The sequence below is a fragment of the Glycine soja genome, chromosome 18 (assembly GCF_004193775.1).
Source record: "Glycine soja cultivar W05 chromosome 18, ASM419377v2, whole genome shotgun sequence".
NCBI classification, from domain to species: Eukaryota; Viridiplantae; Streptophyta; class Magnoliopsida; order Fabales; family Fabaceae; genus Glycine; species Glycine soja.
In genome coordinates this window covers 33,697,784-33,769,872 of record NC_041019.1, presented here as the reverse complement: position 1 = coordinate 33,769,872, position 72,089 = coordinate 33,697,784, and the positions used below count along the sequence as shown (strand labels likewise).

Sequence of the window (72,089 nt, the reverse complement as noted above, 5' to 3'; positions counted from 1 at the left end):
TACTTTTCGTACCCCCTTTTTTTCCGTTTTTAATAAGCTTTAACCGATCGTTTAAGTCGTTATCTCGCCTAATAAATGATAAAATGAATTTCAACCGACCATTTGTGTTGTAATGTCGTTTAATCACTGTTAAAGCAAAATCTAACCGATTGTTCACACTATAACCTCAGTTAAATAAAAAAAAGGCAAAATAATAATAAAATAATCAAAATATCTTGAAAAAAAATAAAATCAAAAATCAAAAAAATCAATCGGACATTTTTCTTTGAAAGTTTCCTTGAATGAATTGACTAATAACCAAAGTGAAACTAAGGCTAAAATCAACTCACAAACCAAGCTTTGTCCGTAAAAGTCACTTGAAACCGTTTTAAGGTCCAATGCCATAAAACGGTCCTCTTTGCTTTTATCGGTTAACATGGACCGTTCAAAAGCATAAAATCAACACATAACTTTACCGCTTTCGCAAGAACTACGTAGGCTTGAGTTCCTCATCACAAATCGAGAATACGTAGGAGCAAAAGCCCTGCTTTTGTCGACCATCCCTTTTCAAAAAAACAAGAGATCATTAATGGTCCAATGCCTTAACGTTTCTCTCCTTTCAAAAGAATCAAAAGATTGTTTAATGGTCCAATGCCTTAAACGAATTTTGTTCAGTTAAAATCAATCTTGCAAAAAAAGATAAAAACAAATTAACCAACGTTTAGTTCTAAAAGAACTACATAGGTTTGATTTCCTCATCGCAATTGAGGAATACGTAGGAGCGAGGGAAACACCCTTGTCGACCACATAAAGATAAAAAATACAAAAAGGTCCATAAAAAGCTAAAAAAACATAAAAAAAAGGGGAAATACATAATTTTGAAGTCATGTCTTGCACACTCGATTAAAGGCTGTCGTCCCTTGTGATGGACGCGTGGGGTGCTAATACCTTCCCCGTGCGTAAAAACAACTCCCGAACCTTTCACACTTAAAGTTCGTAGACCACACATTCTGGTTTTTCTGACATTTTCCTCGAATAAACGTTGGTGGTGACTCCACGTGCCTTCCTCCCTTGGAAGACGCACCCGTGAGCCCCACGTCGCCCTCCCGCCGATGGGTAGGTTGCGACATTTGGCGACTCCACTGGGGAATGTTTTAGAAAGTTAGGCCAATCAATTAGTGTGCAACATCTCATCATGACTTCTTCTTTTATCTTTGGTTTTTTGTCCATATTTGTACATAACCTTTGCTATGTTGTTGTGTTTGGTGTGTTTGTCTATCAATTACATTCATAGTTAGAAATACTTTTTTTCTACACACACATGACACCTGCACCTCACACACACATTGCGATATTAGGCCATATGCCTGAGTCTATGTGAGCCATAAGGAGTGGAGGTGAATCTGTGGTCATGCTGGGTCTCCGACTCGCTTGATGATAGTGAAGCCTCATCTAGAGTTTTCCTCTTTTAGTGATGCGTTGTCGCTGATAGTCTCTATTACCACAATGTATTACCTAAGAGGATGGTATCTCTAGAAGCCAGTAAGGTTACATAAAACCATGCTTGGGAATTGTCACTAGAAAGGGACTTTTGGATCATTTCCATTAGATTCCTCAATTAGGGGCACATAGAAAACTCACTCTGGCATATTCCTTGATTGCATCATGCCTCTCTTCACGGCATCATAATGAACATATCATTCTTGCATTTGTCAGTTATCATATTCAAGCATCACATTTTTGCATTGCATCATCATGCATATGCATTCAACATACTTTTTGTTCTACAAATTGCATACCTTTTTTTCCATGTTCGCTCATGCATGATCCTTGCATTTTCCTCTGCAAAACAAAGAAAGTCACAATAAAGCTCAAACAATGCATCATTCGCATACATCCATGCTTTTCATTGGTTGCATTGCTCATTGCATTCTTTCCCTGAAAACCAAACTTTAATCATTGTTATCAAAAGGGAAGAACGCACTTTATGACACCCTTACCGAACGCATGCTAGAGCTGGAGTAATGACTGAAGTACACAAGGTACAAGAGCGGATGAAGGCCAACATGGAGGCCATGAAAGAACAGATGGCCACAATGATGGAGGCCATGATGAGCATGAAGAAGATAATGGAGGTCAATACGGTGGCAGTTGCCACTATCAGTGATGTTTCTGGGGTGGACCCGACTCCCCCATCTAGCCTCAACCAAATAAATCGTCCAACCTCGGATACGAGCGGCCCCCATTTTGTGCAAGTCCAGAACAAGCATGTTTTCCTACCATATGGTTTGCCTCCGAACTATACCCGACCCAATGAGAATGTCAATAACTCCACTCCTATACTCATTGAGAGCCAACAACCTCAAACTGATCATGCACATGTCTCTCAACCCATGGGGGAGACACATGAAATATCCCATCGCAATCTAGCTGACTTCGAGCCTCGCCTCGAATATGCCACTGAAGGGTAAGCAATTGGCGATATACCTCTGCAAAACACTTTGGAGGGCCCTCAGTATCACCCACAACCACACCCCTTGCATTCCATAGTGGGTAAAAACCCTCCTGCTATGGCAGAAATGGGAAAGTTGGATCATCTAGAGGAAAGGCTCAGGGCCATTGAAGGAGGCGGAGATTATGCCTTTGCTAACCTAGAAAAGTTGTTCCTAGTACCCAATATCGTCACCCCTCCCAAGTTCAAGGTGCCAGACTTTGACAAGTACAAGAGGACTACTTGCCCCAAGAACCATCTAAAGATGTATTGTCGGAAGCATATGCAAAAAATGAGAAACTACTGATACATTTCTTCCAAGAAAGTCTTACTGGGGTAGCTGTCACCTGGTACACTAACTTGGAACCTTCCCGATTCCATTCTTGGAAGAACCTAATGGTTGCCTTTGTTAGGCAGTATCAATACAATTCTCATATGGCTCCGGATAGGATGCAACTATAAAACATGGGTAAAAAAGGGCACAAATCTTTCAAAGAATACACCCAAAGGTGGAGAGACCTGGCAGCTCAAGTGTTACCTCCAATGACGGAGAAGGAGATGATCACAATAATAGTAGACACATTACCAGTGTTTTACTATGAAAAAATGGTGGGGTACACACCTTCAAGCTTTGCGGATTTGGTCTTCGCCGGCGAAAGGATCGAAGTGGGTCTGAAAAGAGGCAAATTTTATTATCCTGCTTTGATGAATGCGAAAACTGGGGAAAATGAAGAGGATGAGAATGAGGGAGAAACCCTTGCTGTGACTGCCACTCCTACACGGCCAAATTTCCGATTAGCCCAACAATGTCATTACTCAGCCAATAACAACCCCTTTCATTACCCACCACCCAATCATCCACAAAGGTCATCCCTAAATCAGCCGCAAGGCCTACCTGTCGCACGACCAATGCCAAACACCACCTTTAGCACAAACCAAAACACCAACCAAGAAATGAATTTTGCAGCGAGAAAGCCTGTAGAATTCACCCCAATTCTGGTGTCCTATGCTGACTTGCTCCCATATCTACTCGATAATTCAATGGTTGCCATAACCCCAGCCAAGGTTCCTCAACCTCCATTTTTCAGAGGTTACGACTCGAGTGCAACATGTGCTTATCATGGAGGGCCCCCGGGGCATTCCATTGAGCATTGTAGGACCCTGAAGCATAAGGTGCAAGGTCTAATTGATGCAGGCTGGCTGAAATTTGAGGAAAATCGCTTGTGAATCCTGACATTCACAAGAGATGCCACACATGGGGCAATTTGAAGGTTGTTGCTAGATGTCTCTAATGACTCATTAGGATTTTCAAGTTTATGCCATTATTGTAAACCACAATTACAATGCTAAATAATATGGATAAATTTGACATCCTTGTCTCTCTCATCCTCTCACAATTACATCTTTGCTTATTCAACTTCCACTGAAATGTGAGTGTAAGCCATTGGTTTTTTGCTCAAGCGACCTGCACTCCTAAGTTTTTTTTGTCTTCCAAGACCATTCAATCAGAGATTACTCATCCTGCACGTTGGTGGGGGTGTCGTAAAATGACGAGTAAAGTTCAAAACAATAAGTTTCAGAATAAGAAAAAAGAAAAAGCATTTGATTGACTGTGTTTTCAAGTAAAAATATAGACATTCATGTGGCCTTATTTTATCATTCCTGAAAGTTTGTCTTTTTGAGAGAGAAGTGAGTTATCAAAAATAGGAGTCATTTGACTTAATCTGTCAAACTAAAAAAATTCCTTCAAATGTTTCTCAAGAATCAACCGCTTCTTTCATTCTTCCTTGCTTCAAGGTGTTGAAAACAAGACAACGATGGATACCTCAGAGCCCTACACTGGGGCAATGAAAGGCAACATGCATAAACCTCAACCGAACCAAGGGGCAGACTAGAAATTCTCACCCAATAGGTTCCCTGCTACAAGGTCATGACGAAAGACAACGATTGATACCTCAAAGCCCTACATTGGGGCAATGAGAGGCACCGTGCATGAGCCTCAAGCGAAACTAGGGGCAGATCAAAAGTTCTCACCCGTTGATGTTTTTAAATGAAAAAGAGGGGACAAACCCTGGGATTTCAATGGATTGATTAAACGACTCCATTGCCGTCACCCCAAAATTGTCAAGTGACTAAATCAAATAGAACATACACACTAAGGGAGTTCCCGAAGAGATTTGCAAAGATAGGATGAAGTTGCATGAATTATCACCTCTTTCAAAAGGACAATTAATCTGTGTTTTCCAACAAAAAAAATCAAATCAAAATCAAAATCACAAAGTAGGGAAAGAATGTCATGAACATTGTACAACTTTCCATTACATTGTATTGTTGCATACAAAGTCTACATTTATCGCATTTCAAGACAAAGGTTGCAAGCATCTGCATCCCCAAAAATCATGTAAACTGCATTGATTTCCTAAATCTAATGTCCAAACTTTTAAGTTTGGGATGAGAGGCCCCCTCAATGAGTCAATCTCTTGCTTTCTCATAAGGTTGGACCCCTTGAGGGCTACACGTCCTCGCCTCCAAAAGGCTGTATTTCCTCACCTTCAGAGGGCTACACGTCCTCGCCTCCAGAGGGTTGTACGTCCTCGCCTTCAAAGGGCTACATGCCCTCGCCTCCAGAGGGTTGTACATCCTCGCCTTCAGAGGGCTACACTTCCTCGCCTTCAGAGGGCTGTACGTCCTTGCCTTCAGAGGTCTACACGTCCTCGCCTTCAAAGGGTTGTACGTCCTTGCATTTAGAGGGCTACACGTCCTCGCCTCCAGAGGGTTGTACGTCCTCGCCTTCAGAGGGCTACACGTCCTCGCCTTCAGAGGGTTCTATGTCCTTGCCTCCAGAGGGCTACACGTCCTCACATCCAGAGGGGTGCACGTCCTCGCCTTCAGAGGATTGCACGTCCTCACCTTCAGAGGGCTCTAGGTCCTCACCTTCAGAGGGATACAGGTCCTCGTTTTCAAAGGGCTCACATCCACGCCTTCGGAGAACTCAAGGTCTTTTGCTCTTAATGCTTAACCGAGACTTGCGCTCTCGGGTGAGGGGCCAGTAGTTTCCTTTTATCAGTTCCTGGTCCACCCCTTGATCTTGGGGGGGGGGGGGGGCAATTGTACGAGCACAGCCAGAGGAGGAGGCAGGTCTACAGCTTTGATGAGGAGGCTATCACACAACTACTATGCAAACCAGGGCAAGATTTCGCTCAGACCGCTGTAGGGAGACGAGTGCGGATCATGCGCACCAACACATGGATGATGTTGCTACTTAGTAGCATTCTGCCCAGTGACCACAACTCCGATCTCCCCCCCTGTTGAAGTGTCTGCTGGTTTATGCCATCAGGACATATGTAAGTATGCACGTGGCTCAACTTATTTCTAATGCCATCTACTGTTTGCAGCGATCGTGCCCACAAGACACTCAGTGGACCCGGAGAAGTCCAACAGGGCCCTGGGGTTTCCAGCTCTGATTACGGGCCTTTGTCAGTTCTACAGAGTTCCCGTCACCCCTGATAGAAGCTTGCTTATGGGGCTTCTATGGAGGCTGGATCTTTGAGCTTCAATGGGGTCCTTTAATGGTGATTTTTCACCATGGAGATGCAGCGGAAGACAAAGGAGAAGAGGTGAGAGGAGGCACCATCCATTAAGGAATAAGCCATGGAAGAAGGAGCTTCACCACCAAGATGAGCCTTGGATTAGAAGCTTGGAGAGGATGCTTCAATGGAGGAAAAGAAAGAGAGAAGGAGGGAGCACGAAATTGAAGGAATAAAAGAGGGAGAGAAGTGGAACTTTGAAGTATGTCTCATAAGACTTTCATTCATCAAAGTTACAACAAGTGTTACACATGCTTCTATTTATAGACTAGGTAGCTTCCTTGAGAAAACTTCCTTGAGAAGCTTCTTTGAGAAAACTTCCTTGAGAAGCTAGAGCTTAGCTACACACACCCCTCTAATAACTAAGCTCACCTCCTTGAGAAGCTTCCTTGAGAAGATTCCTATAGAAGCTAGAGCTTAGGTACACACACCTCTCTAATAGCTAAGCTCACCTCCTTGAGATGAAAAGCTAGAGCTTAGCTACACAACCCCTATAATAGCTAAGCTCACCCCCATGACAAAATACATGAAAATACAAAAAATTCCCTACTACAAAGACTACTCAAAATGTCTCGAAATACAAGGCTAAAACCCTATACTACTAGAATGGCCAAAATACAAGGCCCAAACGAAGGAAAAACCTATTCTAATATTTACAAAGATAAGCGGGCTCATATTTAGCCCATGGGCTCAAAATCTACCCTAAGGCTCATGAGAACCCTAGGGCCTTCCCTTGGATCTCTGGCCCAATCTACTTGGAGTCTTCTATCCAATGCCCTTGCGGGGTAGGATTGCATCAACCCCCAACTAGGTCATCAAGCCCCCTAGTAACCGAGCTTTCATCACAAAGTACTGCGCCCCCAGGCAGGTGTAGGGCGAGGCACCACAGTGGCCTGCGGACGGCCAGCAGCGGGCAACAGACACACCGCCACCACCTCCAGAGCCCCTCAGCTCATCTACAAAGGCTGGAGTATTGCCTACGACACATAACCGACTAGCAGGCGGCCAACCACCGGGGCAGGTACGAGCAGGTACTAGGCCCGTGATCGACAAGTCGTCATCATGCGTCTGGCTCAAGACGTTAAAGAAGCGCTACTAGGAGGCAGCCTAGGACCTTTTAAATTTCTGCTTGTTATTTGTTAACCTTTATTTCTTAAGTCATAGTTGGACACACAAACTGGGAAGGTAGCCAATACCTCACAAAATATATATATATGTTTAGGTAGCAAAAATACTTTGAATATGTATGTATATGTTTAGGTAGCAAAATGCCTCACAAAAATATATATGTGTTTAGGTAGCAAAATACCTCATAGAAAAAACAAACAAAAACAAAAAAATATATATATTTTTGACTAAAAAGCCAAGATTCTTTCAAAAAGAAATAAACTCCAATTTTCCTTTGGAAAAATTCACCGATCAAAACACAAGGTTTTTTTGAAAAAAATGTGTGTACACATGAAGGGTGAATGCTGTGAAAATTTTTCCCGAACACCCAAAATGGACTCGGATAAAGGCATGAATTGATAAAAGAGCATGTTTTGGAAACACTGGGTTGACTTAAATAGGAAAAATGAATCTTGAGCCCTAGTGTCACATGACCACAAAACTTGATGCTTGAGTGTCCACATGGGTGCATGCATGACTAGTTTTGCATAAAACTTCTAAATCATCATTGTTGCACGTGTGTCATGGAAATAATGTGGGACATTCCTTTATCCCTGAATTGCTGACCAAACCAACACCCTGACATACATCATGTCCGGCCGTTTACAAGCCTTGAGCCAAAATCTCAACTCACCATAAACCTTGCTCCAGGATGAGAATTTTCGTCCTTGCCATCAGAAGAAGGAAGAGTGGGATCTCCCAAAGAAGATCCGTTCACTGTTAAGCCGCTAACACGCTTCGAAAAGAAAAAGAAAAAAAGAACATTCCCGATCGAATATTGGAAGAAAACAAAAAAAAGAAAAAAAAAAAAAAAAGTTCCCGATCAAGATCGGAAGAAAACAAAAGAAAAGAAAGTTTCAAGTCAAACATCGAAAGAAATAAAAAGAAGAAGAAAGTTCCCGATCAAAGATTGGAAGAAAACAAAAAGAAAATATACAGAGAGGTCTTCGGACCAGACAATATGTGAACAAACATATAGAGTTGTCACAAGCAAGTAAGAAAAGAAAGAAACCACGGCTTGAAGTGGTCCTCTCCCTTTGATTACCAACAAAAATCTTGTGCGCCGACGACTTTTTTTCCCCGCACTAAACAAAAATAGAAAAGGAAGAGGCCAAAACACTCAGAGCCAAATTTCCCACCAAAACACTATTCCCAAAAAGTTCCTATTGATCCATGATCACACATGTAATATTTGATTTGATAGAAAATGATTTGCAAAATCAAGTCATGACATATCTATGGTTCAGAATTAGGATAAAATATTTGCCTGTGTGAGATTGATACACATTGAGTGGTTTTCTTTCTATTTCAGTTGGACCCAGTGTTTCCTCTAAATGGTCGTTTAGAAATGAAATGCTAACATCCAAAATCTCATTTGTGGTTATGAGAAAATTTTATCAACATACTCTCTTTCCCCAATAGACACATTATTTTTCTCCAAAAAATTATATGTTGCTCTGATCAGTTGGAGGTTTTGTTTCTTTACTAAAGCATGTTCACATTTTAGGGAAAGAACACTGAGACTATTTTAGTCTCACACCGCTTTCAAGAAGTACGTAGGTCTAAGTTCCTCATCACAAATTGAGGATACGTAGGAGCAAAAGCCCCGCTTTTGTCGAATACCCCACATTTTGCTATCGTGACCTGTGAGTCCAGTGGCACACGGAGACGTCCTATACAGTAATCCACACACACACTTTTGCTATCCCGACCCGTTAGTCCAGTGGCATGCGGAGACATCCGATGGTTATCCGCCCACACACTTTTGCTACCCCGACCCATGAGTCAGATGGCATTCGGGGACACCCTGTTGGATCGAGTGGCCTCAGAATAATTAAGAAGGCGGGGTTGAATTAATTATTCCTAAACCTTTACTAATTAAAAAATTACTCTTCTAAGGCTTTTACTATGTTGTTAAGAGAATAAGGAGTAGAAGAGAAACTTAACAGAAAGTAAAAGCGGAAATTAAAATGCACAACGGAAAGTAAAAGAGTAGGGAAGAAGGAGACAAACACACAAGAGTTTTTATACTGGTTTGGCAACAACCCGTGCCTACATCCAGTCCCCAAGCGACTTATGGTCCTTGAGATTTCTTTCAACCTTGTAAAAATCCTTTTACAAGAAAAGATCCACAAGGGATGTACCCTCCCTTGTTCTCTTTGAACCTAGTGGATGTACCCTCCACTAGAACTAATCCACAAGAGATGTACCCTCTCTTGTTCTCAGTCAAACCCAAGTAGATGTACCCTCTACTTGTACCACAAAGGATGTACCCTCCAATGTGTTAAGGCAAAGATCTCAGGCGGTTAAACCTTTGATACTTTGTGAATGGGGATACAAAAGAATTCTCAAGCGGTTAGTCCTTTGAACACTTTTGTATAAGGGAATGGGAAGAATCAAAAGAATTCTCAAACTGTGTCATTTTGAATTCTTTGACAAGGGAGAAAGGAGACACAAAAGAATTTAGGCGGTTAGTCCTTCGTTCTTTTGGAAAAGGGAGAAGAGAGATACAAAAAGAATTCAAGCGGTTAGTCCTTGGCAAATTCTTTTTGGCAAAGGGAGAAGAGATGAAAAGAATGAATAGCACAAGTTTTCAAGGTTTAGAAAACTAGAAAACTTTGGAAAATTTTTGGCACAAAGAAGAAGAAGAAGTTCAAAGAGATTCAAGGCTTGTAAAGGATTGTATAAGATTGATTGGAAAAGTGTATTGAAAAGCAAATCAAAGCCTTGCTTTTATAGACTCTTCATGTCTGGCCAAGAGGACCATTTAGAAGAGTTATAACTTTTAGAAAAACTTAAAACCAATTTGAAAAAGTCAAAAAACCATTTGAAGAGTTACATCTTTTGATTTATTCAAAAACAATCACTGGTAATCGATTACCAAATCAGTGTAATCGATTACACAAAGCTTTTATGTGAAAGGATGTGACTCTTCACATTTGAATTTGAATTTCAACGTTCAAAGGCACTGGTAATCGATTACCAAAACATTGTAATCGATTACAACTTTTTGAAATCAGTTGGAACGTTGTAAATTCATTTGAAAACTTTTTCAAATCCATTTTGCTACTGGTAATCGATTACAACAATCTGGTAATCGATTACCAGAGAGTAAAAACTCTTTGGTAAACATGTTTTGAGAAAAATCCATGTGCTACTCAATTTTTGAGAAAAACCTTTTCATACTTATCTTGATTAAGCCTTCTCTTGATTCTTGAATCTTGAGTCTTGAATCTTGATCTCTTGAATCTTGATTCTTGAAATCTTGGTCTCTTGATTCTTGATTCTTGAAATCAACTTTCCTCTTGAATCTTGAAGTGTTCTTGATTCTATCTTGAATATCTTGAACTCATTCTTTGATTGACCTTTGAGCTTTTTGTCATCACCTTTGTCATCATCTTTTGTTATCATCAAAACATCTTTGAATCACTCTTGATTCATCATGAAGCTTTGCTTCTACAATCTCCCCCTTTTTGATGATGACAACTTCTGAAATCAAGAAACACACACACACACTTTTTCCTAGTCGATCACTCACATAAATTTCCATTCTCCCCCTTTGTTTTTGAATTTATGCTTATCTTAAAATTAAGTTGATTACTCATGTGAGTTCTTGATTTAATCCCTATTTCTCTCCCCCTTTGGCATCAACAAAAAGCCAAAGTGCGTAACAAATTTGAAGCATACAAATATAACTAAGCATCCATACAACATTGATGGAAAAATATAAACCATATCATGAAGCAAGAAACATGACTAGATCAAAATATATAGAAAAATCACATAGTCATATAACATAATTCATAATTGTTCAATCATACCATGCAAATAAAGGAAATACTAATTTTTTCAAATGTCATAATAATATAGCCAAATACACGAGAATAGAAAACAATCAAATAAGATATCATAACCATTCATCACACTAGAAATATAATACTTCATAGAATGTCATATAATCCAAAAAGTCATTCATAATAACCAAATAAAAGTACATACCACTAATCATATATCATCAAAATAATTGAGTTTAAAACTCATAACCATAAACAACCAAGAGCAAGTAAATATAATCATCATGTTCAGTCATACTAATCAAATAATAAAAGAAATACTAAGTATTCAAATGTCATAAAAACATACCCAAATACAAGGATTAGAAACAAAATATAATCATTAAACAAGAAAAGAGAAGCTTATAGAAATCAAACACGATAATAAATTATCCTCACATTATAATAGAAGCATATGTGCATAAATAACAAATAAGTCATAAGTCATCAAAACATAAATCATTTGTCTAAGTCACTTGCATCTAGAAGTCCTAATTCTCTTCTAATGGTGTAGAAAGAGTCTTTGGTTAGTGGTTTTTAGTATCTACAAATTTTTAAAACACAGTCACCTTTTTCCTAAGACTAAGTGCTAATTGACTATCAACACTTACCAAGATGAGTTTTTATTATCATAGAAGGTTTTATCATATCAAAATAATTTTATTTGAAATACAATATAATAATTTTGAACAGCATAAAAAATATTTTGAACAATCAATAAAGTAATTCAAACATATCAAACAAGAATTATACAAGGATTGAAGGATATAGATCACAGACATTATCAAACATTGAGATTTGTTAAAGATAATTTAAAAATTTAGAAAGTTCAAAGAACTCAATCAATCATGTAATCATTATTTTCTCTGACACCTACATGTTCAATATCTTTATCATGCTCATGCTTGATAACACATTTTTCAGAATAAAAAAAAATACTTTATATATGAAATTTTTTATATAAAAATAAATAAATATAACATAATGGATTTTGAAAAATTTTATGAATGAACCTTAAGCAAGTAATTCACATGTCATATTTAAAAATTATGCAAGAATCATACAAGAGATATAAAACCATACATAAACCATTCATAAATGACTAATCACATATTACATCAAAAATCATGCATAATCATTTTTAAATATATATATTATCAAAATAATCAACATAACTTTTAAAAAAAATCATAATAACTTTCAAGCACAATCAATCATCAAACATTTCAAATTAATTAAATTTAATTAACAATCAACTAACTATGCAGAATACTTTCTAAAAAAATTTCAAATTTCAAATTTTTAAATTTCAATTTCAAATTTCAAATTTCAAATTTCAAATTTTAAATTTTGAATTTTAAATTTCAAAATTCAAATTTCAAATATCAAATTTCAAATATTAAATTTTAAATTTCAAATTTCAACTTCCAACTTCTAATAACTTCTACTTCCAACTTCTATTTTCAACTTTCAACTTCCAATAACTTCCAAATTTTAATTTTCAAACTTCTAAAAAAATTGGACACAATTACCAAAGACAAAAAATCAATCATGTATATTGAAATTCTTTTAAACTAAATATAGTTAATTAATCATAATAAATTTTAACATAATCAAATAATTTTGAACTTATCTTCAATTTATAAAACTAAGTCTATTCTATTGTAATCGATTACTCATAGTTTGGGTAATCGATTACCAGAGAATTAAACATTGAAATTTAAGTATCAAATAACAATTATCAACACATATCATGGTAATTATTTACTTAATTCAATTATTCTATCATGTCAAAACAAACAAAACATAAACAATTCAAGCATTAATCAATTCAAACATTATAAACACAATCAAACAATTTCAACAATTATTTTCTATTATCCACAAATATAATTTAACTGAAAATGCAAATCATACCTTAATTCATAGAGACGGCTTAGATGTTACCTCTTTTGAGATTTTACTAATATTGTTGTCGCCGTATGTAACATGTCCACTTTTCTTGGGGAAAAGGTTGTAAACTTGGATACATCTCCCGTCATATGCTTGGTAACATCCACGGTCGATGTACCACTTTTCCTTACAAAATCTTCTTTGTTATTCTCATCAGATTTTGTCATGAGACACAAGTTGACTTGGTCTTTATCATGATCTTGGAGTAACCTGTTCCTGAAAAAACTTTTGAAAGATAAAGAATCTAAAGAGGCCATGAATCTTGAAGTGGTTAAACTTTCTACAAGAAACCTGGCTCTGATACCACTTGTTGATCGAGTGGCCTCAGAATAATTAAGAAGGGGGGTTGAATTAATTATTCCTAAACCTTTACTAATTAAAAAATTACTCTTCTAAGGCTTTTACTATGTTGTTAAGAGAATAAGGAGTAGAAGAGAAACTTAACAGAAAGTAAAAGCGGAAATTAAAATGCACAGCGGAAAGTAAAAGAGTAGGGAAGAAGGAGACAAACACACAAGAGTTTTTATGCTGGTTCGGCAACAACCCATGCCTACATCTAGTCCCCAAGCGACCTACGGTCCTTGAGATTTCTTTCAACCTTGTAAAAATCCTTTTACAAGCAAAGATCCACAAGGGATGTACCCTTCCTTGTTCTCTTTGAACCTAGTGGATGTACCCTCCACTAGAACTGATCCACAAGAGATGTACCCTCTCTTGTTCTCAGTCAAACCCAAGTAGATGTACCCTCTACTTGTACCACAAAGGATGTACCCTCCAATGTGTTAAGACAAAGATCTCAGGCGGTTAAACCTTCGATACTTTGTGAATGGGGATACAAAAGAATTCTCAAGCGGTTAGTCCTTTGAACACTTTTGTATAAGGGAATGGGAAGAATCAAAAGAATTCTCAAACTGTGTCATTTTGAATTCTTTGACAAGGGAGAAAGGAGACACAAAAGAATTTAGGCGGTTAGTCCTTCGTTCTTTTGGAAAAGGGAGAAGAGAGATACAAAAAGAATTCAGGCGGTTAGTCCTTGGCAAATTCTTTTTGGCAAAGGGAGAAGAGATGAAAAGAATGAATAGCACAAGTTTTCAAGGTTTAGAAAACTAGAAAACTTTGGAAAATTTTTGGCACAAAGAAGAAGAAGAAGTTCAAAGAGATTCAAGGCTTGTAAAGGATTGTATAAGATTGATTGGAAAAGTGTATTGAAATGCAAATCAAAGCCTTGCTTTTATAGACTCTTCATGTCTGGCCAAGAGGACCATTTAGAAGTGTTATAACTTTTAGAAAAACTTAAAACCAATTTGAAAAAGTCAAAAAACCATTTGAAGAGTTACATCTTTTGATTTATTCAAAAACAATCACTGGTAATCGATTACCAAATCAGTGTAATCGATTACACAAAGCTTTTATGTGAAAGGATGTGACTCTTCACATTTGAATTTGAATTTCAACGTTCAAAGGCACTGGTAATCGATTACCAAAACATTGTAATCGATTACAGCTTTTTAAAATCAATTGGAACGTTGTAAATTCATTTGAAAACTTTTTCAAATCCATTTTTCTACTGGTAATCGATTACAACAATCTGGTAATCGATTACCAGAGAGTAAAAACTCTTAGGTAAACATGTTTTGAGAAAAATCCATGTGCTACTCAATTTTTGAGAAAAACCTTTTCATACTTATCTTGATTAAGCCTTCTCCTAATTCTTGAATCTTGAGTCTTGAATCTTGATCTCTTGAATCTTGATTCTTGAAATCTTGATCTCTTGAATCTTGATTCTTGATTCTTGATTCTTGGAATCATCTTTCCTCTTGAATCTTGAAGTGTTCTTGATTCTATCTTGAATATCTTGAACTCATTCTTTGATTGACCTTTGAGCTTTTTGTCATCACCTTTGTCATCATCTTTTGTCATCATCTTTGTTATCATCAAAACATCTTTGAACCACTCTTGATTCATCATGAAGCTTTGCTTCTACACACCCGATGGTTATCCGTGACGACTTTTCCTATCCAGCGACCCAAGAGTCCAGTAGCATGCGGAGACACCTTAAGGTTATCCGCACCTTGTCATTCGGAGACTCCAAGTCCGATTGACAAGCAGAGACCAATGTGGTCATCTGCACCCTTTCCGGAGATGTCAGCATCTTCTGGCCGAGACTATTTTAGTCTCACAACATCTGCAGATCCTGACCCAAGAGTCAGGTGGCAGGCAGAAATACCCAAGTGGTTATCTGTACAAAGACAACATTTGTTGATCCTGACCCAAGAGTCAGGTGGCAAGCGGAAATACCCAAGTGGTTATCCATACAAAGTCAACATTTTCTGATCCTGACCCAAGAGTCAGGTGACAGGCGGAAATACCCAAGTGGTTATCCGTACAAAGAAAACATCTGCTGATCCTGACCCAAGAGTCAGGTGGCAGGCAGAAATACCCAAGTGGTTATCTGTACAAAGACAACATCTGCTAATCCTAACCCAAGAGTCAGGTGGCAGGCAGAACTACCCAAGTGGTTATCCGTACAAAGACAACATTTTCTGATCCTGACCCAAGAGTCAGGTGACAGGCGGAAATACCCAAGTGGTTATCCGTACAAAGACAACATCTGCTGATCCTGACCCAAGAGTCAGGTGGCAGGTGGAAATACCCAAGTGGTTATCCGTACAAAGACAACATCTGTTGATCTTGACCCAAGAGTCAGGTGGCTGGTGGAAATACCCAAGTGGTTATCTGTACAAAGACAACATCTCCTGATCCTAACCCAAGAGTCAGGTGGCAGGCGGAAATACCCAAGTGGTTATCCGTACAAAGATAACATCTGTTGATCTTGACCCAAGAGTCAGGTGGCAGGCAGAAATACCCAAGTGGTTATCCGTACAAAGATAACATCTGTTGATCCTGACCCAAGAGTCAGGAGGCAGGCGGAAATACCCAAGTGGTTATTCGTACAAAGACAACATATGTTGATCCTGACCCGTGAGTCAAGTGGCAGGCGGAAATACCCAAGTGGTTATTCGTACATACACACAGTTCCGCTACCCCAACCGGTGAGAAGTCAGGTAGCATGCGGAGACACCCAAGGGTTATCCGCACACACACACACACAGTTTTGCTACCTCGATCGGTGAAAAGTCATGTAGCATGCGGAGACACCCAAGGGTTATCCGCACACACACACACAGTCCTGCTACCCCGACCGGTGAAAAGTCAGGTAGCATGCAGAGACACCCAAGGATTATCCGCATACACACACAATTCTGTTACCCCGACCTGTGAGAATCGGGTGACATGCGGAGACACCCAAGGGTTATCCGCACACACACACAATTCTGTTACCCCGACCTGTGAGAATCGGGTGACATGTGAAGACACCCAAGGGTTATCCATACACACATTTATGCTACCCCGACCTGTGAGAAGTTAGGTAGCATGCAGAGACGCCCTATACAGTAATCCGCACACATTTCGAAGACAAAAATGTCTTCAATCATTGCATGCCTTCAAAGGCGACAATGTCCTCACACATTTCGAAGACAAAAATGCCTTCAGTCATTGCATGCTTTCAAAAGGTGCCAATGACCATTATTTACATTTCGAAGACGACGATGTCTTCAGTCATTGCATGCCTTCAAAAGGCAACAATGACCCTCATTTACATTTCGAAGATGACAATGTCTTCAGTCATTGCATGCCTTCAAAGGTGACAATGTCCTCATCTACATTTCGAAGACGACAATGTCTTCAGTCATTGCATGCCTTCAGAAGGCGACAATGACCCTCATCTACATTTCAAAGACAACAACCTCTTCATTCATTGCATCAAAAGGTGACAATGTCCTCATCTGCACTTCGAAGATGACAATGTCTTCACCAATATATATATATATATATATATATATATATATATATATATATATATATATATATATATATATATATATATGTAAAGAAAAATCCACCTGCTTGGTCTAACATTCATACCCAAACCGTAAAAGAAATCAAGTTCAAAGTCCAATCCATAAAATGTCTGATTTGCAATCAACCCTGATTAAAAATTTTTGATTTAGTAAATCAAATTGAAATTTGGAAATGCACAAAACAATTGCTAAAACTTCTTTTTCAACAGTTGAATATTTTTCTTGTGCAGAATTTCAATGCTTTGATGTGTATGCAATGACCTGTTCCTGGGTATGGACTCTTTGTTTGAGGATACCACCGTAACCTATGTTTGATGCATCTGTTTCAACAATTTTGAATGCCTGTGGAATGGGAAGATACAGACATTTTATGGATTGGACTTTGAACTTGATTTCTTTTACGGTCTGGGTATGAATGTCAGACCAAGGAGGCGGATTTTTCTTTAGCCTATCATGCAATGGTTTGACAATGTTATTTAAGTAGGGAACAAAATCACCCACATAATTCAGACAACCTAGAAATCTTTGTAACTGGGTTTTGTTTGTTATTTGGTCTGGGAATTTATTGGAAAATTCTATTGATCTTTCGATTGGAGTAATCGTACCCTGATATATGTTATGACCAAGGAACCTAATCTGAGTTTGGAACATATTGATTTTTGACTTGGAAACTGCCAGTCTCCTTGGTCTGACATTCATAGCCAAACCATAAAAGAAATCAAGTTCAAAGTCCAATCCATAAAATGTTTGTATCTTCCCATTCCACAGGCATTCAAAATTGTCAAAACAGATGCATCAGACATAGATTATGGTGGTATCCTCAAACAAAGAGTCCATACCCAGGAACATGTCATTGCATACACATCAAAGAAAGTGGATTTTAATCTTGCTGATTAATCCCATAAACATTGTATCTAGCACAAATAAGGCCATTGTATCTAGCACAAAATCATTAATAATAATTTTAATGTTTATGTAAAATTTTTGGATTTTAATCTTGTTGATTAATCCCATAAATATGTCATCTTCCAAGTTTTCAGCTTGGTTTTCCTCACTAGCTTTGATACTTTCAGAATCACTTTCTTCCTCAAGTTGAGAAAGGATGATTTGATGAATTTCTTGTTGTTGATGAAGTTCTTTTATTTCTCTTTTGAGGTTGTTAATTTCTATTTGGAGATCCTAGATTGTTGTTGGTTTGGCTGAAGTATTTTCTAACCTTTTGAATATGTTACTAACATCAAACTTATTGTTTGTAATAAAATCTTTTTGTCTAGGTTTTACCTCTAATGTTTTCTTTAGTTTTTCCAGGAAAACCTTCTTTTCCTGGGGATCATGTATGGAATTGATCACCTCAAACAAGAGATCTTGTTCTCTTGTTAGAGTATTGATTTGTCTTTCATCATCATCCGTGGACGATGGTTGTTCATCTTGTTAGATCATGTTGAGGTCTTCATCGGAAAGCATGGAGGATGAAGTTTTTGTTTCTTCCTCCGAAGTTTCTATGAACAAATTATTAATCTTCTCCTCAATGGCTGGTTCTAGGTTAAGATTTCTTAATTTTTTTCTTTAACCTACAATATTTACTAATGTGGCCTTGTTTTCCACAATTATAACATCTTATTTTTTTACTTTAATTTTTGTCTGAGATTTTCCATCTCTTTACTGGTTGAAGGTTTGTGCGAGTATCTCCTTCTTGGAAATCGCTTTTTATTGACTGGTTTACTCTTATGGGTTTCTTTCCTAGAGGTTTGTTTTTTATTTTGTTTTGGACAGGCTGGGAGACCAAATTGTTCGCAGAAAGAACCTAAGTCTTTCTTTGTTTGAGCCTTTTCTTTGGCTAATTGTCTCTGCATTTTGTCATCTTGACAAATTTTTAAGGCTACCTTTGGACATAAGAAATTAATTGACCGTAATTTAAGCTTTCATATGGAATGTCTCCATTAGCATATTGACTACGGATTTTATCTCTAACCTTATCTCCTAATGATCTTGGAAGACCGGCTAGAAATTTCTCTTTCCAAAAAGGTTGTTGACTGTCTTATCTAGTGTAAACCCTAGTTAAGAAGGTATCTCTGTACCACCTAAAATCTGCTAAGGTTCTACACTTAAGGTTTGATAACAATTCTGCAGACCTGTCTTTCCACAGAGATGGGTCTCCAATGAAATGTTGAGCTATTGTAAAAATTAATGTATTAACAGCGTCAGGAATCTCCTTATCGTCGTCATTAGTAATGACTTTTCCATTGAAATCAGTCTTAACTACGCTGTAAATTTTTTATTTCTCTTCGTTAGTGAGATAATTATCCCACCATCCTTTCAATTGTTCAGAAAATCTTGCCACTAAGATATCTATAATGGTTTCTTCCGAACATTCATGGGAGGTTTGGTAGGTTGTGGCTACCATGGTCAAATGTTGGAGTGTGTTCATGATGTTATACTCCGTTTGTGCATCTATGTTCCATTCATAGATGTTATTTGCACTAAAACTCTTAAAATTGTTTTCACCTCTCTCTTCTAGTAGAAGGTCAGGGGCAATTGGACATTGATAATATAGTTTAGAGAGTGTTTTCCAGTGTTTGGAAATAATTGGGTTTATATTTTCTTTTCTAATATTGAGCCTGTCTCAGTTGTATCTTCAGAATTTTGGTCACTATCTTCATTAATGACATTAACTAATTTGGAGGTACTTCTTGTTACCATTTTTTATGTATTTTCTAAGGTTTAGGGAGTTTCTGGAATGACCTTAAGCAAACTACCAAGTTTATTTAGTAATTCACTATTATTGTCTCCTACCCCTTCAATTAAGGACTTGTTTTTTCTGACCGCTAATTTTGAAAGGTTTGAACAATGGTTTTTCAATGGGAATGCTTGGTGAAGCTTCTTCAACTGATTTTTGTTTAGGAACTACCTTAGATTTAATGGTTTCTCCTAAAACTTGTAAATATTTGTTGCTATAATTTGCCTGTTCCATAAGGCTCTTAATGCCTTTGGAGGTTACTTCCTCGTTGACATCTTTTGTTTTGAATGGAACTGCCATGACAGGTTTATTGTTACTGTCTTTGACATTTGGTAGTTGATATTGTGTTACAGGAGGTAATTCTGATTGGATTAACTCACCGTCCTTCATTTGCCAGTTTGTTATGACATTTGTTGTTGGATCACCTATGATGTCTTGTTTCCATGGGTAATCTATATCCTTTCTGATGGTATAAGTAAGAAACCAATCAAAGAAAAGGACATTAATTTTGACTCTCTCGACAAATTCATAGAACTTGTCTTGGATATGTTTTCTATTTGTACTCTTATATTGTTGGAAAAACCATCTCCGTTGAGGTTCATTTTCTGGAGAGTAAAAGTCTTTCCTAAGGGTTTCCTTATCAATGCTAAAGTTGTCAGATAACATCATAAGGTTCCATAGAAGAATAAGTTGGGATTGGATCGACTTTTGGTCGTCCTCCTGTTCTTGGTTGTAAGTTGTTCTAGGTATACTAGAAGTGGTATATAATCCTTGGAGGTTTACAGTAGGGAACTGGTTGCGTGACTCAGATCTAGTTAATCCTACTGGAATTGAAAGGGTTCTAACTGAAAAAGACCTTCTGGTTGACTCATATTCAGACCTAGAGGCTTCTATCCTTGATGAAAAAGAATTTCTCCTATTGAAGGTTATTTCTACCTTATCGGAGTTATCTTGTTTGATTTGTTCTATTGTTGGAGCAGGTCGGGGGACAGACGGTGTGGCCTTATCCATAACCATTTTATTGTTATTGGGAGAGAAACATTAGCCTTTGTCATATTAGTGATAAACAAATTTGTTTCTCCTCTTTGAGGCTTCAAAAGGACTCTAGACGCACAAGTATTCATGACCTTGTACTGGATCCTATAAATTAAAGCTGCTGGAATTGATCCTTCTTTCATGTCAAGGCCATGAAAGTGGATGTTTAAAAACAAAGAGTCAAGAATGTTTCTGTCCATCAGACTCACCGTTTTGTTTGGATAATAGTTGAAATATATTGGACCTTGTCCTAAGCTCGTTTCTACCATTCCAATTAAGGAATCTTCAAATTTGTTATGCCTAATATCTCTTAGGCACATTAAAACTGTTGCATCTATGCCCATATCAATTAAGGGCTTGATGGCTACTTGTACACAACCGATGTGTAGATATTTATACTTATGGCTATGTTCATATATTGAATTTTTTGAAAGTAAATGGAATTCTTCCCCTATATCTAGTCCTAGAGGAATATTATTTTCTACAGTTTTGATTATGTAATCAAAGTTATGTTTGTCTTTAATTGTCTCAGGAACATACAATGTATCCTGAGGGATTTCTAGAATGTTCCAGTCATCCATGTTTTGATTTATATCTTCGAATCGAACTTCCTCATCAAAGAGATTGTGTTTTGGGGCGACCTCATGGATCTGGTTTTCATGCTCATTGAGCAAATTGTTGTTTTTGGGTGACATCATTGAAGAAGAGGATGAAGACGAGTTAGATCTAAATGAATTGCGAGAAAAGGAGCATAAAAGGCGAGACATGTTAAATTCATCCTCCAATATCATTGTCGTCATATGGTTCCATAGAAATATTTCCGTAAGCATATATGTAACTAAATTTCCTGGATTTGAAAAATGTAAGAAAAAACTCTTTTTTTATGCAATATAGTTTGAACGATACTTCCATAGCCACCAGTATATTATGTCATAACATTTTATTTGAACAATACACCTTAGCCTTACTGTCCTTCATCATCTACGTGTCTTACTGCTACAGTATTATTCAACTAAAATATTCGATTGCTGTGCTTCTAGAAAATATTGTTCAAACATATACTGTTTAAATCCCAAATTATTGTACACAGGTTCAGATCCATGAAATCAATTAACATATGTCCTTACGGACACTATTCCTACTTCCCCATCAGTTAAAAAAATGAAAATGCAAAAGAATTAAACGAGAAAAGGAGGAATTTCAATGTCTTCATGCCTTCACAAGTTTTACTGCTTGGATTTCTGCTAGTGGCCGGTCAAGTAAAGATTCAACTCGAACGAAATTAGTGTCTTATCTTTACTTCCCTTTTATCTTCGATAAAAGATAAGTAAAGAAGGACAACTGTCATACCCTAATTTCATCCGAGGATATTTGTTTGTCAGCATCCGGACCTTAATTGATCACTTCAGGATGTTTAACACCCATCGTCGTGGAATCCGTAAGGTTCTGTGACGTTTCGAAAAGAAATCGGTTGAAAAACACGAAAATGGGAGTGTATTTAGCAAAGTGGGGTGTGTAAATAGACTGTTACACCCTAATTTCATTTTGGGACCATTGTTGATCGCTTCAGAAGGCTTAACACCCATCGTCGTAGAATCCATAAAGTTTTGTGAGGTTTCGGAAAGAAAACAGTCAAAAAACACAAAAATGGGGGGTGAACTTATAACACTAGGGGTGTAAATAGTAATTTTTAAATCTGGGCCTATCTAGAAGATTCTGGACTTTTTCTTGCTTCAGGTGGAAGCAACCTAGCTCACCTGGGTGGGCTTGGCGGCAACCACCTCCCCCATTTTGTTGAAAAATGGCATCCGGGGCTTCCGTAACATTTCTGAAACCCTGAGTAAGCATATTTCACTTAAGATTGGTGAAAGGGGAGAGAAAAAAAAGTAGAAAATCAAGTATGATATGCTTCCGCAATACTTCCGTAACTTTTCTGTAAAATATGAAAATAGGGGTGAACTTAGCAATTTGGGGGGTGCATCAGGAAACTTTCTGAGGAAGCCTGGGCAAGCTGGGCGGCAACCTCCTCCCCATTTTTTTCTATTTAAAGGGCATTGGAGGCTAAGGGAAAGGCCTAGCACCCTAGAAACTCAGGAATCACTTAAAATTAGTGAGGAGAAGAAGAAAAATGAGAAAAATCCAAGCCGAGGTGCTTCCGTAACACTTCTGAGACGTTTCCGTGAGCGATTCTGTGGAAGTTCTTTGTCGTTCTTCATTCGTTCTTCGTTTGTTCTTTGTCGTTCTTCGGTCTTCAACTGGTAAGTTCTCAAAATCGAATCTTTTAATTCATTCTATGCACCCTCAGTGATCCATTCTTGTTTTGTATGCTTTCATTTTCATGTCGCTTACTTTTCGTACCCCCTTTTTCCATTTTTAACAAGCTTTAACCGATCGTTTAAGCTATTATCTCACCTAATAAATGATAAAATGAATTTCAACTGATCATTTGTGTTGTAATGTCTTTTAATCACTGTTAAAGCAAAATTTAACCGATTATTCACACTGTAACCTTAGTTAAATAAAAAAAAGGTAAAATAATAATAAAATAATCAAAATATCTTAAAAAAATAAAAAAATAATAAAAAAAAATCAATCGGACGTTTTTCTTTGATAGTTTCCTTGAATGAATTGACTAATAACCAAAGTGAAACTAAGGCTAAAATTAACTCACAAACCAAGCTTTGTTCGCAAAAGTCACTTAAAACCGTTTTAAGTTCCAACGCCTTAAAACGGTCCTCTTTGCTTTTATCGATTAACATGGACTGTTCAAGAGAATAAAATCAACACATAACTTTACTGCTTTCGCAAGAACTACGTATGTCTGAGTTTCTCATCGCAAATCGAGGATACGTAGGAGCAAAAACCCCGCTTTTGTCGACCATCCCTTTTCAAAAAAACAAGAGATCGTTAATGGTCAAATGTCTTAACGTTTCTCTCCTTTCAAAAGAATCAAAAGATCGTTTAACGGTCCAACGCCTTAAACGACTTTTGTTCAGTTAAAATCAATCTTGCGAAAAAAGATAAAAACAACTTAACTAATGTTTAGTTCTGAAAGAACTACATAAGTCTGATTTCCTCATCGCAATTGAGGAATATGTAGGAGCGAAGGAAACACGCTTGTCGACCACAAAAAGATAAAAAATACAAAAAGACCCATAAAAAGCTAAAAAACATAAAAAAGGGGAAATACATAATTTTGAAGTCATGTCTTGCACAATCGATTAAAGGTTGTCGTCCCTTGTGACGGATGCGTGGGGTGCTAATACATTCCATTCCCTGTGCGTAAAAACAACTTTGGAACCTTTCACACTTAAAGTTCGTGGGGTGCTAATACCTTCCCGACTCCGCGCGCCTTCCTCCCTTGAAAGACGCACCTGTGAGCCCTACGTCGCCCTCCCGCCGAAGGATAGGTTGCGACAACCGCAACACGACACAAGGTTTTTTTTCTTCTGTAAATACACCTTCTCTCTCCTACTTTTTCCAATCTATACTACTTTGCAATTTAATTCTTAATATACATTACTTGGGACTTTCTCCTTTTGTTTTTTTTTAATTTAAAATATTATAAAATACAAATATTATATTATATAATTTTTTTAATTGGTTTTAAAATTACTTATTTATTAAATTAAATTTTATAATTTTGTTTTTTATTTTTTTAAAGAAAAAATATACAGATAAAGAAAAATAAAAAAATTGGATAAAATTATAGTACAATTTTTTAGTTACTTTATATGTACTTTTGTAGTTAAATTTATGTGCTGTTGATATTTTTTTGTTATGTTCGTTAATTAAAAAAATAAGAAAATCAGCTACTAGTATTAAAATAAACTAAAAAACACGGAAAAAAAATAATTGATACATCTATCTTATACAGTAGACATAAAATTTCAAAGTAACTGCTATATTGAAAATATCTTTAAATAAAAATATATTGAAAATATCTTTTAAAATATTTATTTAGCAGTTATTTTTGGCTTAAGTGATAAGAATTGATATTTTTATTATTTATGGCGTGTAGATATGAAAAGAAAAGATTAAAATATCTAAAAGATACTGATAACGACTAAATATGAGTTTTTTTTATAATAAAAATATATTGAAAATATCTTTAAAAATATTTAATTAGCAATGAATGAGATTAGTGGGGTCCTGATCCAAGGAGAATGAGGACGACAAAGGGCCGCCTCGTTTCAACTCGCATTCCTACCGAGATGGATTAAGAAGAAAATGAACGGGAAAGTAGAAGAAAATGTGAAATTTGTCGACAACATAGTGATAATAGAAACAATTGTCCTAACATATCTCCATCTTAGATTTTTCCTTAGTCAATTGTAATTGTTTAAGTATTTTATTGATAATGTAATATAATGTTCTTCTATAAATAAGTTGTTAAACAAAAAGTCTTCTCATCTTTAATTAAATCTAATGACATAAACAAACTAATTATATTTAGTAATATAATTGTCTTAAAATAATTATATTAGAAAATTCAGATTTTAAATAAAAATATTCACCAAAAAAATATGTTAAGTAAATTAAATAATAAAACAAAAACAACTATATTTAATAATATCATTTTCTTTAAAAAAATTTAAAAAAAATTATAAAATTTAATTTAATAAATAGGTAATTTTAAAATCAATTGAAAAATTATATAATATAACATTTATATTTTATAATATTTTAAATTAAAAAATAAAAAAAAAAAAGAAAAAAAGTTTGAAGTAGTGTATATTGAAAATTAAATGGTAACGTAGATTGAGAAAAAATATAAAAGAGAAGATGTATTTATCAAAAAAAAAAACACTACACAACAACTCATAAATGTAACTGCAATTCAACATGATGATTCCCATTCTCTGATTAACCCTTCTCGCTTATCTTCTTTCTCAATGTAACTGTAGATTCTTGACGTGCTCTTTCACATTTTCTCCTGGCCTGCAAATCGACAGTTCGATACAACCAAATTGAACATTGGTTTCCATGAAAAACACCAATTGACTTTTAGACTACTGCTTCATTGACCATATTTCCCTCACACTTGCTGCTTTGAATTGTGTTTTCCTCTTTTCGCTTTTGTTCATGCACTATCAGATTTTGGTCCCTTTCTCTTTTTAACAATTAAGGTTTCTACATCTTTGCTTGATAATTGATTGATTTGCTTTTGTGGATTTTTGATTTTAGGATTTTGTTTCATCTCTTAGCCAAGAAGTTTTGCACGTTGCATAATTTTGCATATGCAGATTCCTCATTCCGAGTTTGTTTCAGGCTTTGAACGCTTAAATATGGCTTTTTGGCTCTTATTTCCTTTTACGGGGAAATAAGAAAATTAAGGAACCCCTACAATTAAGAAAAATTATAACTGTTGTTAACGAAGGAAAATAATTTGTGATAAAAATAAGATACATTGAAGGGGTGTGAAGTGATTGATATTATATCTTAAAAACCGAAAACTTCTTGTTTCAGAAAATGAATGTATCAAACTTGATCAGCCATTAACAAGTAATCTAAATGTGGGTGAATTTGACCGGGAAATGCGAAAATAGTACTTTAAGATCCATTATGTGACCAAGTCTCTACATAAAACTTCAAAAGAAATTATGGATTGGCATGAATTTTTGACACAATTTTTTCCGGTGATTCTAACTTTTATAAGAATATTTTAGCGTTTTTTTTTACCGAACTGGTATATACAAAATTTGAATTTATTAAATTTACTTGAAAAAAGTGTTCATAATAATAATATTGCTGATAATTTTCAAAATGTCAGGCTTTTCCTCACCCTACTTCTGCCACCATTAACCTTGGTTGTTCGATTCTCTTGGCTTATATCAGACTAACATATTTTGCTTCTCCCAAACTGTAATACATTTTTCTCTATTTTCTCATATTTTTCAAATATTATTAAAATGGTATGGTTGACATTGTTAGATTTTTTTTTTACTTGAATATACTTTTTTGGTCCAGGTACCTTTGAAGTGATCCATTTTAACTACGTATAAATTAATGTTATATATATATATATACTCACACACAAACCCTCCTTTTCTTTCAGTTATTAATAGATGGAATGAAACTCATGTAGTTATTTGCAGTTCTATGTTCCTCAGTTTTTAAAACACACCAGTGACAGGTAAGGAACCATGTTTTAGCTTTATGTGTGAGCTATGTTATTATTTTGTGCAAATAAAATTACTGGATTTGTTGGATTTGATCATTTGGAAAAATCAATATGGCCTTTGTTCAACTACTACTTTCATTCAATCATCTTCAAATGATTCTGTTTTGACTTTGGTTTGGTAGTTGTAAACTTTTGGCTCACTTTCATTGCACATGTTGCTTCAAAATGCTTGAAAAGAAAGATCTTAAGCCCCCGTTGGGAACATATTTTGAGTTTCAGACTGAAAGTTTTGAAGAATGGTTCCCATTTCATTGTTAAAAAATTTTGACACTTCATTCCCAACTTTTCTCGTGCACTCTTTTGTAGTAACATTAACACTTTCATTACATGTTTCTTTAATTATTTGTCCCTATGTATTTTGCTTCAGTCCTATGAGGAAGGTCTAAGAGGAAATGCAGGAAAACTTATTCTCCCAGATCAGTATATAGTTTAATAATATTTCACTGATTTTATATTTTTATATCTAGACATATTTATGTTACAGGAATCTATAAATTTATTAATATTCTTGCAGGCATCTAAACCATCTTCAACACAGTTGGAATCTGACAAGTAACTCACATGATGATGATATGTGAAGATCATTGCTATTATCAAAGTTCATTGTTTTCTGTTTCTTAATAAGGACTACTATATATTGCATGACTTAGACAAATTTGTTAAGCCGAGCCAAAGGATTCATTAGTAACTAGCTTTGGTATGTTATATTTGGATTGGTAGCCTTTATATACTTATTTTAAAATTATTGTTTTTAAAGTTTAAATAAACTCATCCTTAATTTTCTGTATGTAAATGAGAATGTGAATTGATTGAAGAGTAATTATAGGAATTAAAGAACATTTGAAATGATAGTTATAAGAATAAAATTGAGTAAGAAATGTTTACATCAAAACTTCCTATTTTCTTTATACATAACATAGATATAGATAACATTACTAACACGTTTGGATCTATTTACTGTATTTCACACTAATGTGCTGGCAGTGTATATGCTCGTCCACACCCATTTGAAACAGCTGCATACCCTTTTTTTTTTCTTGACAATTATTATAGTATTGCACTATAGCCAATGCCAATGCCAATGCTTGACCGCATTTGATTTTTGAGCTCCTTACTGTGGCACGTCGTTCACTCCAACACCTCTAATGCATAAATCTCAATTTAAGAATTTGGGATGAGGTTATTGAAACTCTAACATGTTTATTTACACTTTCCATTTTTTATTAAAACAAACAGTACTCTATTTTTAAGCATACTTTTATTCAAAATCTCGGATAAAGTTAATTAAAATAATTTGAATTAACTTCTTTCATATTTTATACATGAACCTAAAAAGTGATAAAATAAATAAATTAAATAAGTTAAAATACAATTTATAGTTGTCTACATAAAATAAAATAAAAACATATATAGTGATATACTTTAATTGACGAACATATTTTAATAAAGTGTCGGATAAACAAACATTAATTATTACATTATATCACATAAATCAATTTTAATAATTTCGCAATGCAATTTTGAACATAAAATGAAACATGATGGTATAATTCACTATGTTTCTTTTCAATTTAGAAAACACTAGCATGATTATGGCTTTTATTTTATATTAACAAAAATATTAAACATTCAAACGAATAAATATTTATGTATACTTAGCAAAAGTCAGGCTTCAATATATCTAAGTTAATAAACTGTATATCTAAAAATTTTGCATGGGAGAAAAGTCCAAAAATTGACAGCTAATTTTTCCTATTATATTGAGTTTATCTAAAAATTCATTAGCTAAAATCAATTTTGGACTCAAAATTAATTGTCTAACATGAAACAAAACACACAGTAATTAAACACATTATTTCATGTGCATCCTTGCGGCATGGGATCCAATATTCACTCCATGTAGTACCTTCAACAATTTGGTCACCAATCTAATTTATGTAGTTGGTAAGTTCAAGCAACGGCCGTACAAATTAGAAGGTGAACATGAACTGGAGAGATATAACTAAATTTTGTAATACTCAAGACTGCCAGAGATCAGAAATTGAGACTTCAAAACTTCAATATATAAACCTCTCATCATAAGAATCTGACGAAGTAATCATTAGGTCGGGAAAATGTAACTACTCAACCTTAGTTGGTCCTGTGATTCATAAAACCATCTTGTCTAGCAAAAGGCCAAGTTATTGCTTCCTTCCTCTTCCTTTCTTGGTTGGCTGAGCATCCATTTGCTCTTTTCCAGTGACTTCTGATAGATCAACTGCAGAATTACAAGTAGTGGAGAATGTGAAAAGAAATCTCAGCACCAAAAAGGAAAGAATAAAAAAAAAAACACAATCAATTAAACCATAGACCAATATTATAGTGTGGTAACTGGTATCTTATTCTTGCCCGTGATTTCAACAATTATCAAAATTGCATAACAACCTTAAAAACATTTCCCAAAAGAACACGTGTCTTTGACAATTTAGCTAGCATGAATGCTAAGGACAAGACTTTCAGCTAAAGCATCACAACTAAGTAACAGCTTAGGGTAAAGACATATACCATCAGGACCACGAGCCATCAAAGCAAAGAACATATTATTCAGTTTCTCCATTTTCTTAGCCTCTTGTGCTTGGTCTGTCTTATACTTTAGACACTGTTTAAAAGTACAACAATTCGCTATTAGAACATGAATTATGAGACTAATAACATCTAAGAGGTAAGCACGAATAAAAAAATTATGCTTGTTATGAGGAATATAATTATTGCATATAATTGAAATGAGTCAAATCTCACACTAGGGATCATATTGTGGCTAAATTAAATTTTCACCAAAAAAAAAAGAAGAGATTTTTACATGTATACTTGTACTCTTGTTCTTCGCAGTCTGATAGAATTATCTTATTGGCAGTGTTATCTACCACCTCAAGTAAAGGCGCATGCCAGCAGAAATAATACTAGAGAACTTCCTGCCTACCATCTCTTTTTAATGTGAAAATAGGCTACAAATTGCAAGTATATTATAATCATCAAAAGTGCCACTAAATTTCTGGATCTTGGAGATTCCTACAGATAGCAACATCATCCTTAAGGTAAAACCTAATGTATCCCATGCCCATCAGCATAAAGAGATGAGTAAAGCCTACTAATTAAGCGAAGAAGAGAATGACAAATTGAATAATAGGTAACTACAAATTTAGGGCCTGTTAGTATATCAATTTCCTTTTTATTCAACCAACCTTAGATGGCTAGCATTAGTTCGTCTGAGGGCCAGAATAAGGGTTGCTATCCTATAAGTAACTGAATTCACTCAGTCTTTTCTTAATTGTTGATCAGAAGACAGTCCTCTTTGGAAGAATTTTAAATGTCTTTAACGGTTCTTCTCTTGTCCTACTCCTCTTATGTGTTACAGATCCTTAGCCTCCCATTCTGCATCAAGTATCCTGGAGCAAATAAAATTGTATAGCTTTAAAAATTAAATCAAAAGCTTTTGTATTTACTTCTAAATTATTGCATGCAATCATGCAAAATATGCTTTAGTTAAAAGATAATCCAGTAGGTTCAAGGAGTCCTTCTTGATACCTATCTCATTTAGGTCCCTCTAACAGAGGACGTGCCAAACTACATAACAATAACGTTTCCAGTCTAATGAATCTCCTCACAATCTCATCAGTATCCAAGCTATTGTTGGATGGGTGGTTTTGATTGGGCAAAGGCTTTGGAATGGTTAGATATCAATATTCAAACTACATAACAACATGCCCCTCATACAAAAGACCATTGGGCAAGTGTAGAGAAAGCACAAGCCCATTTCCCCTTGAACTCAAAGCAATGTTGTTAATGGCGGATGACGGTTCATGGTGGAAAGCCAAAAATCCACCATAAAAATATGGCGGATGGCGTAGCGGAAAATGACGGACGTCATGGCGGACAAAAAAAAATATATACATATAAATATAAATAAAAAATTAAAAAAACAATGGATTATTTCCTTGTTGCAGTTGCAGTAGCAACATTGGATGATGGTTCAGCCATTTAGAAGAGGACTGAACAGAAAAAAAAAATGTGGTGTCAAACAAAAATAAAAAATAAAAACAGGTGTCAAAAATAAAAAAAAGGTTGTCAAATAGAAAAAGGAAAAAAAAACTCCAGACATAAAAAACGTGTCAAACAAAAAAAAACAGAAAAAAAACAACAAAAAAAATGCACAAGTACACTGTTGTCGCCGTCACCGTTGGCGTCACTCGGTCGTCTGCGGTCCTCTCTCTCGTGTGCGTCTTGCTCGAGTATCTTGTGTACGTTGTGCGTCGTGCGTCGTGTGCTGGCCTGTTGCCGTCGTCGCGCTCGCGAATGTCGTGTGCAGGTGTCGTGTGCGTCACCGTTGCCGTCGCGCTGGAGACTGCTGCTGGTCGTGCCGCTGAAGACTGTTGTGCTGTTTTGTTCGTGGCTTCGTTCTTGCGCTCCGAGTTTCCTTTTGCAAGAGAAACTCGAGTAGGGTTGGGTCAGGCCAGGCCAACCCCTATCGCGCACGTTTTAAAAAAAAAAAAAAAAACCCGCTATTCCGCCATTAATGCGATTCCGCCATGACTGCCATGGCTATGGCGGCCGCCATGGCGCCACCATACGCAACCGCTATTTGGTGGCGTTTTTTCAAAATTTCGCGACGCCATTCCGCCATGGCCGCTTTTTAATAACACTGACTCAAAGTCAACATAATTTTGAAAGGCCGGATGGGATTTAACTTCAGACCACTTGGCTATAAAGGCTTTAACACCAAGTCAAGAACCAATTCTCCTAAAAGCTTAAGCTGTTAAGAGAAATGCTTACAACACACTCTTTACTATTGGGTGAAATTCATGTGGCCCTACTAAATAATAAATGAGACCCATCAATAGGGGTTGAGTGTTGAGACCCACATCATTTATTGGATCCCACATAAATTTAACCAAATTTAGAGTGTCTGCTGGAAAGAATTTGTTAGTGCATTGCTAACATTTCTCTAAAATTATTGAGTATAAAAAGTCAAAGGTGAAAGGAACATTCAACAAAAAAATAACTTAATAGTCATTTAGGCCATTGATCAGTCTTAAACTTAATTTTCGTTCCAAATTACGTGGAAAAACAATCAGGCACTGTTCATGCAATAGAAGCTCACTGAAAAGAACAAGAAAACTAATTTAGTCTTTATTACATAACTCTAACAAGAAGCAAAGCAGTATAAGTCTTAACAGAATGAGGTGTTTATAGCCCTATAGGAAGGGTAGTCCACAAGTTCTTATCCAAATAAAACAAGTGGTAACGTGGGATAGTAATATCATAGTAACAATGGATAAAATATGACTTAAAAAACTTAAAAATCCCTATATTACAAACCTCAATTTCAAATCACATCAACACAATAAACTGTAGCAAGGTGTTAGGCCACCGATTAAGCAAGTGTATGAAGGAAGGACACATGGCAAGTATAAGAGGAAGCCAGAGCAGCAACCAGAACTGGGATTAGGTAGCCAACTAAGGTCAGTTACAATTAGTAGTTAGCCTTGTAACTGTTCAAGTCAGTTAAAGGCAGTTAGTTAGTTAGTCGTTAGCTATAAATAGAGATGGACTGCCTAGAATTACTCATTCGAGAGTAATCACGGTGGTTGGTTAGGGAGGCTAGGCTCCAATCCCTAGATGTGCATTTGTACTACAAGAGTAATAAAACGAGAGATTAGGCTGGTACCATTACTGGTATCAGAGCAAAATTTTGATTCTCAGACGTGAAGCTATTCATGGTTTCAACTCGAGGAAACATGGATGCGCGTGTGGAATTTCTGGAACGAGGTTTTGAAGGCATAATCAACATGCGTGAGGACGTCGCAAGTTTGAAGTGGAACGCATCGAGTGAGCGAAGCTAAAGGCGCAACTAATGGCGGCGGTGCGGAACTTGTCGAGCACCAATCATGGAAGCGGCAATCGCGACCATGCAGAACGGGAAAATCGTGATCGAGAGGTAAAGTGGCGGAAACTTGAGATTCCAATTTTTGACGGAGGAGATGCGTTTGGCTGGACAAATAAGGTGGAATGCTATTTCGAGATTAATGGTGTAGAGGAAGAAGATCGAATCCAGACAGCCATGGTCGCAATGGAAGGAAAGGCACTAACCTAGTACCAATGGTGGGAATTTTGCGCAAGAAACCCTAATTGGACAAATTTCAAGAAAGCTGTGATTCAGTGATTTCAGCCTTCGATGAACCAAAGCCCCTACGAGTTACTACTCAATTTGAAACATGAAGGAACAGTAGAAGAATATCACGAGAAGTTCGAATTGTATGCAGGTCCGTTGAGAGGAACAGAACCTGAGTATTTGAAAGGCATATTTCTGAATGGAGTGAAAGAGGTGGTGAGGGCAGAGCTGAAGTTGCATCCAATAAACACCCTCCCTGAACTGATGGACTATGCGCAAAGGATAGATGAGAAAAATTCACTAATGGAAAAAGGTAATGCTAGAGGAAACAGAGGTGGTCCAACTAGAAGTTATAGTTCCTCAAGAACTATAACATGGGATCCAAGTGTTGGAATTACACACATTGTATGGGTAGTTGTTCCAACAAAGAATAGTTATTAATGTACCTAGTTAGTCACATATTCATGTATCTAGGAATTCACATGCAAGTACATAGGTACTAGAACTTCATTAATATTCTTGTAAATTTCACATTGTATTTACTCCCTAAGTCTATATAAATATAGATCAGCTGAGTGGGTTTAGAACTCAAGCATTTCACAACCTCTAGTCTCTTCAATATGGTATCTAGAGCTACCTTGTTTGTTCTTTAAAGGTTTCTGGATCTGGTCAGCAGAACCTAAAGTCTCGTCTTTGTCCCTTTGTCCAAACAGCAACCTCAATATCCAAAAGTCCCTTCCACCGACCTGCCCACTATCCATCGTCGCCGGTCTATCCTCTTCATTCCTAGGTGATCAGTTCTTCGATTAGACAACTCTTTGACAAGTGCTGAAATGGCTTCAGACTCTGAGAAAATTGATGGTCATGCCTTCTCTATCTCTGGAACACCAACAATCACTTCAGGAAAATTGAATGGAAAAAATTATTTAGCATGGTCAGCCTCTATTGAACTTTGGTTTCTTGGCCAAGGTTATCATGAACACCTAGAGCAATCCTCAGAAAAGATTTCAGAAGACAAACACGAGCAGTGGAAGAAACTTGATTATCAGCTTTGTGCTCTCTTGTGGCAGTTTGTTGAGCCAACTATATTGACAAATTTCAGAGCCTTCAAAACTTGTTATTCTTTCAGGAAAAAGACACAAAGTGTTTTTGCTAATGACATTCAACAATTGTATGATGCTGCTCAGAAATTGACCACTCTTAAACAAACTGATCATGACATGGTTGCCTATGTTTTGAAAGCCCAATCTGCAGTGGAGGAGTTAAAATTATCATTGGATAAACTTGAAGACATAAAGACAAAACTTGATAATCTATATATAGTGTTGGTACTAAATGGGATGCATCCAGATTTTGATCATATTCGTGACCAAGTCTTAACTGGCCAAGTTCCTTCTCTAGAGAATTTAATTACCCGGCTCCTTTGTGTCCCCTCACCAAAAATAGGAGGAAATTCAGTTGACAGTATTGAACTCCTGCCATGGTATCTAGTTGAGGGGGACGAGGTGGTCGTGGAAACCGAGGAGGACGAGCTGGAAGAGGAGGTCACCCTCAATGTTCTTACTATAAGAAAGTGAGCCACACACAAAACACTTGTTATTCTATTCACGGATTCTCCGAAAAATCGGTGAATATTTCAAAGTCTGAAACACCTAAGATAAAGTTTTCGGAGGCTGACTATCAAGAGTATCTCCAGCTAAAAGATGCCAAAGAATCTCAAACATCATCTGCTATAAGTGGTCATAACTCCACTGCCTGCATTTCCCAATCTGGTAATAATCAAAGTCCATAGATAATTGATTCAGGTGCTTCTGATCACATTGCTGGTAATAGTTCTTTATTTTCATCTCTCTCTCCTCCTAAAATTCCTCATTTCATTACTTTAGCCGATGGTTCTAGAGTTGCAGCAACAGGAATTGGCCATGTATCACCCACTTCTTCTTTGTCTTTAAACTCTGTTTTGTTCATACCTAGTTGTCCTGTCAATATAATATCCCTTAGTTAGCTTACTCGTTCTCGTAATTGTTCAGTAACATTTGATGCTAACTCCTTTGTCATACAGAACTGTGGTACGGGTCGGACGATTAGCATAGGATATGAATCTCATGGTCTTTACCACCTCAAGCCTAATCTTTCTTGGGTTTGCAGTGTTGCCACATCACCAAAGCTCCTTCATGAACGTTTGGGACACCCACATTTATCTAAATTAAAAATAATGGTTTCGAGTCTTGAAAAAATAAAGGATCTATTTTGTGAGTCATGTCAACTAGGAAAGCATGTCCATTCTTCTTTTAGGCATGTTGAAAGTCGTGTTGATTCCCCTTTTTTGGTTATTCACTCTGATATATAGGGTCCTAGTCATTTTTCGTCTATGGGTTATAGATATTTCGTTACTTTCATTGATGAATTTTCTCGATGTACTTGGGTTTTTTTAATGAACGAACAATCTGAAATTTTGTCCATTCTCACTTCTTTTGTTAATGAAATTAAAACTCAGTTTGGTAAGACAATTAAGATCCTTAGGAGTGATAATGCGAAAGAATACTTTTCTTCTGCTATTTCTTCCTTTTTGTCAGCGCAGGGCATTCTCCATCAGTCCTCTTGTCCTTATACTCCTCAACAGAATGGCATTGCCAAAAGGAAGAATAGGCATCTTGTTGAGACTGCTCGGACATTATTACTTCATGCCAATGTACCTGCCCGACATTAGGGTGATGCAGTTTTGATAGCCTGTTTTTTGATAAATCAGATGCCTTCTTCCTCTATTAAAAATAAAATAGCACATTCCATTTTGTTTCCTGAAGAACCATTGTTTCATGTTGATCCACGTATTTTTGGATGCACTTGTATTGTTCATAACTTGTCTCCAGGTTTTGATAAGCTTGCTGCTCGAGCCATCAAATGTGTTTTCCTTGGATATTCCAGATTACAGAAAGGTTACCGATGTTACTCTCCTGCTCACAATCGTTATTATATCTCTGCAGATGTAATATTTTTTGAAGAAAAACCATAATTTGCTCCCTCCATGGTTGAGTCCAATACTCTTCAAGAATTTTTTCCTATTCCCTATCTTGGTCCATCACCTTCTTTGTAGGAATCAGAGTCAACTATAGATTCTACCATAGATATTCCTGACAATCCTCCACTTGAGCAGACTCAAAGATCACCCATTATATCGATGTCGTCCTCGAATTCCTGACGCAGAACTTGAAGGTATTGAAAGACCAGTTGAATCATGTCCTACTCCAACGGACAACCCGATCATGGAGCTACCTAAAGAGAATCTTGACTTGCCCATTGCTCTCAGTCTACACATAATCCTTATCCTATTTATAACTTCTTAAGTTATCATCGTCTCTCTTCTTCGTACCATTCTTTTGTTTCCTCTTTATCTTCTGTTTCTCTTCCTAAAAATCTTTGTGAAGCACTTGATCATCCAGGATGGCGACAAGCCATGATTGATGAAATGTAGGCTTTGGAGCATAATGGTACTTGGGAGCTGGTTCCTCTTCCCCCAGGCAAGAAACCTGTTGGCTGTTGATGGGTATATGCTATAAAAGTTGGGGTCAATGGACAAATTGATCACCTCAAAGCTCGATTGGTAGCCAAAGGTTATACCCAAATTTATGGCCTAGATTATGGAGATACTTTCTCCCCTGTGGCTAAAATTACTTCTGTTCGACTCTTTCTTGCCATAGCTACCATCCGTCATTGGCCACTGTATCAGTTGGATATTAAAAATGCATTCCTACATGGGAAATTAGAAGAGGAGATTTATATGGAGCAACCACCGGGATTTGTTGCTCAGGGGGAGTCTAGCTTGGTTTGCAAACTTCAGAGGTCTCTTTATGGACTCAAACAATCCCCACAAGCTTGGTTTGGAAAATTCAACTCAGTTGTTCAGGCTTTTGGGATGAAATGAAGTGAAGTAGACCATTCAGTTTTTTATTGTCATACCTCATCGAGTAGATGTGTTTACTTGGTGGTCTATGTAGATGATATAGTCATCGTAAGAAATGACCAAGAAAAAATTGCTCAACTGTAGGAACATTTATTTAGTCATTTTCAGACTAAGAATTTGGGAAAACTTAAGTATTTTCTTGGAATTGAAGTTGTTCAGTCAAAAGATGGGATTATCATCTCACAAAGAAAGTATGTGTTAGACATACTTAAAGAAACTGGTATGTCAGATTGTAGACCAATTGATAGTCCCATGGATCCAAATCAAAAATTGCTACCAAATCAGGGGGAGCCTTATTCTGATCCTGAAAGATATCGGAGATTGGTTGGGAAGCTTATCTACCTCACTATTACAAGGCCAGATATTTCCTTTGCAGTTGGAGTGGTGACTGGTGAGTCAATTCATGCAGTCTCCTCATAACGATCATTGAGATGCATTAATTCGAATTTTGAGATACATTAAAAGGACCCCAGGACAAGGTCTACTCTATAAAGACAAAGGACGCACTCAAATAGTTGGATTTTGCGATGCAGATTGAACAGGATCACCCATTTATAGGCATTCCACGTCAGGATATTGTGTGTCTATTGGAGGAAATCTTGTCTCATGGAAGAGTAAGAGCAAAATGTTGTTGCAAGGTCTAGTGCAGAGGCTAAATATAGAGCTATGGTTGTAGCCACATGTGAGCTCATTTGGATTAAACAACTTCTTCAAGAATTGAAGTTTGGAAATACTCAACAAATGAAGCTATGTTGTGATAATTAGGCAGCCCTGCATATAACTTCTAATCCAGTATTCCATGAGAGAACTAAACATATTGAGATTGATTGTCATTTTGTCCGGGAGAAAGTCCTTTCTAAGTAAGTTATTACTAAATTAATTAGTTATAATGATCAACTAGCAGACATCTTTACAAAATCTCTAAGGGGACCAAGAATTCAAAATATTTGTTCTAAGCTTGGAGCATTTGACTTATATGCTCCAGCTTGAGGGGGAGTGTTGGAATTACACACATTATATGGGTAGTTATTCCAACAAAGAATAGTTATTAATGTACCTAGTTAGTCACATATTCATGTATCTAGGAATTCACATGCATGTAAATAGGTACTAGAACTTCATTAATATTCTTGTAAATTTCACATTGTATTTACTCCCTAAGTCTATATAAATATAGATCAACTGAGTGGGTTTAGAACTCAAGCATTTCACAACCTCTAGTCTCTTCAATACCAGGAAACAAAGGCACCACGACAAAAACAAGAGAGATAAGTTTGAGCTCGGAATCAAATAGTGTGAAGTCCACTGGGGCATACAGAGTTAGGCCTTTTAGGAGGCTTTCAGATGCGGAGTTCCAAGAGAGGACAGAAAAAGGATTTTGTTACCGTTGTGATGGAAAATTTGGCCCTGGTCATATATGCCCCAATAAACAATTCCAAGTCCTTATTTTGGGAGAAGGAAAGATGAAGAAGACGAAAAAGAAGAGGGGGCAAGACATGAGAAACAACTGCAGAGTATTCAATTGTCCCTGTATAGCATGTTAGGATTGACTTCAAAAACATCAATTAGACTTTGGGGCAGTATTGCCGAAAATAGTGTCATGGTATTGGTAGATTGTGGGGCCTCTCATAATTTCATTTCTGATGCAGTAGTGAAACAACAGCAAATGTCAATCACACCTACTAAATCATATATTGTGGAAGTAGGGGATGAAAGAAAAATCAGGTGTGAAGGAGTATGCAAGAATGTCAAATTGCATATCCAAGGCATGAAAATCCAACAAGACTTATTTCTCTTTAAAATGATGGGAGTGGATGTGGTATTAGGGATCGAATGGTTGGCATCTCTAGGTGAGATAAGAGCAAATTTCAGAGAGTTAACTCTGAAGATACCTACAACTGAGGGGTCATTCACTTTAAAAGGAGAACCTGCAATGGCCAGATCTGCTGATGTAAGCTCCATTGGAGCTTGTAGGCCTAGGATCTTCTTCATCAATGAATTCTTTTGTTTCTTAGAAGATGAATGGCAGCGGAATGGAGAAGGAAGAGAGAGAGGAGACGCCACTTCAAGGAGAAGATGAGTCTAGAAGAAGCTCACCACCATAGGAGGCCACGAATAAGAGTTTGGAGGAAGAAGGAGATGAATGAAGGGAGAGGAAGAGAAGAGCACGAAATTTTGTGCTCTAAAAGAGCTCTGAAATCTGAAGTTTAATATTCAAATGATCAAAGTTTTAAAAAATGCACACACATGACCTCTATTTATAGCCTAAGTGTCATACAAAATTGGAGGGAAATTTGAATTTCAATTCAAATTTTACTTGAATTTGAAATTGAATTTGTGGAGTCAAACTTTGAAGCCAAAATTTCACTAATTATGATTAGTGAATTTTAGTTTTGGTTCAGCCCATTAATCCAAGATCAATTCCAAGATTTTCCACTAAGTGTGCTTAGGTGTCATGAGGCATGTAAAGCATGAAGGATATGCACAAAGTGTGACTATATGATGTGGCAATGGGGTGTAGTAAGCAAATTCTCACCTCCTCCTACAAAATTTAATTGGATAGGGCTTCTACCAATTCAATTAAATTTATTTCCAACCACACACATCAAATATTCACGTAATGCATGTGAAATTACAAAACTACCCCTAATACAAAAACTAGTCTAGGTGCCCTAAAATACAAGGACTGAAAAATCCTATATTTCTAGGGTACCCTACCTACATTATGGAGCCCTAAATACAAGATCCAAAATTAATGAAACCTTAACCTAATATGTACAAAGATAAGTGGACTCATACTTAGCTCATGGGCCCGAAATCTACCCTAAGGCTCATGAAAATCCTAGGGCCTTCTCTTGCATCTTTGGCCCAATCTTCTTGGAATCTTCTATCCAATGCCCTTGCGGGGTAGGATTGCATCATCTGCTGCTTCGCTGAGATCCATTATCAAGGTCCTGCGAAATGAAGGAGAGGGATTCCTATTGTGTTGTCAGGGTCTACAAGCTGTACCGGAAGCAAGCCTGATACTTGCATGGATGAAAGGTATTCTTGAGGAATATAATGAGATCTTTCAAGACCCTAGTGGTCTCCCTCCTTCAAGGAGACAAGACCATAGCATTGAGTTAAAAAAATGGAGCTGAAATCCCCAACATAAGGCCTTACAAGTACTCTCATTACTAGAAAAATGAAATTGAAAAGCTAGTAGATGACATGCTGAATTCAGGGATTATTAGGTCCAGTATCAGTCCTTATGCAAGCCCTATTATATTAGTGAAAAAGAAAGATGGAGGATGGAGATTTTGTGGATTATAGGGCTCTCAATAAGATAACGGTCCCCAATAAATTTCCTATACCTATTATCAATGAACTCTTGGATGAATTAGGGGGTGTAGTAATCTTTACTAAACTGGATCTTAAATCTGGTTATCATCAAATAAGAATGAAGGAAGAAGATATCCCAAAAACTGCATTTAGAACCCATGAGGGCCATTATGAGTTTGTAGTAATGTCTTTTGGTCTTATGAATGCCCCTTCCACATTCCAAGCATTAATGAATGAAGTCCTACGGCTCTACCTAAGGAAGTTTAACTTGGTATTTTTTTATGATATCCTCGTCTCTCGTCTATAGCAGAAGTAAAAAGGATCATAGGACTCATGTGAGAGTTGTCCTATCCCTGTTGGTTGAGAATAAGTTGCTGGTCAACAATAAAAAGTGCAGTTTCGGGCAGAGTCAATTAGAGTATTTGGGGCACATAATTTCGGGGGAAGGTGTAGCGGCAGATCCCCAAAAATTAGACGTCATGCGAAGCTGGCCTACTCCTAGCGATGTGAAATCCTTAAGGGGATTTTTGGGTCTCATAGGGTACTACTGACGTTTCATTCAAAATTATGGTAGGATTGCAAGGCCTCTGTATAACTTGCTAAAGAAGGATGGTCTTAAATGGAATGAGGAGGCTGAGGAGGCTACTAGAAAATTGAAGAATGCAATGACAGAAATCCCTGTTCTCATTGTACCTAATTTTACTCAACCCTTCACGGTGGAGACTGACGCGTCTAATAAAGGATTAGGTGTAGTATTAATGCAGCAGGGGAGACCATTGGCTTTTCTAAGCCAAACTCTCTCCAATAGGGCTCAAAAAAAGTCAGTTTATGAGAGAGAACTCATGGCTATTGTGTTAGCAGTACAGAAATGGAGACACTACTTAATGGGCCGCAAATTCACTATATTAACAGATCAGAAAAGTCTGAAGTTTTTAACTGATCAGAGATTACTTGCAGAAGATCAGTTTAAATGGACTTCGAAACTAATGGGGTTTGATTTTGATATAGTGTACAGGCCAAGATGTGAGAACAAGGCAGCTGATGCATTGTCTAGAAGAATGACATATTCGGCCATTTCTATGATCAGATTTTCTGATGAGGAAGAGTGGGAGTCTGAAGTTTTGGTTGACCCGAAACTGAAGAAAATTATGCAGGATTTATTGGTAAATGGATCTGCACATCCAGGATACTCCTTACAAGATAAAAAAATTATGGTATAAAGGCAAGTTAGTAATTTCTAAAACATCTCCCAAGGTGCAAACACTTACGACAGAGTATCACAGCTCTGTTGTAGGAGGTCATTCAGGGTTTTTCATAACATTTAAAAGGATAGCAGCCTCTGTTGTGACTGCATGTGAAACTTGCCAACAGAATAAATATCAGGCCTTATCCCCGGCTTGTTTGTTGCAACCTCTTCCTATCCCTACACAGGTTTGGTCTGATATATCTGGATTTTATATAGGGTCTACCAAGAGCACAAGGAAAGAACACAATTCTGGTTGTGGTAGAGAGATTGACTAAGTATGCTCATTTTATCCTCATTAGTCACCCCATCACTGCAAAGGACATAGCTGATCTATTTGTCAGGGAGGTTGTGAAATTACATGGGTTTCCAAACACCATTTCGGATCGGGATAAAAATTTTCTGAGTCAATTTTGGAGGGAATTATTCAAATTTGCTGGAACTAAATTGAAATTTAGTTCAGCATATCACCCTCAGACGGATGGCCAGACTGAGGTGGTCAATAGAGGAGTAGAAACATACTTAAGGTGTGTTACAGGAGAAAAACCAAAGCACTGGCCTTCCGGCTTAAGTTGGGCAAAATTTTGGTTTAACTCTAATTATAATAGTTCCTCTAAGCTCACTCCTTTCAGGGCTCTCTATGGCATTGACCCACCTCAATTGCTTAAAGGCACAACTATTCCTTCAGCAGTAAAGGAGGTCAACAGACTGACACAAGATAGGGACTCTTTGTTGGACCAACTACGAACTAATTTGCTTAAGGCTCAAGACTAGATGCGAGCATATGCCAATAAGCACTGTAGGGATGTTAACTTGGTTGTGGATGATTGGGTTTACCTGAAATTACAACCGTATCGTTTGAAATCTTTGGCTAAGAAGTTGAATGAGAAATTAAGTCCTCGATTTGATGGACCATATCAGATTTCTAAGGTCATTGGTAAAGTAGCTTACCAGCTCAACCTACCACCCGCAAGTAAAGTTCATCCGGTCTTTCATGTGTCTCTATTAAAGAAAGTCATTGCTCTTGCAGTGAAACCCCAACCCTTGCCTCCAATGTTGATTGATGAGTTGGAACTAAGGGTAGAGCCTCTAGCTGTCAAGGCTGTCAGAAACCACCTTACAGGCACAGCTGAAGTGCTCATCCAATGGAAAGATTTACATAACTTTGAAGCCGCACGAGAATCGGTTGATGTTATGAAGCAGCAATTTCCTGCATTTCACCTTGAGGACAAGGTGGCTCTCTTGGGGGGAAGTATTGTTAGGCCGCCGATTAAGCAAGTGTATGAAGGAAGGACAAATGCCAAGTATAAGAGGAAGCTAGAGCACCAGCCAGAACCAGGATTAGGTAGCTGACTAAGATCAGTTACAGTTAGTAGTTAGCCTTGTAACTGTTCAAGTTAGTTAAAGGCGGTTAATTAGTTAGTCGTTAGCTATAAATAGAGATGGACTGCCTGGAATTACTCATTCGGGAGTAATCACGGTGGTTGGTTAGGGAGGCTAGGCTCCAATCCCTAGATTTGAATTTGTACTACAAGAGTAATAAAACAAGAGATTGGGCTGGTACCATCACAAGGTTTGTCAAAATTGAGTCTCAACATTGAAAGGAGAGCAGATGTATGATCATAGGATCATAACATAAATCATAAGTTAAAACTAAAATGCAAAGTGTGGGTGTAGGATTATGACATCATAACATGAGTCATAAGTTCCTTATAAAATGCAAAATACACACACAGAGATAAGAAAACAACGCCTCTCACGCGCATAAGAAAAATAACCTCTAAAACACAACAAGCATTTAATCAAATTTAATTTGAAGATTCAAATGGTCTTATACAACTCATAAGTAATATAAATTTTGAAAACACATAAAACTAAAGCATGCAAAGAACAGATTCGCTGCAGAGCCCATAGTCACAGTGTGTGGTAAAAACACAGAACTGGAGAAGAAAACAGAAGCATCAGAGTTTAGGAGAGCAAAGCATGCAACAGCAGGCAAGAGAGGGTCCAGTAGGTTAGGGTAGAGAGGGAGAACCTCAAGGGAAGTGAGGGGTAACTAGAGAGAGTTGATCAAGTGTTAGGAAAGGGTCATGCAGCAATTGGGGCATGAAACATGGAAAAGTAGGGTTTTTTTTTTTCCAAAATGGGTGATGCAACCTGGCCCAGTTTAATTTGCAGCCATGGCATGCCTTTGGAGCACTGCTCTCACGATACTGCACCTTGGAGCGTCAATCCAAAGTAATCCACCCATGGAAGCACAGCACGGCACACAAATCATGGAGGAAATAAATTATCGGGCCATACAATCCGTCAAGATGTGGCACATATTTGACAACCATTGTAGATTACATAAATATCCTCATAGTGCCCACCATGAATCAATGATATTGTATAGGGAATTCAAATTTTGAAATAATCACACTATGTTTGGAGACAGAAACCACAAACTCTGGAGGAAAAACATTTTGTATGAAGAATCAAATTATGATGTCATGTCGATCCATATTTTCACTCTCAAACATGCACAAGCAGTTCCAAAATAAATCTATAATAAGACCATAAATATAATATTTAAACTTTTTTGTTTTAGAAAAATGAACCAATACCTGTTGGTTATCAGTGACCTTGAGTACCAACTTTCCATCACAGTGCCTGTACTTCATGACGTACCGTGTCTGCTCCAAATACAATTGAACAATTTTCATTTTTCAGAAGAAGAGGTTAATAGAACAAAGACAAGATGGATAACTTGGACAATCATGAAACTCAATAATAAAAAACTCAATTTGGCTAGTATTGCACAAAAACAAAAAACATGAAAAGAGAGCAAAAGAAAAAAACACAAAGTATGGAATTACAGAATCAGGATCTGCACGGAACAGCTCAATGGATTGCTCCACAAACTTGTCCCACTCAGTTATATAAACCATTGCACCAGACAGAGACTTTGGGAAAGGATGCAGGGAAGCACAATTGAGGGACTTCAACAACTTTCTGCCTGTTAGCAAGTTATAACCAACTGAGTTCACAGTTTACCTGCATGTTGATAGGAAATAAACAAAATTATAAACACCAGTGTCACTAAATGCATAATGTGGAATTAGAACCCACTGCCTCTTTAACACCAAGCACAAGACCGCAGGGACACTAATTAGAAAAAAAAAGGATGATAATAGGAAACATATGATGAAAAATATAGCAAGCAGTTTATTTCATTATATTGATAAAACTGAGGAAGCAACAAATTCATATGCATAGTCATCTCGCATCTGATATTTTACATATTATCAATCAAATGAACCAATTTATGCTTTTCTGCGAAATACAGACACATAGTAAATCGTAAAAAGAAATTGTCAGGAAAATTGCTGATAATAAGCAAATTAAATTTTTAGCAAAGGGGTATCTCATTCTTGCCAATCCACAATTTGAAAAGGTCAACATTTTCAACTCAAATTCAACTCTTAAGATCTATCAAAGTAAATTATCTTAGAATGCAAAGTAAAATGCAATTTCACCTTCCCAAGAGAAGTAATTAAAGCAGCACTAAGTCCCTTCACTCCTTCAGGAATCCAAACCTCCCCATAACAACTTGCCTGCCATTTAAGCCTATCATACCCCATTTGTGTGCACAGAAACACACACATACACACTAGGCCTTAAACCTCCTACTATATATTTAATTTGCACAGAAACACACACCCACAAACACCGGCAATTAACTAAACAAGAAAACTAAACCCATTTGAGAGCAAAGAGGAAGTGCCTACGAACGTAAGAAACCTACCACTATCAATTACAGTGAGTTATGAAGTCTTCAGCACATGAAAATCAAAACCCACATGGAAAACTGCTTCTAACACCAACCCCATTCATTCAACAACGACATAGCAATACCCATTTAAAAATCAATCGAAGTCAAATGATCCATGACAAGAAAAACACGCTATCTGTTTCAGCCAATTTTGATCCAGGGTAGAACAAGGAGAATCGATTCAGTTCAGTGCATACCTATATCGCCACAAGAAACAACAGTGCGCGCTAAAAACCCTTCCGTGGGAGCAGTTTGCGTGTTCCTCAGTTCAATCCCAAGGGTCATTTTTCAAACAGTGTAAATTTTGGGTTAGATCTGTTAAAATCTTTTACGTGTCCTAGCGGAAATGATACTACTTGTGTGTCTATTATATTTTATTGTATTAAAAAATTATATATTAAAATAATATTTCTTATGTTATTAATTTTGGTTTAATATGTTTTATGATGTATATTAGTTCTTATATTTTTTTATTATGATAACATGATAAATTAATATATTATGTTTGTAAATATATATATATATATATATATATATATATATATAATTGACTAACCATTTGAAGTACATGGTTAAATAATGTTTTATTTCATAAATACATTTATGAAATATTAAAAAGGTAATATTTATTATGTCATGTTTAATTTTTTTCTTTTTATTTTGATTTTTAATTATCTTTACTCTTACGAGATATATATTTCAATTCTATAGATTTTTTTATATATTTCAAAGTAAGATATATGGTGAAGAGAAATGAATAAATATATTTTATTGTATTAAAAATTATATATTAAAATAATATTTTTTATGTTATTAATTTTAGTTTAATATGTTTTATGATGTATACTAGTTCTTATATTTTTTTTTATTATGATAACATGATAAATTAATATATTACGTTTGTAAATACATATATATATATATATATATATATATATAATTGATCAAACAATTTGTAGTACATATTTAAATATTGTTCTATTTCACATATACATTTATGAAATATTAAAAAGGTAACATTTATTATGTTAGGTTGAATTTTTTTCTTCTTATTTTGATCTTTAATTATCTTTCCTCCTACGAGATATATATTTCAATTTTATGGATATATATTTCAAGTAAGATATGTGGTGAAGAGAAATGAATAAATATATAAAGTAAATATAAAAATATGTGTAGAAAATAAAGATTATTTGAACATTTTTCTAATTATAATTGCAAAACAAAAAAAAATCCATTCAAACCATGTTTCATTTGATAGTGCTTTTGTGTATTTTATGATTTTTTAAACATTTTACCCAAAATTAACAAATTATAGAAATATACAATGGTTTTTTATTTTTCCGCTGGCGTTTGATAAATAAGAATTTTTTAGGACAATGGAAAATAATTAATTAATCTTTTTCTATTCAATTTTTTTAGAAGAAAATTAAGGATAATATTATGTTAAAGTCCCTATAGAAACATGTTAACTTAAAGATTCATGTTTTTTTTTTTTTTGCAATGAAACATCATGTTTTAATGGTTTACATAAATTTATTTCATAAGCTCCCCTTAAGAGGAAAAGTCATCTTAAACACCTTACAAAAGCTCAATAAAATTATGTCCCAACATTATTAACCATCGATTGAGTCATTTCTTCATAATTTGATGTTCATGACCCAATTACAAAATTCAGCAAATTTTTTATATCCAAATACAAATCCAAAAATCAATTTTAATATAAATTTGTATGACTAAATACTATAAGCATGAAATGATCAAAGACAAAAAGAGAGAAATATACTTTAGCATGTTCTTCATAATTATATTCCTTTCTTCTTTTTCCTTTCCTATAGGCTCATGGCATGCAAACTTCAAATACCTCAACTACACACAAAAATGAGAAGAAAAAAAATTAGAACAATAAAAAACAAAAGAAAATTAATAAAAGACAAAATTAATTTGAAAAATTAATTGGAAATGAAAATAAAAATAACACATAAGACAAATAAAAAGTCTATAAAATGTAAGAAGTTTTCTTATTTTGCCTACCTCGTTTCTTCTTTATTCTTTCTTCAAATCAAAGACTTTGTCAACACAAAATCATACATGTTTTCACCATCCTTGAATACTAGAAAATTATATATTCCCATGACTTCTATTCCCTAAAGGCGCAAAGATAAAAAAAAAAAAAAAAAAACTTATAGTATGAATGAGATCAGGGAAAAATTATTAGATTTTTCTTCTTTTCCTTTAAAAAATACTTAGAAGAAACAATAAAGTAAACAAAAATAATACAAAAGAAGAAAACATTTAAAAAGTCTATAAAAATGTAAGATTTTTTTACTTTATGTACTTACCAAAATTTGGAGCTGGTACGCGTCAGGGTGGACGTGGCTAAGGTGGGCTCCTGGACTTCGCACGTCGGATTGAGAGTGACCTTTGTTAGGAGGACAAGAGAGGATACCTGCAAAACAAAGGACTCTGATGCTCAAGTAAGTATTTGAGTTAGGAGAGTGAGAATGCGTATGAAAAGAGTACGAAGGAACCTGATACTTATAGAGTGAAGAGGAGCTAACGTATGTAATGGAGTGTCGCGTAGCTTGCCACATGTACTTTGTGGACCCTGGATAGTACATAAGCCCCCTAAGCTTTGAGGCAGCTTGTAGGTGAAAGAGGTTTTCAAATGTCGAAGGAGATTGTCTCAAGTCGAGGGAGATTGTTTGATGTCGGGGATAGTAGCCTTGACAAGTAGGATGGTGACAAGTTTGTTGAACCCCTAAGCATGGACAAAAATTGTCCAGTGTCGAGAGTGGTAACCTCGACAAGTGCAAGAGTTGCAGGTCAGCGAGGCTTGTCAAAGCCCCCTAGCCTAGACAAGTGTTGTCCAAGCTCCTTCTGTCAAATTGTCTAGGGTGGACATGTTCTTTGGCTTTGCAAGCGAGGTCTAATGTGTCAGATGAGGGAAGTCTTTGTATTTGACGATTATGACCTTTTTCTAACAGTTGGAGAGTGCATTGAAGACAAACGTTATATTTTGTCTTTTGTTGCAGACGTGTGCAGTGCAAGCGCAGTACTCTTGCATAGTGTAACTTGTGGACTGGGCACGTACTAGAGACATGAAGCATGGGTGAGTGGGGCTGCATCGTGGTGCAAAAAATTAGGGCACCACTTCAGCTCTCGCCAGTTACCAAAGAGTTTGTGTCCTCTTTAAATGGAGTGGATGCTTGATTCGTGACCACCGTCACTTTGAATTTCTGTTTTCTCGTACTGAATCTTCTTTACTCTTCTACTTGTGATTTGTGATTCTCTTTCTTCTTCATTCATCTTCTTCAATCTTCAAGGTACATTTCCTTTTGATCGTGTCTTTATTCCTTTCGGACTCTTCCATTGGCTTGGGTGGTAGCGACTCTGGGGTTCGATTCAACAACCCCTGGTGGACCAAGAGGTCGTTTCCATTGGTGGTTCTTCCTCGGAGGACACTTGCCACAGTGCCTCTGACAATGAATCCTCTGACAATCAAAAGTTCTCACCCGTCGATGTTTTTTTAAACAAAAAAAAAGGGGACAAATCCTGGAATTTCAATGGATTGATTAAACGTCAAATGGCTCCATTATCATCACTCCAAAATGGTCAAGTGGCTAAATCAAACAGAACATACACTCTGAGGGAGTTCCCGGAGAGATTTGCAAAAGATAGGATAAGGTTGCATGAATTATCACCTCTTTCAAAAGGACAGTCAATCTGTGTTTTCCAAAAAAATTAGATTAAAATCAAAATCACAAAATAGGGAAAGAATGTCATGAACATTGTACGACTTTCCATTACATTGCATTATTTCATATGAAGTTCGCATTTACCAAATTTCACGACAAAGGTTGCATGCATCTGCATCCCTAAAATTCATGTTAACTGCATAGATTTCCTACACCTAATGTCCAATCTTTTGAATTTGGGGTGACCGGCCCTCTCAATGAATCAATCTCATGCTTTCTCATAAGGGTGGACCCTTGGGTACTAGTACCCTCGTAATCAGAGGGCTGCACGCCCTCGCCTTTAGAGGACTACACGTCCTCCCTTTCAGAGGACTACACATCCTCACCTTCATAGGGCTACACGCCCTCACCTTCAGAGGACTACACGTCCTCGCCTTCAGAGGGCTACACGCCCTCTCCTTCAGAGGACTACACGTCCTCGCCATCAGAGGGCTGCATGCCTTCACCTTCAGAGGACTACACGTCCTCGCCATCAGAGGGCTGCACGCCCTCGCCATCGGAGGACTACATGTCCTCGCCTTTAGAGGACTATACGTCTTCGCCTTAAGAGGACTACACGTCCTCACCTTCAGAGGGCTGCACGCCCTCGACTTTGTAGGGCTACACACCCTCACCTTCAGAGGGTTGCACGCCCTCACCTTATTAGGGCTACACGCCCTCGCCTCAAGAGGACTACACGTCCTCACCTTTAGAGGGCTACACGCCCTCGCCTTCAGAGGGCTACACACCCTCACCTTCAGAGGACTACCCGTCCTCACCTTCAGAGGGCTACACGCCCTTGCCTTTAGAGGACTACACGTCCTCACCATCAAAGGACCACACGTTCTCGCCATCAGAGAGCTGCACGCCCTCGCCTATGTAGGGCTACATGCCCTCACCTACAGAGGACTACACGTCCTCGCCTTCAGAGGGCTACACGCCCTCGCCTTTAGAGGACTACATGTCCTCCCTTTCAGAAGACTACACATCCTCACCTTCATAGGGCTACACGCCCTCACCTTCAGAGGACTACATGTCCTCGCCTTCAGAGGGCTAGACGCCCTCTCCTTCAAAGGACTACACGTCCTCGCCATCAGAGGGGTGCATGCCCTCACCTTCAGGGGGCTAAACGCCCTCACCTTCAGAAGACTACACGTCCTCGCCATCAGAGGGCTACATGCCCTCGCCTTCAGAGGACCACACGCCCTCGCCTTCAGAGGACTACACGTCCTCGCGGTCAGAGGACCGCACGTCCTCGCCTTCAAAGGGCTACACACCCTCACCTTCAGAGGACTACACGTCCTCGACTTCAGAGGACTTCACGTCCTCACCTTCAGAGGACTACACGTCCTCACCTTCAGGGGGCTGCACGCCCTTACCTTTACAGGACTATACGTCCTCACCTTCAGAGGGCTGCATGCCCTCGCCTTTGTAGGGCTACACACCCTCACCTTCAGAGGGCTGCATGCCCTCGCCTTTGTAGGGCTACACGCCTTCACCTTCAGAGGACTACACGTCCTCCCTTTCGAAGGACTATATGTCCTCGCCTCCAATGGGTTACACGCACCTTCAGAGGACGACACGTCCTCGCCATCAGAGGACTACACGTCCTCGCCTTGGTAGGGCTGCACACCCTCGCGTTCAGAGGACTGCTAGCCCTCGCCTTCAGAGGACTACATGTCCTCGCCATCAGAGGGCTTCACGCCCTCACCTTCAGAGGACTACACGTCCTTGCCATCAGAGGGCTGCACGCCCTCACCTTCAGAGGACTACATGTCCTCGCCATCAGAGGACTGCACGTCCTCACCTTCAAAAGACTGCACGTCCTCACCTTCAGAGGGCTGCATGCCCTCGCCTTCAGAGGGCTACACGCCCTCGCCTTCAGAGGACTGCACGTCCTCGTCTTTAGAGGGTCACACACCTTCTCCTTCAGAGGGCTGCACGCCCTCGCCTTCAAAGGGCGACACGTCCTCAACTTTAGAGGGCTGCACGCCCTCGCCTTTAGAGGGCTACGCGTCCTCACTTTCAGTGGGCTCCATATCCACACCTTAAGAGAATTTAAGGTCCTCTGCCCTTAAATGCTTAACCGAGTCTTGCGCTCCGGGTTAAGGGGCCAATAGTTTCCTTTTATCTGTTCCTGGGCCACCCCCTGATATCGGAGGAGGGCCAACTGTGCGAGCACAACCAGAGGGAGGCTATCGTGCAGCCACTATGCATACTAGGGAAAGATTTCACCCGTGCCACTACAAAGAGACGAGTGCGGATCATGCACACCAACATGACCACTCTTACACAGATATGGATGACGTTGCTACTTAGCAACATTCTGCCCAGTGACCACAATGCCGATCTCCCCCTGTGAAAGTATTAGTTGGTCTGTGCCATCATGACATAGGTAAGTACGCACGTGGCTCAACTAATTTATGATGCCATCCACTATTTGCAGGGATCACGCCCACAAGACACCCAGTGGACCCGGAGAAGTCCAATAGGGCCCTGAGGTTTCCAGCTCTGGTTACGGGCCTCCGTTAGTCCTACAGGGTGCCCGTTTCCCCCCAACAAGGTCATGCCATCGTGACATAGGAAACTATGCACATCGCTCAACTGATTTCTGATGTCATCTATTGTTTGTAGGGGTTGCGCCTACAAGACACCCAGTGCACCCAGAGAAGTCCAACAGGGTCCTGGGGTTCCAGCTCTGATTACGGGCCTCTATCAGTTCTACGGACTGCCCGTCGCCCCCAGCAAGGTCATCAGGCCCCCTATTAACTGGACTTTCATCGAGAAGTACTATGCCCCCAGGCAGGGGCAGGGCGAGGCATCACAGTAGTGGACAACAGGCGCACCGCCACCACCTCTAGAGTTCACCTCAGCTCATCGACAAAAAGGTTAGAGCGTTGCCTATGACACATGGCCGACCAGCAGGCGACCAAGTCCAAAGCCAAAGGTAAGTAAAAGTACTAGGTCCGTGACCGACAAGTCATCACGCGTCCAGCTCAAGATGTTAAAGATGCGCTACTAGGAGGCAACCTAGTAACTTTTAAATCTCTGCTTGTTATTTGATCACCTTTGTTTCTCAAGTCATAGTAGGACACACCTAGTTGCTCATGATCCTAGGAATTTAAATAAAACAAGCACAAGCTCGGAAGGTAGCCATACCTCACAAAATATATGTATGTGGTTTAGGTAGCGAAAATACCTTAGATATGTGTGTATGTAATTTAAGTAGCAAACAAATACCTTACAAAATATATATATGTATGTTTAGGTAGCAAGATACCTTGGATATGCATGTATATAGCAAAAATACCTCACAAAACATATATATGTATGTTTAGGTAGCAAGATACCTTGGATACGCATGTATATAACAAAAATACCTCACAAAAATATACACATGTTTAGGTAGCAAAATACCTCATGAAAAAAGAAAGAAAAAAAACAAATTCCCAAGAACAAAAAAATATATCTTTCGGCTGAAAAGCCAACATGCTTTTGAAAAGAAATAACTTCCAGCTTTTCTTTTAAAAAAAGATTCACTGATCATAACCAGTTTTTGAAAAAATGTGTATGCACCTGAAGGGTGAATACTGTGAAAATTTTCCCGAACACCCATAATGGACTCGGATGGATGCATGAATTGATAAAAGAACATGTTTTGGAAACACTGGGTTGACTTAAATAGGGAAAATGAATTCTGAGGCCTAGTGTCACTTGACCATAAAAACTTAATGCTTGAGTGTCCACATGGGTGCATGCATGACCAGTTTTGCATAGAAGTTCCTAATCATCAGTATTGCATATGTATCATGGAAATAATGTGGGACATCTCCTTTATCCCTGAACCGCTGGCCAAACCGACACTCTGACATATATCATGTCAAGTCGTTCTACAAGCCTTGAGCCAAAATCCCAACTCACCATAAACCTTGACCCAGGGTGAGAATGCTCATCCTTGCCCTCAGAAGAAAACAAAACAAAAAAGGGAAAGTTCCCTATCAAGGATCGGAAGAAAGTAAAAGAAGAAAATTCCCAATCAAAGATTGGGAGAAAGCAAAAAAAGAAAGAAAAATTCCTGATAAAAAATCGGAAGAAAACAGAAGAAATATGCAGAAAGGTCTTTAGACCAGACAATATCTGAACAATATAGAATTGTCACCACCAAATAAGGAAAGAAAGGAAACCATGACCTGAAGTGGTCCTCTCCCTTTGATTGCCAACCAAAATCCTGTGCGTCGGTGACTTTTTCGCCTCGCACTAAACAAAAACAGAAAAGGAAAAGGTCAAAACACTCAGAGCCAATTTCCCCTCCAAAAACACTATTCCCCAAGAAAAAGTCCTATTGATCCATGATCATGCGCGTAATCTTTGATTTGATAGGAAAATGATTTGCAAAATCAAGTCATGACATATCTATGGTTCGGAATTAGGATAAAACACTTACCTGTGTGAGATTGATACACTTCGAGTGATTTTCTTGTATTTTTGTTGGACCCAGTGTTTCCTCTAGATGATCGTTTAGAAACGAAACGCTAACATCCGAAATCTCATTTATGGTTGTGAGAAAATTTCATCAGCATACTCTCCTTCCCCAATAGACACATTGTTTTTCATCAAAAATCATATGTTGCTCTGATCAGTTAGAGGTTTTGTTTCCTTACTAAAGCATGTCCGCATTTTAGTGAAAGAACACCGAGACTATTTTAGTCTCACAAGCAAGAACTACGTAGGTCTGAGTTCCTCATCACAAATTGAGGATACGTAGGAGCAAAAACCCTGCTTTTGTCAACCACCCTACCTTTTGCTACCGTGACCCAAGAGTCCGATGGCATGCGGAGACACCTGACGGTAACCCGCACACACCCTTTGCTATCCAGTGACCCGAGAGTCCAGTAGCATGCGGAGACACCTTACGGTTATCCGCACCTCGTCATTCGGAGACCCCAAGCAAAGACCAATGTGGTCATCTGCACCCTTTCTGGAGATGTCAGCATCTTCCGATAGAGACTATTTTAGTCTCACACTTCTTTAGCAAGAACTATAGCAAGAACTATGTAGGTCTGAGTTCCTCATCACAAATTGAGGATACGTAGGAGCAAGAGCCTCGCTTTTGTCGGCCGCCCCACATTTTCTGTCATACTGACCCGTGAAGTCAGGTGACGTGCGGAGATACACAAGTAATTTCTTCGCACAGACAATTTCTACCAATACTAACCCGTGAAGTTAGGGGGCAGGCAAAAATACCCAAGTGGTTATCCGTATAAAAACTCTTTTGCTATCCGTAAGACTCAAAGCACAATAGCATGCAGAGACTAACGTCGTCTACTGCACCCTTTGTCAATCGCGGCCAACGAGCCCATTAACACGCGGAGATTTACGTCGTCTTTCGCGCTGTTTGTCATACTGACCCTGAAGTCAGGTGACGTGCGGAGATACACAAGTAATTTCTCCGCATAGACAGTGTCTGTCAAACTGACCCTGAAGTCAGGTGACGTGCGAAGATACAGAAGTAATTTCTCCACGCAGACAATTTCTGTCATACTGACCCTGAAGTCAGGTGACGTGCGAAGATGCACAAGTAATTTCTCCACACAGACAATTTCTGCCAATACTAACCCGTGAAGTTAGGGGGCAGGCGGAAATACCCAAGTGGTTATCCGTATAAACATTCTTTCGCTATCCATCTGACTCAAAGCACGATAACATGCAGAGACTAACATTGTCTTATGCACCTTTTGTCGTCCTGAGCCGTGAAGTCAGGTGACATGCGGGGTTACCTTGTGGTTACCCGCACCTTTCGTCAACCAGGGGCAAACGAGCCCGTTGACGCGCAAAGACTAACATCTTCTCTTGCACCTTCTGTCGTCCTGACCTATGAAGTCAGGTGACATGCGGGGTTACCTTATGGTTACCCGCACCTTTCGTCAACCAGGGGCAAACGAGCCCGTTGACGCGTAGAGACTAACATCGTCTCCTGCACCTTCTGTCGTCTTGACCCGTAAAGTCAGGTGACATGCGGGGTTACCTTATGGTTACCCGCACCTTTCATCAACAAGGGGCACACGAGCCCGTTGACGCGCAGAGACTAACATCATCTTCTGCACCTTTTGTCGTCCTGAACCGTGAAGTCAGGTGACAAGCGGGGTTACCTTATGGTTACCCGCACCTTTCGTCAACTAGGGGCACACGAGCCCGTTGACGCGTAGAGACTAACATCGTCTTCTGCACCTTTTGTCGTGCTGACCCATGAAGTCAGGTGACATGCGCGGTTACCTTATGGTTACCCGCACCTTTTGTCAACAAGGGGCGCACGAGCCCGTTGCCGCACAGAGACTAACATCATCTTTTGCACCTTTTGTCGTCCTGACCCATGAAGTCAGGTGACATGCGGGGTTCCCTTATGGTTACCTGCACTTTTCGTCAACCAAGGGCAATCGGCCCATTGATGTGCAGAGACTAACATCTTCTTCTGCACCTTTTGTCGTCCTGACCCGTGAAGTCAGGTGACATGTGGGATAACCTTGTGGTTACCCACACCTTTTGTCAACCAGGCGCATACGAGCCCGTTGACACGCAAAGACTGACATCATCTTCTACACCTTTTGTCGTCCTGACCCGTGAAGTCAGGTGACATGCGGGGTTACCTTATGGTTACCCGCACCATTCGTCAACCAGGGGCAAACAGGCTCGTTGACGTGTAGAGACTAACATCGTCTTCTGTACCTTTTGTCGTCCTGACCCGTGAAGTCAGGTGACATGCGGGGTTACCTTATGGTTACCCGCACCTTTCGTCAACCAGGGGCAAACGGGCCTATTGACTCGCAAAGACTAACATCGTCTTCTTCACCTTTTGTCATCCTGACCCGTGAAGTCAGGTGACATGCGGGGTTACCTTGTGGTTACCCACACCTTTCTTCAACCAGGGGCAAACGAGCCCGTTGACGCGCAGAGACTAACATCGTCTTCTGCACCTTCTGTTGTCCTGACCCGTGAAGTCAGGTGACATGCGGGGTTACCTTGTGGTTACCCGCAGCTTTCGTCAACGAGGGGAAAACGGGCCCGTTGACGCGCAGAGACTAAATGAGCTTCTACACCTTTTGTCGTTCTGAGCCGTGAAGTCGGGTGACATGCGGGGTTACCTTATGGTTACTCGCACCTTTCGTCAACCAGGGGCAAACAGGCCCGTTGACACGCAAAGACTAACATCGTCTTATGCACCTTTTGTCGTCCTGACCCGTGAAGTCAGGTGTCATGCGGGGTTACCTTATGGTTACCCGTACCTTTCGTCAACCAGCGGCAAACGGGCCCGTTGACGCATAGAGACTAACATCGTCTTCTGCACGTTTTGTCGTCCTGACCCATGAAGTCAGGTGACATGCGGGGTTACCTTATGGTTACCCGCACCTTTTGCCATCCAGGGATAGCGAGTCAGGTAGCAGGCGGAGATACCTTATGGTCATCCGCACCTTACGTCAACCGATGGGAACGAATTCGACAGTATCAGGATGATGTTGGTCGTTCGGTTCTAATTATTTTTAAAATTTTTGTAGATTTTACTCTCGTCGTCCGAAAACATTCAAGCCCGACGACGTGCGAGATTCTTCTCTGCTGGGCAGGGACGATCAAGTGCAATGGCGTAGGGAAGTGTCGTGGTAGTCCAACTTTGTCGCTTTCAACACACTGAAGTTTGTTGATGCGTCTGATGCCTTTTCTTTTCTTTCTGAATGATAGGTTCCGCTAGTGGGGATATTGACCGGCCGAATGATGTTCTGCTCGAACAAAATTAGTGTCTTATCTTTACTTCGCTTTTATCTCCAATAAAAGATAAGTAAAGAGGGGCAACTGTCATACCCTAATTTCGTCCGAGGACCATTTTTTGGTGGCATGCAACCTTCGTTTGACCACCTCAAGGTACTGAACACCCATCATTAGGTAATTCGTGAAGTTCCGCAACATTTCGGAAGTCGAAAGGAAGCATTGTTGCATAATCTGTAAAGTTCCGCAACATTCCAAAAGTCAAAAAGGGCATTGTTGCATAATCCGTAGTCCCGCAACATTTCGGAAGGAAAAACAAGCGTTGTTGTGTAATCCATAAAGTTCCGCAACGTTTCGGAAAGAAATCAGTAAAAAAACACAAAAGGGGTGTATTTAGTAAAATGGGGGTGCAAATAGAAATTATTAAATCTGGGCCCTTCTAGAGGATTCTGGGCATTTCCTTGCTTAAGGTGGAAGCAACCTAGCTTGCGTAGGCGAGCTGGGCGGCAACCACCTCCATCGTTTTGTTAAAAAAAGGCTTCAGGGGCTTTCGGGACTTCCATAAAATTCCCATAACCCTAAATAAGCATATTTCACTTAATATTGGTGAGAAGGAAGAGAAAAAAAGAAGAAAGTCAAGTCCTATATGCTTCCATAAGGCTTCCGTAACTTTTCTGTAAATTAAGAAAGAAGGGGGTGAACTTATCAAAATGTGGGTGCCAATAGCAATTTTCAAATTTTTGGATTTGGACCTTCTAGAACAGTTTCGTAGCAGGGTTGCTTATGGAGGAAGCAACCCAGCTCGCCCAGGTGAGCTGGGCGGCAACCTCCTCCCCCCTATTCCTATAAATAGGTGAAGGGAGGTTATTCCAAAGATTCCTAACCCCCTTGGCTATGCATTTTAGCTTTTTTGGGTGAAAAAAATTGTTTTTGTGAAGAAAATCCAAGTTGAGGTGCTTCCGTAACGCTTTCGAGACATTTTCGTAAGCAAATCCGTGAAGGTTTTCCGTCGTTCTTCATCGTTCTTCATCCGTTCTTCGTTCTTCAACGGGTAAGTTTTCGAATCCGCAACTTTCAATTCATTTCTTGTTTTTTTAGCTTTCATCTTCATTTCGTTCATTTTCGGTTTTCTTTTCTTCCATTTTTAACGATCTTTAACCGATCGTTTAAGCCGTTTTCTCACCTAATAAATCATAAAATGAATTTCAACCGATCATTTGCGTTGTAATCTCGTTTAATCACTGTTAAAATAAAATCTAACCGATCGTTCACGTTGTAACCACGGTTAAACCAAAAAAGGCAAAATAATAATAAAATAATCAAAATATCTTGAAAAAATAATAATAAAATAATCAAAATATTTTTGAATAAAATAATCAAAAAATCAATCAGACGTTTTTCTTTGAAAGTTTCCTTAGGTCAATTGACTAATAACCAAAGTGAAACTAAGGCTAAAATCAACTCACAAATCAAGCTTTGTCCGCAAAAATTACTAAAAACCGTTTTAAGGTCCAACGCCTTAAACGGTCCTCTTTGCTTTTATCGATTAACATGGACCGTTCAAAAGCATGAAATCAACATGTAACTTTACCGCTTTTGCAAGAACTACGTAGGTCTGATTTCCTTATCGCAATCGAGGATACGTAGGAGCAAAAGTTCCACTTTTGTCGACCACCCCAAGAGACCGTTAATGGTCCAACGCCTTAACGTTCCTCTCCTTTAAAAAAAAGAGATCATTAATGGTCCAACGCCTTAAGGTTTCTCTCCTTTCACCCCAAGAGATCGTTAATGGTCCAATGCCTTAACATTTCTCTCCTTTCAAAAAACAAGAGATTGTTAACGGTCCAACGCCTTAAAGTTTCTCTCCTTTCAAAATCAAAAGATCGTTTAATGGTCCAACACCTTAAATGACCTTTTGTTCAGTCAAAATATATCTTGCAAAAAAAGATAAAAACAACTTAACCAACGTTCAGTTCTCGAAGAACTACGTTGGTCTGATTTCCTTACCACAATTGAGGAATACGTAGGAGCAAGGGAAACACCCTTATCAACCACAAAAAGATAAAAAATACAAAAAGGCATAAAAAGACATAAAAACGTAAAAAGGAAAATAAAACAAATTGAAGTCATATTTGCACACTTGATTAAAGGTTGTCATCCCTTGTGACGGACGCGTGGGGTGCTAATACTTTCCCCGTGCGTAAATACAACTCCCGAACCTTTCACACTTAAAGTTCGTAGACCACACCTTCCCCGTGCGTCGCCCTCCCACCGAAGGGTAGGTTGCGACAAGTACTAAATTGAGATTCTTTTGTGGAGCCGCCAAGTCGACGTGATGATGTTGGGATTATTTTGGGAGAGAATTGTGTTTTGTTAATCAACTCCTCTGTAGTTGGTTCTATAATTCTCTTTTAATTGAGGATGTAAATCATAGATTTAATTATATGTATGAACTAATTTATTTTTCGTTATGTGAATGATGTGTACCAAGTTAATACACACACACACACACACACACACACACACACACACATATATATATACACACATATTCATTTAAGTAATTGTGCATTGTTGGTGAATGTATATCACGAAAAATTTACTCATTTTTCATAAGCAAAATAACGGAGTTTTCATTTAAAAATTGAAATTTATGCGGTTTAAAGTGGTGATTGTCAGACCCTAATTTCGTTCGGGGACTATCATTCATGAATATTTTGATTCTCACTAGCCGAAATGAGCTGCTCGACACTAGTTACCGCACAAGACGAAAGATCATTCGATGTTTTGGTCAAGGGTGCGAAAGATAGGGGCAATTTTTAGGGTTTTTTCTGGACTCCAGCTCGCCCAAGCTAGCCTCTGGCTCGCCTAGGCCCCCAAATAGCTTAGGGCTGAAGTAACCAGCTCGCCTGGGCGAGCAAGGTTACTTCAGAGTGAAGCATCAACTCGCCTGGGAAAGCTGCAAGTCCACCAAATGCCCTTTTTCGCTATAAATAGGCATGAGGGAGGCTGAGTAAAGGGTTGGACATTCGGTATTAAGAGAATTTGGAGAGAAATCAGAGAGAAGAAGAAGAAAGAAGAGAAAAAATGAGGCCGAGGCGCTACCGAATCGCGTCCATAATCGACTTCTACATCGTTCTTCGTTCAGTGTTGTTCGTTCGTCATCTGGTTAGTTCTTGTTTTAAGGCTTTGGATACGATCTATGCACCCTTAGGGATCCTCTTTGTTGTTTTTTGCATCTTCATCTCCTTATTCTATCATTAGTAATCTCTTTTCTTCTTGTAAAGTAAGTTTCAACCAATCATTAGTGCCATAAATCATCTTTTTAAAGAGATTGAAAGTTAATGAACAAAACCAAGATAAAATCAACATATAACCGAGTTTCTCTTCATTAAAGTCACTTGAGATCGTTCAAGGTCCAATGCTTTAACGACCTTTTTTTCTTGTCAGTTAAAAATGAATCTTTCAAAAGCCTAAAACCTACTCAACACACTACTTTCTTGCTTTACAGAACTACGTAGGTCTAAATTCCTCATTGCACCTGAGGATACGTAGGAGCTAGGGCAACCCCTTTGTCGACCCAAAAATGAAAAAATATAGAAAAGGGAAAATAAATAATTTTGAAGTCACGTTGCGCACGCTCGATTAAAGGCTACCATCCCTTGTGAAGGACGCGTGGTGTGCTAATACCTACCCTACGCGTAAACAACTCCCGAACCCTTATTTTTGAAATTCCCAGACCTTTTATTTTTTGTTTTTCTAACGTTTTCCTCGAATAAACGTTGGTGGCGACTCTCGCGCGTTTTCCTTTTTGGAAGATGCCCATTTTCTTCTCGCCTCGCCCTCCCGCAGAAGGGTAGGTTGCGATAGTGATATCATAGCGACGAGGTGAGTCGTTACAGTGATCATCATATGTATCAACCCCACAATACAAAATTGTGAGTTTATTAGAAAATAAATCAACACAAAAATCAAAAGACCATGATTAGTAATAAAACATTAACAAATACCATAATCATACACAAACATATATTAGTCCAACATACACTCAACAAGTAGTCATCAGCCTTCCACAATTCCAATCAATCATGCTCAGTATGATGCATGCACCTAACCTCAACTCTCAAATGCAATGTGGTACCATTCGTCAAGAAATAACCTAAGTGTGTCCTCGCGACACTCTCACTAAGGAAAACTAGACAAAAAGTGTTGAGGTCACCCTGTCGTGCATAGGAAACTCTTCCCCCATGGTGATCAGCCTAAGTCTCAAGGGAGTTCCAAACTGAGTGATATGCCGCAAAGTACAAGTATTCCCCCTCATGAAAAACTACAAGTACTTACTGACAAATTTTATACTATTTTCATGCAATATGAAGTATGAAACATGGGTAACATCAATGCACTTACCGTGTATAATCAAAGATTCTAAGTCATCCCCCTCCAGAGATGCTTAAAACTCCTTAACCATTCTATTTCCCCCACTAGGGATATACATCATGGTCACTGCACCCCCCGTGTGCATACATCATCATAATGACATTTTTAACATCAACAACATCTCATCACAATGTCATTATCAACAACAACAACATCATCTCATCTCAATGCCATTCTCAACATCAACATCATTTCATCTCATCTCAATGACATTATCAACATCAACATTATCTCATCTCAATGACATTATCAACAACAACAACATCATCTCATATCAACATAATCATCAATAACAACATCACCTCATATCAATATTATCATAAATACCAACATCGTCTCGTATCAATTATTATCACTATCATCTTCAATAACAACATCATTCTTTATCAACATTATCATAAACATCAACGTCACCTCATATCAATTAAAATCATCAATAACAATATCATCAATAAATCACATTCCACACATACATACATATATAGTTGATGCCTTAGATTCACACTCCCCAGGTCTTCAGACAACACAAGTCTAATAAAAACAATAATGTCATTTATCAATATCAGATATATCGCATCTCATTAGTCGAAAACATTATTTTTCTTGAAAACCAGCATACATAGGGACAAACATACATTCCTATAATCGGGTTCCCTGACTCCAGTTATGGTATCAAAGCCATAAAATTATAATAAACTCTCATCACCTATCGTGAGCTCTTCGTCAGCTCCTCTCTACATCTCTCAGAAACCTATCTTGTTCACGTTCGTTAGTCCAAACGCAATGTTTTATATACCAAATCGAAAAGAATTTAGTATAGATTTCAGAAACAAGGCCAATACTAACATTCAGGGTCAATTACCCTTGTCAAAACAAAATGGGCTAAGGGGTGGGTGTAGAAGCAAAGCTTCATGATGAATCAAGAATGATTCAAAGATGTTTTGATGATAACAAAGGTGATGACAAAAAGCTCAAAAGTCAATCAAAGAATGAGTTCAAGATGTTCAAGATAGAATCAAGAAAGATTGAGTTCAAGATGTTTAATATAGAATCAAGAACACTTCAAGATTCAAGGATCAAGCTTCCAAGAATCAAGATCAAGACTCAAGACTCAAGATTCAAGAATCAAGAGAAGACTTAATCAAGATAAGTATGAAAAGGTTTTTTCAAAAACTGAGTAGCACATGGATTTTTCTCAAAACATGTTTACCAAAGAGTTTTTACTCTCTGGTAATCGATTACCAGATTGTTGTAATTGATTACCAGTAGCAAAATGAATTTGAAAAAGTTTTCAAATGAATTTACAACGTTCCAATTGATTTCAAAAAAGCTGTAATCGATTACAATGTTTTGGTAATCGATTACCAGTGCCTTTGAACGTTGAAATTCAAATTCAAATGTGAAGAGTCGCATCCTTTCACATAAAAGCCTTGTGTAATCGATTACACTGATTTGGTAATCGATTACCAGTGATTGTTTCTGAACAAATTAAAAGATGTAACTCTTCAAATGGTTTTTGACTTTTTCAAATTGGTTTTAAGTTTTTCTAAAAGTCATAACTCTTCTAAATGGTCCTCTTGACCAGACATGAAGAGTCTATAAAAGCAAGGCTTTGTTTTGCATTTTACATCAATCCAATCAATCTTATACAATCCTTTACAAGCCTTGAATCTCTTTGAACTTATTCTTCTTCTTTGTGCCAAAAGCTTTCCAAAGTTTTCTAGTTTTCTAAACCTTGAAAACTTGTGCTATTCATTCTTTTCATCTCTTCTCCCTTTGCCAAAAAGAATTCGCCAAGGACTAACCGCCTGAATTCTTTTTGTGTCTCTCTTCTCCCTTTTCCAAAAGAACAAAGGACTAACCGCCTGAATTTTTTTGTGTCTCCCTTCTCCCTTGTCAAAGAATTCAAAATGACACAGTCTGAGAATTCTTTTGATTCTTCCCTTTCCCTTATACAAAAGTTTTCAAAGGACTATCCGCCTGAGAATTCTTTGGTATCCCCATTCACAAAGTATCAAAGGTTTAACCGCCTGAGATCTTTGTCTTAACACATTGGAGGGTACATCCTTTGTGGTACAAGTAGAGGGTACATCTACTTGGGTTATTGACTGAGAACAAGAGAGGGTACATCTCTTGTGGATCAGTTCTAGTGGAGGGAACATCCACTAGGTTCAAAGAGAACAAGGGAGGGTACATCCCTTGTGGATCTTTGCTTGTAAAAGGATTTTTACAAGGTTGAAAGAAATCTCAAGGACCACAGGTTGCTTGGGGACTGGATGTAGGCACGGGTTGTTACCGAACCAGTATAAAAACTCTTGTGTGTTTGTCTCCTTCTTCCCTACTCTTTTAATTTCCGCTGTGCATTTTAATTTCCTCTCCGTATGGTGGTTTGGCGGCAAGCAACAGTGGCTTGTGGTGGCTACCGATGGTCCTGGGTGGTGGAGGAGGAGTTTCTAGGGTGGTTTGGTGGAGTTTTGAGAGAGGGGGATGAGAAAATTGTGTTTTTGACCCTGAAGAATGTATTTAAAATCTGCAGATCTCGCTTAGCAAGCTTGTCTCGCTAAGCGATAATCCACTTTTGGCTCTAAACACGACTTTTCGCACTAAGCACAATTTCCTCTCGGGTTGGGATTTGCGTTGAGTGTGACAATTGATGTTGAGCACAATTCATTTTGCGTTGAGTGCAATAATTCGCGTTGAGTGCAACCTTTCATCCCGAGAGCAATTCCTTCTTGGGTTGGAATTGCGCTTAGCGTGCTTCTCGTGCTAAGAGAGATGTAAAAAATTGTTGTTTTTAAATCCCAATGGTCAAAACGTGAAGACTTGGGTTATGAACCTATAGTCCAAAGCCAAAGCTGATCTAACGGTTTTCAAATTTGAGATTAGGGATTTACAGGAACCCGTTTAGGTGAAACTTGAAATCTCATAATTTCAACCTAAGTCAATAAAACTTAACATTCACATCAAACAAATCACACATGGCTAATTCACACATACCTTAACTCATCCAAGTCAATCATATAATCAAATGACACTTTAAATACATTTAAAAATCTATTTACAGTTAGCTAAATTTTAAGGTGTTACAACGACGTCAATTGCCAAAACCTTGAAGAAACAGTCCTTAAAACGACGAAAAATTGAACTCAAACTCAAACAACTTCTTGGACACGTTGTTCAAGGAGACCCAACTGATCTTGCCTGTCAATTTCATCTAGAAGAAATAAAGGAACACCGATGCACAAATGTTGAAGAAAGGGCACAAGACCTCAAAGTCCCTCACCATGGCTCAACTATTAGGGTGGAGTTGACAAGGGGCCACATTCAAGTGCTCAAGCAGAGCACACTAGAATGCGGTTAAGGGGAGAACGAGACCTAAGACTTCAAGAAAGGAAAGTCATCACTCTCGCAAGCCTAGACGGATATCTTGTAGGAGTCCTTAGGGTTTGCCAATTTTACTTGGCATCGTAGAGCAACAACACTCGCCACAAAAGTGATGGAGGACTTGTTCTTCAGAACGTCATCCCTCAGCCATTCAAAGCCAGCAACGGCAGGGGGGACGATGACACCCTAGCATCCCCACCACTACTCCTCCTTGCTCTCTCAGAAACAAAACGGGGCAGAATTGCAGTGACCGGGACAGGCTCCCTGACCAGGGAAGCAGCGGAAAGTTGTGCCCTCCTGTGGGGGCGAGTAGTGCCTCCACCAATATGGCACAAAACCCTCAACCTCTCTAATAAAGAGGATTCATTGTCAGAGGCACTGTGGCAAGTGTCCTCCGAGGAAGAACCACCAATGGAAACGACCTCTTGGTCCACCAGGGGTTGTTGAATCGAACCCCAGAGTCGCTACCACCCAAGCCAATGGAAGAGTCCGAAAGGAATAAAGACACGATCAAAAGGAAATGTACCTTGAAGATTGAAGAAGATGAATGAAGAAGAAAGAGAATCACAAATCACAAGTAGAAGAGTAAAGAAGATTCAGTACGAGAAAACAGAAATTCAAAGTGACGGTGGTCACGAATCAAGCATCCACTCCATTTAAAGAGGACACAAACTCTTTGGTAACTGGCGAGAGCTGAAGTGGTGCCCTAATTTTTTGCACTTGAGGCTCATGCACGATGCCCCTCATTGCCCCAGTGTAAGGCTTTGAGGTACAAATTGTTGTCTTACATCATGACCTCGTAGCAGGGAACCTATTGGGTGAGAACTTTTAATCTGCCCCTAGGTTCGCTTGAGGTTTATGCATGGTGCCCCTCATTGCCCTAGTGTAAGGCTTTGAGGTACCAATTGTCATCTTTCGTCATGACCTTGTAGCTGGGAACCTATTGGGTGAGAACTTTTAATCTTCCCCTAGGTTCACTTGAGGTTTATGCATGGTGCCTTTCATTGCCCTAGTGTAGGGCTCTGAGGTAACCATCGTTGTTTTGTTTTCACAACCTTGTAGCAAGGACGAATGAAAGAAGCGGTTGATTCTTGAGAAAATAATTTTCCAAGGACGAGAAATAGTTGAAGGATTTTTTCAGTTGACAGGTTAAGTCAAATGACTCCTAGTCTTGATAACTCACTTCTCTCTGAAAAAGATAAACTTTCAGGAATGATAAAATGAGATCACATGAATGTCTGTACTTTATTTGAGAACACAGTCAATCAAAAGCTTTTTGCCTTTATCTTTTTGAACCTTTTTTTCACTTTACTCGTCGTTTTACGGCACCCTCACCAAATATGTAGCACGAGTAATTTCTGATTGAACGGTCTTGGAAGTCCAAACTCAAGAGCGCAGGTCGCTTGAGCAAACAAACCAATGGCTTGCACCCACATTCTAGTGGAAGCAAAGATGTAATTACGAGAGGATGAGGGACAAAGATTTCAAATTTATCCATTTTATTTAGCATTGTAACTGTGGTTTACAATAATGGCATAAACTTGAAAATCCTGATGAGTCATTAGAGACATCTAACAACAGCTTTCAAAATTGCCCCATGTGTGGTGTCGCTTGTCAATGTTAGGATTCACAAGCGATTCTCCTCAAATTTCAGCCAGCCCGCATCAATTAGACTTTGCACCTTACGCTTCAGGGCCCTACAATGCTCAATGGAATGCCCTGGGGCTCCTCCATGATAAGCACATGTTGCGTTCGAGTCGTATCCTCAGAAAATGGAGGTTGAGGAACCTTGGCTAGGGTTATGGCTACCATTGCATCATCAAGTAGATATGGGAGCAAGTTAGCATATGACACCGGAATTTGGGGTGAATTCTATAGGCTTTTTTCGCTGCAAAACTCATTTCTTGGTTGGTGTTTTGGGTTTGTGCTAGAGGTGGTGTTTAGCATTGGTTGTGTGGTAGGTGGGTTTTGTTGTTGATTTAGGGATGACCTTTGTGGATAACTTGGTGGTGGGTAAGGAGAAGGGTTGTTATTGACTGAGTAATGACATTGTTGGGTTGGTGGGAAACTTGGCTGTATAGGAATGACAGTCACAACATGGGTTTCTCCCTCATTCTCACCCTCTTCATTTGCCCCAGTTTTCTCATTATTCCAAGCAGGATGATTCAATTTGCCTCTTTTCGGACCCACATTGATCCTTTGCTGGCGAAGACCAAATCCGTAAAAGTTGAAGGTGTGTAACCCACCATCTTTTTATAGTAGAATACTGGTAATGTGTCTACCATCACGATTATCATCTCCCTTTCCATCATTTGGGGTGCCACTCGGGCTGCCAGATCCCTCCACTTTTGGGTGTATTCTTTGAAAGATTCATGTCCATTTTTGCACATGTTCTGTAGTTGCATCCTATCCGGAGCCATATCAGAATTGTACTGATACTGCCTAACGAAGACAACCATTAGGTCCTTCCAAGAATGGACTTGGGAAGGTTCCAAGTTAGTGTACCAGGTAACAACTACCCTAGTAAGACTTTCTTGGAAGAAATGTATCAGCAGTTCCTCATCTTTTGCGTATGCCCCCATCTTCCGACAATACATCTTTAGATGGTTCTTGGGGCAAGTAGTCCCCTTGTACTTGTCAAAGTCCAGCACCTTTGAACTTGGGAGGGGTGATGATATTGGGTACTAGGAACAACTCTTCAAGGTTAACAAAGGCATAATCTTCGCCTCCTCCAATGGCCCTGAGCCTTTCCTCTAGATGATCCAACTTTCCCATTTCTGCCATAGCATGAGGGTTTTTAACCGCTGTGGAATGTGAGGAGTGTGGTTGTGGGTGATACTGAGGGCCCTCCAAAGTGTTTTGCAGGGGTATACCACCAACTGCTTGGCCTTTAGTGGCATATCTGAGGCAAGGCTCAAAGTTTGCTAGATTGTGGTGGGGCATTTCACGTGTCTCCCCCATGGGTCGAGAGACATGTGCATGATCAGTTTGAGGTTGTCGGCTTTCAATGAGTATGGGAGCAGAGTTATTAACATCCTTACTGGGAGTGTATGCCACATTGGGTGTGTATAGTTGGGAATTGTTTTGAATTTTCACATAATAGGGGCTGCTCGTACTTCCCAAATCTTTGCCTACCATAGCTGAGGTTGGATGATTCATTTGGTTGAGGCCAGATGGGGGCATCGGGTTCACCTTAACAACAGCGCTGGTAGCAGCAATTGCAACCGCATTGGCTTCCATTATCTTCTTCATGCTCATCATGACCTCCATAATTGTGGCCATTTGCTCTTTCATGCCTCCATGTCGGCCTTCATCTGCTCTTGCCCCTCCTTTACTTCACCCATTACTCTAGCTCTAGCACGGGTTCGATAAGGGCGTCGTAAAACGTGTTCTTTCCTTTTTTATAACAATGATTAAGTTCATTTTTTTTTCAAGGAAAGAATGCAATGAGCAATGCAACGAATGAAAAGCATGGATGTATGCGAATGATGCACAGTTGAAGTATTGCGAATTTTTACACAGGACATGGGGTTGAATCAATTTAGATTTTCAACATGGTCCATGACATCTTTGTCAAGGTGAAATTGGAAGCAACAAGGACATCAACAGTCCTAAATGTGTTTGGCAGTAGACGAAGCAGCGATGTAACTCGATCAATCTTTTGCCCCAATTTTTTACAAGGTGGTTACTTCCATACTTCAACTTGACTTGATGAACCTTTTTCGTAAAAGCATGAGCTTGGTTCAACCCTATAATCCAAGGAATGGCAATTCTAATCGCCAATACTTCAACAACATTTCATAGGGATGAAAGACTTGGGAATGCGTATGCTATGCATGGAAAATGTAATTATGAGATTGAGATGCCCGAAGAAACATCATTTCCTATTTAACCACGCATTAGGTACCATGCTCAATCATTTTGTTTTTTTTTTTTGAGAAATGGGTTTATGATCCCAACATGGTTGGCTCATGGTACCTAACACATGCAACTAAAAATGTAGTGTGAATTTTCACGCTTCCTTTTTTTGTTTGTTTTATAGAGGAAAACATAAGGATCATGCATGAGCAAACATGAAAACAAAAGGTATGCAGTTTGTAGAACAAAAAGTATGTTGAACGCATATGCATGATGACGCAATGACTCATGTGGGAATATGATAACGGACAAATGCAGGAACAATATGTTCATTATGATGCCATGAAGAGATGCTTATGTGATGCATGATATGAATGCATTTACGGACATGAGAGACCGAAAAATCATATCTTCTTACTTGTGCATTTGGGGGCGCAGTGCCTCATGTGTGTAGTTAAAAAGGTGATATGGACCTTCTAGCTTCCCGTGACAATAGACGAGACCAACATATAACACGTGCGTGACGACATGATGCAGATGCGAAAAAGCATAACCGGGGGATGTACACAGCATGGCAATATCCACAAAATAATCATACAGCAAAGGCATACATGACATTTAGGTTATATGCATGACAATGTTTAAAAGGCACGCAGCGTGTTCGCTTCGTGCCCCTATTTTAGGGACCTAAACGGGAGGAACTAAAAGGATTTTAGTGATAATTCCCTAGGTGGTCATATCTCTCTTGATGGTTTCTAGAGGTATCATCCCCTTCAAAAAACATATTGCGGCAGTAGGGACTACCAGCAACAATATGTTATCAAAGAGAAAAACTCTAGATGAGGATTCATTGTTATCAAGCAAGTCGGAGACCCAACATGCCCACAGATTCACCTCCACTCCTTATGTTCCCATGGACCCGGGTGTAGGGCCCCTTTTCAACTCACCGTGTGTACAAATAGTGTTGGTGTTTGTGTGCATCAAATGAATAAATATCTATCTCATGCATACATTTCAAAAACACACTAAAAACATCAAAGAGTTATATACAAGAATGTAAGAGAAATAAAAGGAAACCGACAAAAGAGGAAGTCATGATATTGCACGAGATTAGAAGGCCTAACTCTCTAAAAACAGTCCCAAGTGGAGTCGCCAACTATCGCAACCTACCCTTCGGCGGGAGGGCGACGTGGGGCTCGCGGGTGCGTCTTCCAAGAAAGGAAAATGCGCGGAGTTGTCACCAATGTTTATTCGAGGAAAACGTCGGAAAAACTGAAAAAGGTGTGGTCTACGAACTTTAAGTGTGAAAGGTTCGGGAGTTGTATTTACGCACGGGGAAGGTATTAGCACCCCACGCGTCCGTCACAAGGGACGACAACCTTTAATCAAGTGTGCAAATATGACTTCAATTTGTTTTATTTTCCCTTTTACGTTTTTATGTCTTTTTATGCCTTTTTATATTTTTTATCTTTTTGTGGTCGACAAGGGTGTTTCCCTTGCTCCTACGTATTCCTCTATTGTGGTAAGGAAATCAGACCTACGTAGTTCTTCGAGAACTGAACGTTGGTTAAGTTGTTTTTATCTTTTTTTGCAAGAAATATTTTGACTGAACAAAAGGTCATTTAAGGTGTTGGACCATTAAACGATCTTTTGATTTTGAAAGGAGAGAAACGTTAAGGCGTTGGACCATTAACGATCTCTTGTTTTTGAAAGGAGAGGAACGCTAAGGCATTGGACCATTAACAATCTCTTGGGGTGGTCGACAAAAGTGGGACTTTTGCTCCTACGTATCCTCGATTGCGATGAGGAAATCAGACCTACGTAGTTCTTGCAAAAGCAGTAAAGTTACATGTTGATTTCATGCTTTTGAACGGTCCATGTTAACTGATAAAAGCAAAGAAGACCATTTAAGGCGTTGGACCTTAAAATGGTTTTTAGTAATTTTTGCAGACAAAGCTTGATTTGTGAGTTGATTTTAGCCTTAGTTTCACTTTGGTTATTAGTCAATTGATCCAAGGAAACTTTCAAAGAAAAACGTCCAATTGATTTTTTTGATTATTTTATTCAAATATATTTTGATTATTTTATTATTATTTTTTCAAGATATTTTGATTATTTTATTATTATTTTGCCTTTTTTGGTTTAACCATGGTTACAGCATAAACGATCGGTTAGATTTTGTTTTAACAGTGATTAAATGAGATTACAAAGCAAATGATCGGTTGAAATTCATTTTATCATTTATTAGGTGAGAAAACGACTTAAACGATCGGTTAAAGCTCGTTTAAAATGGAAGAAAAGAAAACCGAAAATGAACGAAATGAAGATGAAAGCTAAAAAAACAAGAAATGAATTGAAAGTCGCGGATTCGAAAACTTACCCGTTGAAGAACGAAGAACGAACAAATAACGAACGAAGAACGGATGAAGAACGACGAAAAACCTTCACGGATTTGCTTATGAAAACATCTCGGAAGCATTATGGTAGCACCTCGGCTTGGATTTTCTTCACGGAAACAATTTTGTTCACCCAAAACAACTGAAATGCATAGCCAAGGGGGTTAGGGATCTTTGGAACAACCTCCCTTCGCCTATTTATAGGAAAAGGGAGGAGGAGGTTGCCGCCCAGCTCGCTCAGGCGAGCTGGGTTGCTTCCTCCTTAAGCAACCTAGCTTCGAAACTGTTTTGGAAGGCCCAAATCCAAAAATTTGAAAATTTCTATTTGCACCCCCATTTTGATAAGTTCACCACCCTTCTTTCATAATTTACGGAAAAGTTACGATAGCCTTATGGAAGCATATAGGACTTGACTTTCTTCTTTTTTTCTCTTCCTTCTCACCCATATTAAGTGAAATATGCTTATTTAGGGTTATGAGAATTTTATGAAAGTGCCGAAAGCCCCGAAAGCCATTTTTTTACAAAACGGTGGAGGTGGTTGCCGTCCAGCTTGCCCATGCGAGCTAGGTTGCTTCCACCTTAAGCAAGGAAATGCCCAGAATCCTCTAGAAGGACCCAGATTTGATAATTGCTATTTGCACCGCCCATTTTACTAAATACACCTTCCTTTTGTGTTTTTTTACTGATTTCTTTCCGAAACGTTGCGGAACTTTACGGATTATGCAACAACACTTGTTTTTCCTTCCGGAATGTTGCGGGACTTTATAGATTACGCAACAATGCCCTTTTTGACTTTCAGAATGTTGCGGAAATTTACGGATTGTGCAACAATGCTTCCTTTCGACTTCCAGAACATTGCGGAACTTCACGGATTACCTAACGATGGGTGTTAAGTACCTCGAGGCGGTCAAACGAAGGTTGCATGCCACCAAACAATGGTCCCCAGATGAAATTAGGGTATGACAGTACTCTATTGTCGTTTGTCTGCTCCCACGAATGAAGGTTCGTGATCATCGTAGGTACCAACCATACGGTACAAAATTTGCAAGGGTGAGTTGATTATAAAAGAAATTAACACAAAAATCAAATGACCATGATTAGTAAGAAAGCATTAACAAATACCATAATCATACACAAACATCTATT

At 38.4% G+C, this 72,089-nt stretch overlaps 1 protein-coding gene across 2 annotated transcripts; it reads right to left on the bottom strand.

Moving 5' to 3' along the window:
• Positions 1-28,670: 28,670 nt before the first annotated feature.
• LOC114394598 (signal recognition particle 9 kDa protein-like) lies at positions 28,671-45,702 on the bottom strand. Of its 2 annotated transcripts, none has more exons than XM_028356229.1 (5): positions 45,574-45,702; positions 44,421-44,598; positions 44,169-44,237; positions 29,434-29,527; positions 28,671-29,146 (listed from the first exon to the last, which is right to left on the bottom strand). In XM_028356229.1, exons 2-5 carry the CDS (start codon positions 44,490-44,492, stop codon positions 29,070-29,072), a joined length of 312 nt encoding a protein of 103 aa, XP_028212030.1. In that variant the 5' UTR covers positions 44,493-44,598; positions 45,574-45,702; the 3' UTR covers positions 28,671-29,069. The 2 variants fall into 2 exon arrangements, with proteins under 2 accessions (XP_028212030.1, XP_028212031.1); XM_028356230.1 differs by lacking the exon at positions 45,574-45,702 and adding an exon at positions 45,350-45,556.
• Positions 45,703-72,089: the final 26,387 nt, after the last annotated feature.

Coding starts and splice junctions, on each gene's coding strand:
- LOC114394598 (XM_028356229.1), bottom strand. CDS start 44,492: ATGGTTTATATAACTGAGTGGGACAAGTTTGTGGAGCAATCCATTGAG. Junction 29,528..44,168: donor AGGTCACTGATAACCAACAG/GTATTGGTTCAT, acceptor ACTTTTAAACAG/TGTCTAAAGTATAAGACAGA. Junction 29,147..29,433: donor GATGGCTCGTGGTCCTGATG/GTATATGTCTTT, acceptor GTAATTCTGCAG/TTGATCTATCAGAAGTCACT.